Source organism: Ipomoea triloba, chromosome 4, assembly GCF_003576645.1.
Source record: "Ipomoea triloba cultivar NCNSP0323 chromosome 4, ASM357664v1".
Classification (NCBI taxonomy): Eukaryota; Viridiplantae; Streptophyta; class Magnoliopsida; order Solanales; family Convolvulaceae; genus Ipomoea; species Ipomoea triloba.
In genome coordinates this window covers 2,754,645-2,819,790 of record NC_044919.1, presented here as the reverse complement: position 1 = coordinate 2,819,790, position 65,146 = coordinate 2,754,645, and the positions used below count along the sequence as shown (strand labels likewise).

General features: G+C 36.6%; 8 protein-coding genes across 13 annotated transcripts; 4 read left to right on the top strand and 4 right to left on the bottom strand.

The window, feature by feature from the left end:
* The first annotated feature begins 4,836 nt into the window (after window positions 1–4,836).
* Window positions 4,837–17,966, top strand: LOC116016264 (clustered mitochondria protein-like). 3 transcript variants are annotated; one of them, XM_031256434.1, is made up of 29 exons: window positions 4,837–4,972; window positions 5,399–5,615; window positions 6,523–6,584; window positions 6,892–7,081; window positions 7,172–7,315; window positions 7,457–7,613; window positions 7,712–7,905; window positions 8,006–8,107; window positions 8,529–8,664; window positions 8,798–8,926; window positions 9,353–9,749; window positions 10,176–10,280; window positions 10,776–10,894; window positions 11,160–11,268; window positions 11,385–11,510; window positions 11,883–12,011; window positions 12,096–12,266; window positions 12,444–12,530; window positions 12,725–12,859; window positions 13,086–13,229; window positions 13,518–13,586; window positions 13,740–13,898; window positions 14,039–14,095; window positions 14,199–14,239; window positions 15,990–16,109; window positions 16,373–16,682; window positions 16,777–16,884; window positions 16,969–17,040; window positions 17,172–17,630. In XM_031256434.1, exons 2-29 carry the CDS (start codon window positions 5,408–5,410, stop codon window positions 17,628–17,630), a joined length of 4,239 nt encoding a protein of 1,412 aa, XP_031112294.1. In that variant the 5' UTR covers window positions 4,837–4,972; window positions 5,399–5,407. The 3 variants fall into 3 exon arrangements, with proteins under 3 accessions (XP_031112294.1, XP_031112292.1, XP_031112293.1); XM_031256432.1 differs by having other exon boundaries at window positions 11,385–11,522; XM_031256433.1 differs by lacking the exon at window positions 4,837–4,972 and having other exon boundaries at window positions 5,408–5,615; window positions 11,385–11,522; window positions 17,172–17,966.
* Window positions 17,967–18,737: 771 nt separating this feature from the next.
* On the bottom strand, window positions 18,738–26,647 carry LOC116014998 (chaperone protein dnaJ GFA2, mitochondrial-like). Of its 4 annotated transcripts, none has more exons than XM_031254979.1 (18): window positions 26,418–26,647; window positions 26,244–26,337; window positions 26,059–26,139; window positions 25,174–25,259; window positions 24,922–25,005; window positions 24,786–24,824; window positions 24,372–24,470; window positions 23,408–23,452; window positions 23,201–23,288; window positions 22,297–22,361; window positions 22,143–22,217; window positions 21,294–21,366; window positions 20,680–20,771; window positions 20,511–20,582; window positions 20,142–20,198; window positions 19,802–19,850; window positions 19,301–19,367; window positions 18,738–19,094 (listed from the first exon to the last, which is right to left on the bottom strand). In XM_031254979.1, the coding sequence occupies exons 1-18, from the start codon at window positions 26,490–26,492 to the stop codon at window positions 18,998–19,000; spliced, it is 1,338 nt and encodes a 445-aa protein (XP_031110839.1). In that variant the 5' UTR covers window positions 26,493–26,647; the 3' UTR covers window positions 18,738–18,997. The 4 variants fall into 4 exon arrangements, with proteins under 4 accessions (XP_031110839.1, XP_031110841.1, XP_031110840.1 ...); XM_031254981.1 differs by having other exon boundaries at window positions 26,250–26,337; XM_031254980.1 differs by having other exon boundaries at window positions 26,421–26,647.
* A 1,758-nt stretch (window positions 26,648–28,405) lies between these two features.
* Window positions 28,406–32,395, top strand: LOC116017266 (FT-interacting protein 1-like). The gene is made up of 2 exons (XM_031257812.1): window positions 28,406–28,878; window positions 28,959–32,395. The coding sequence occupies exon 2, from the start codon at window positions 28,968–28,970 to the stop codon at window positions 32,067–32,069; it is 3,102 nt and encodes a 1,033-aa protein (XP_031113672.1). The 5' UTR covers window positions 28,406–28,878; window positions 28,959–28,967; the 3' UTR covers window positions 32,070–32,395.
* Window positions 32,396–33,317: 922 nt separating this feature from the next.
* Window positions 33,318–36,011, bottom strand: LOC116017267 (FT-interacting protein 3-like). The gene has a single exon (XM_031257813.1). The coding sequence runs from the start codon at window positions 35,864–35,866 to the stop codon at window positions 33,452–33,454; it is 2,415 nt and encodes an 804-aa protein (XP_031113673.1). The 5' UTR covers window positions 35,867–36,011; the 3' UTR covers window positions 33,318–33,451.
* A 1,959-nt stretch (window positions 36,012–37,970) lies between these two features.
* Window positions 37,971–40,649, top strand: LOC116014719 (30S ribosomal protein 2, chloroplastic). The gene is made up of 4 exons (XM_031254664.1): window positions 37,971–38,359; window positions 39,048–39,149; window positions 39,246–39,545; window positions 40,267–40,649. Exons 1-4 carry the CDS (start codon window positions 38,027–38,029, stop codon window positions 40,303–40,305), a joined length of 774 nt encoding a protein of 257 aa, XP_031110524.1. The 5' UTR covers window positions 37,971–38,026; the 3' UTR covers window positions 40,306–40,649.
* Window positions 40,650–43,989: 3,340 nt separating this feature from the next.
* On the top strand, window positions 43,990–48,253 carry LOC116014690 (sister chromatid cohesion 1 protein 3-like). The gene is made up of 13 exons (XM_031254632.1): window positions 43,990–44,057; window positions 44,233–44,339; window positions 45,198–45,501; window positions 45,572–45,618; window positions 45,848–45,897; window positions 45,985–46,052; window positions 46,139–46,509; window positions 46,581–46,713; window positions 46,816–47,422; window positions 47,548–47,587; window positions 47,700–47,778; window positions 47,858–48,017; window positions 48,114–48,253. The coding sequence occupies exons 1-13, from the start codon at window positions 43,990–43,992 to the stop codon at window positions 48,210–48,212; spliced, it is 2,133 nt and encodes a 710-aa protein (XP_031110492.1). The 3' UTR covers window positions 48,213–48,253.
* A 24-nt stretch (window positions 48,254–48,277) lies between these two features.
* Window positions 48,278–49,591, bottom strand: LOC116014863 (thioredoxin-like protein Clot). The gene is made up of 2 exons (XM_031254819.1): window positions 49,324–49,591; window positions 48,278–48,737 (listed from the first exon to the last, which is right to left on the bottom strand). Exons 1-2 carry the CDS (start codon window positions 49,466–49,468, stop codon window positions 48,484–48,486), a joined length of 399 nt encoding a protein of 132 aa, XP_031110679.1. The 5' UTR covers window positions 49,469–49,591; the 3' UTR covers window positions 48,278–48,483.
* Window positions 49,592–50,381: 790 nt separating this feature from the next.
* LOC116017812 (O-fucosyltransferase 20-like) lies at window positions 50,382–54,368 on the bottom strand. Its single transcript, XM_031258453.1, has 6 exons — window positions 53,540–54,368; window positions 52,609–52,777; window positions 52,020–52,109; window positions 51,630–51,913; window positions 51,268–51,526; window positions 50,382–51,119 (listed from the first exon to the last, which is right to left on the bottom strand). The coding sequence occupies exons 1-6, from the start codon at window positions 54,106–54,108 to the stop codon at window positions 50,877–50,879; spliced, it is 1,614 nt and encodes a 537-aa protein (XP_031114313.1). The 5' UTR covers window positions 54,109–54,368; the 3' UTR covers window positions 50,382–50,876.
* Window positions 54,369–65,146: the final 10,778 nt, after the last annotated feature.

Sequence of the window (65,146 nt, the reverse complement as noted above, 5' to 3'; positions counted from 1 at the left end):
TTTTTTTTTTTTTTTTTTTTTGCAATAAAATAAGGAGGGGAAACCCAAGTTGAGTCTCAGAAACAAAACAATCTACACCGTCTCAAGAATGAGACGATTGCAAACAACCCTTAGTTGATCATTATACACCAGGTTCTTCTCAATGTTAAAAGAGATTTAAAAATTAAATCCAATAAGTTAGGGGTAAAACACTAAAACCAGTGTTTCTTGGGATTGAGAAACTAAAGGAATAAATCGTTTATCAAACACCTATTTTACCTTATTGACTAGTTAAATAAATCAAAATTTGACTGATAAGTCATTTTTCAAACAACCCACTATATAAATTTACTCAACAATTAATTTTATCAATCATTTTTTATCTTATTTTATGTACCCAGTAAGTACACTCTATTGGGTCACTGCACTCTCAAATAAAACTGCTTCAATCTCACCGCCCTCCCGAAAGGCAATCGTTATATCGTGGATCCTGATTCAATACACAGAATTTGACTTCATAATACACATAATTCATGTTCATAATACACAAACACATAAACACGATATAATGAACATGAATTTTGTGCATTATGTTAAGTGTTTAATTCATATTCATTATACCGTGTTTATGGGTATGTGTATTATGAACATGAATTCTGTACTATGCTAAAAAAAACAAATTTTGTACTTTATAAGTCAAATTTTGTATATATATTCATTATATCGTGTTTATACATGAATTCTGTACACTAAGAAATCAAATTTTGTGTATTGAATCAGGGTCCACAGTACTCGTCCACCAGTAGCCTTTACTACTCATAATGGCCAATACCCCTTCAACTAGAGTTTCGTATTCCACTCTGGAAGTGAGTGAGTCAAGATCTGCAATGACTGAACCGAGCTTCCTCCTCCACTGGATCGAGTTCACTTACGCTTTCCCTTCTTCATCTCAAGGTTTTGGAACTTATTATAAGTAGCTCCCACATTGGTTTAATTATGGGTCTGAAGCCCTGCCATTCTATCTTTCCCAAGAGCTAATTCCGACATATCTTTCTGTTCGAAATTCGAATCGAAACTTCCTCTGTTTGTTGGAAAGAAGTCCGCTCTTCGATCATTTATAATAGAAGCGAAGCAGCTTTCGCTTTCAAACGGGGCTGCGCCGGAACTCCAAAAACAAAAAAAAGGCAAAGGGGATCAAAGGCACAAAGAAGTGATTAGGCCCTGAGGACTGCAAGGGGAGAGGTTGACCACTGGACTCTAACTGCCCGCAAACTCCTGGTATTCATGCTATGCCCCTTAGCCACTTATCCTAGTTAGACGAGGCAAAGCACGAAGCACAAGAAGGGATCAGCACTCTGACAGATATTTGTGAGAAGACTGAGACACTTCGCCCTTCCAAAGAAAAGGCGAATGCTAGCAAGCAGGAGGACGAAATTAAGGGGCCATAAGAGAAAGAAGTCTCACCGAGATTGGCAGGGACTAAAGAGAATCCCATTTCTCCAAGGGACAATATCTAATAAATAGAAGAAGAAAGTATGCCCAAGGCATGTAATGCTGAGGAACGAAGCTTCATGTTTGTTTTTCTTCAAACCCCCAATCCGCTCTCGCTCACCGCTACTAACGGGGCCTCGGTTGATTTCCCTTCCTTTAGCTACTAAGATGTTTCAGTTTGCTATGTTTGAAAAGTCCAAAGAGCGCAGACTAGCCACGGAGCTTGGATACCGTTTCTCGATCGGAGATCCATGGATCACACACACATCCCAGCCAACAAGCAACGGCTTTCGCTTTAAGCTTTTGACGGATTTATGATTTTTCATTTCTTATCCAAGGGACTCCTAAATTGTATTCTTCTCATCCATGGGACGAAACCAACCCACTTGTCAAGTTAAATTTATACTTTGAAATGGGACTCATAGAGTGAAATTTCGGCTTTGAAGGGAAGCCATAGAGGCAAGTGAAGTTCCTATTAAGTCAGATTTCGCTAATATGGGCATTAGGGGGCCCCTTTCATACTTAAGATCAAGATATACGTTTTTTCTTCCTTTAGCATAGGATTGTTGGCTTCTTTCTTCTAGTCCCCTGTTCGTACATTAACTGGGAAGTTGTCCTTCAAAAGCCAAGTCAGTAGACTTGCCTTCTTTCACAGCCGGGTCTGTAACATATGATTCTCTTCCTCCAAGCAGTAAAGCAGGAAAGGCTAAGAATAAGAGCCAACAGAGTGAAGAGTCGGATACTTTCTCAGCCCATCCCACGGGAGAGCCTCTTCTTTCTGGTCTACATCAAGTGCATTGAATGCCCCACAATCAGAATCCAAGAGGGTGGGCTGAGAACGATGTAGTTAGTGCTAAGGGAGGGTAAAACCGTTAAAGTAGTACCTCTAAGGGGACTTCGGAAGCTGTAGGAGTGAGGGAAAAGCAATTCATTCATTTCACATGCAAAAGGCCAAGGCGAGAAAGACCCTATTAACTTAACAACACAAAACAAATAGATTCTTAGTTGTTAGTTGTTTGTTGTTATTAATAAAAGGGTAAATGCTCTTNAACTAGAGTTTCGTATTCTACTCTGGAAGTGAGTGAGTCAAGATCTGCAAGGACTGAACCGAGCTTCCTCCTCCACTGGATCGAGTTCACTTACGCTTTCCCTTCTTCATCTCAAGGTTTTGGAACTTATTATAAGTAGCTCCCACATTGGTTTAATTATGGGTCTGAAGCCCTGCCATTCTATCTTTCCCAAGAGCTAATTCCGACATATCTTTCTGTTCGAAATTCGAATCGAAACTTCCTCTGTTTGTTGGAAAGAAGTCCGCTCTTCGATCATTTATAATAGAAGCGAAGCAGCTTTCGCTTTCAAACGGGGCTGCGCCGGAACTCCAAAAACAAAAAAAAGGCAAAGGGGATCAAAGGCACAAAGAAGTGATTAGGCCCTGAGGACTGCAAGGGGAGAGGTTGACCACTGGACTCTAACTGCCCGCAAACTCCTGGTATTCATGCTATGCCCCTTAGCCACTTATCCTAGTTAGACGAGGCAAAGCACGAAGCACAAGAAGGGATCAGCACTCTGACAGATATTTGTGAGAAGACTGAGACACTTCGCCCTTCCAAAGAAAAGGCGAATGCTAGCAAGCAGGAGGACGAAATTAAGGGGCCATAAGAGAAAGAAGTCTCACCGAGATTGGCAGGGACTAAAGAGAATCCCATTTCTCCAAGGGACAATATCTAATAAATAGAAGAAGAAAGTATGCCCAAGGCATGTAATGCTGAGGAACGAAGCTTCATGTTTGTTTTTCTTCAAACCCCCAATCCGCTCTCGCTCACCGCTACTAACGGGGCCTCGGTTGATTTCCCTTCCTTTAGCTACTAAGATGTTTCAGTTTGCTATGTTTGAAAAGTCCAAAGAGCGCAGACTAGCCACGGAGCTTGGATACCGTTTCTCGATCGGAGATCCATGGATCACACACACATCCCAGCCAACAAGCAACGGCTTTCGCTTTAAGCTTTTGACGGATTTATGATTTTTCATTTCTTATCCAAGGGACTCCTAAATTGTATTCTTCTCATCCATGGGACGAAACCAACCCACTTGTCAAGTTAAATTTATACTTTGAAATGGGACTCATAGAGTGAAATTTCGGCTTTGAAGGGAAGCCATAGAGGCAAGTGAAGTTCCTATTAAGTCAGATTTCGCTAATATGGGCATTAGGGGGCCCCTTTCATACTTAAGATCAAGATATACGTTTTTTCTTCCTTTAGCATAGGATTGTTGGCTTCTTTCTTCTAGTCCCCTGTTCGTACATTAACTGGGAAGTTGTCCTTCAAAAGCCAAGTCAGTAGACTTGCCTTCTTTCACAGCCGGGTCTGTAACATATGATTCTCTTCCTCCAAGCAGTAAAGCAGGAAAGGCTAAGAATAAGAGCCAACAGAGTGAAGAGTCGGATACTTTCTCAGCCCATCCCACGGGAGAGCCTCTTCTTTCTGGTCTACATCAAGTGCATTGAATGCCCCACAATCAGAATCCAAGAGGGTGGGCTGAGAACGATGTAGTTAGTGCTAAGGGAGGGTAAAACCGTTAAAGTAGTACCTCTAAGGGGACTTCGGAAGCTGTAGGAGTGAGGGAAAAGCAATTCATTCATTTCACATGCAAAAGGCCAAGGCGAGAAAGACCCTATTAACTTAACAACACAAAACAAATAGATTCTTAGTTGTTAGTTGTTTGTTGTTATTAATAAAAGGGTAAATGCTCTTTGAGAAGATGGATCTGTTCAATACAGGCAAATTATATCGTGCACCCTGTACCAAAATGTTAGGAGATGAGTTCTGTGTATTTTAGGTAATCATTTTGTGTATTCCAGGCAATCATTCTGTGTATTCTAGGCAACCGTTCTGTGTATTCATGTTAGTAGCACATGTTGTGATGTGTTTGTGCATTCGAATGTTTAGGAGGATGTGTTATGTGTATTTGATATTAACACATGTTGTGATATGTTTGTGCATTCGAATGTTAGGAGGATGAGTTCTGTTTATTTTGTGTCAATATTCTATGTATTCTAGGCAAACGTTGTGTGTATTCTAGTCAAACGTTCTGTGTATTCTAGATAAGGATTACGTGTATTATAGATAATGAATTAGCTGGAGTCATTCGCGTCCGCATCCACTAACATCGAAACGTCGTTTCGGACCAGGGTCCACAGTGCCCTCCTGGTCCACCATATAACGATTGCGTCCATCATATAAATTGCGCCCGAAAGGAGCCTCGATCCAACATGCTCACTTGGGCTGCATTTCACAGGCCCAATCCATACCCGCTTCAAAAAGGGCCGACCTGAACCCGCGATACGCTCTACCTTGTTTTATTCAACTATTCACGGTTTCACGGCCTTCTCTTCGACACAGACGGCCGGAAGGAACGCCATTTCTACCTTCAACTACTCTCCAGTGTCTGCCCTACACTAAACCTTTCGTTCTCTGCCCCACCCCTCTTCAATTTGCGATAACAGGTATCCCAAGCTCGTTCCTTTGCTCTTTGTGCTACTCTGTGAAGTTTGTTTAGTTCACTCCATTTCTTATATATCGGGCTATCATGTTTTGATCTTTCTGCTTGCTTCAATATTGAAAGCTACTGGAAACTTGTAAAAGGGGCGCATGTGTGTTTAGCAAAGTTAGGTTTGTAATTTTCCTTCGGTTATTTTCATTAGATATGCAGAAAAAGTTGGATATGTTAAATAGGCAATCTCTGTTTCTTTTTTTTTTTTTTGTTTTTGTTTTCCATTTTGCTTAGTTTTGAATGTTTTGTTTAGCTTTCTTTGGCGTTCTAGCAGCAAGTAAAGGCTTGTAGCACATCTTATCCAATGCCTCAATCAGTTCAGAAAGATAAGCAGAAATGCAAGGTGAATTGATTACTTGTGGTGCATTTTTTTATGCAGGGGTTGGAGATGGCTGGAAAATCGAACAAAGGGAAGAATAGGAAAGGACAAAATGCCACCAGTACTACTGAGAATGCAGTGTCATCTGATGCTCCTCCTGTGAGCAATTCTGTAAGTTCAGAGGCAAATGGAAATGCAGAATTGGGGGCATCAACTGATATGAAGGATGAAATCAAAGAGTCTTTGAATGGGGCTCCAGGGAACCAGCCAAAGCAAGGTGAAGTAATTGTTTGTGCCTTTTTTTTTTTTTTTTTTTTCTTCTGTAGTAACAATCCTGTCTGTTATTTTAGAGCTCAAATTGGTGTCACTGCTTCAATGTGTGTTGGTTAAATAACTAAGGATTTTATACATAACTATATTTCCCAAAAATGAAGTGTCCACCTGGATCCTAGTCCAGGACCTTTAATTAAATCTTTACTACTTATTCAGCACTTTATGATTAGATTTATTCTAAATGTGTAGTATGCAAGTTTCCATCTTGAAATGCTTTGTTTTGGTGTATACAAATATTTTTTTAATGTGTTTGTGCATGCTCAGGGATATTATTTGCACTTTCCCCTACTAGACTCACCACAACAATGCTTTTGCTTCTATTTGATTGAAGTTGATGGATCTGTTAGATGGGCTATTATTTAGCATATGGGTTGCATCATTAGGGTGAAACAATCATTTTATACCTTAGTGCCTATTGCCCTATTCATTTCCATATGTAATTCCTTTCCCTAGGATGATGGGTGACCACAAGTGGATTTGCAAATGTGTTTTGATGTTAGTATTTGCACTATTAATTTCATTTTGTTTCTCCCGCCTCAAAAGGAAAGCTTAATTATTAATGGAGGTTAAATATCTTACTTAAAGAATGACAGTTCATTGTTGCTATACTACCCTTGTTCAAAGCTACATTATAACTATTTTTTTAAATATCTTCGGTGATTTAATTTGTCCTAATCTTCATTGGAAATTCATGTGTTTCCAACCATAATGGGGAATGGTTCACTTTCCCTTATTATTGGCCCCGTTATTTAATTCACAGACATATTATGTTAACCTTGACTTTCTTTGGATTAGTTATGGAAACAATATAATTTATATGAATATATCTGACAATAGCTCTTCTATATCAGGTGATATGCATCTATATCCAGTTACTGTTAAAACTCAAGGGGGTGAGAAGCTAGAGCTTCAAGTAAGACAAATATTATCATTAATTTGTAATCTGTCATGAGCTTGTTCATAGCCTATTTTACCTTGCAGCTTGAAAATTTTGATGTCTTTCTTCTGAGTCCTTTGAAATTATTTGTAAATCCTATTTACATGGTGTATATTAAAAGTCACTAAATACGTCCTATTACCTTTATTCTCTATGCTGGTTTTCTCATGACCCAAAAAGGAAGAAAACTGGGTTCATTTTACAGCAAAAGCTAGAAATTGTTTTTTTTTTCAAGTGATTTAACATCAGTGTTTGTGAATGTTTTAATGGGTTGTGATTGCAGCTGAGTCCTGGGGATTCTGTTATGGATGTGAAGCAGTTTCTTCTTGATGCTCCAGAGACATGTTTCTTTACTTGTTATGACCTGTTATTGCACACAAAGGATGGATCAAATTATCATCTAGAGGATTATAATGAAATTTCTGAGGTAGCTGATATCACCTCTGGAAACTGCTCCCTAGAGATGGTTCCTGGTATGTCTGTCTTATCACTTATGCTTGGCCTGCATTAGTGCTAGACTTTGCAGAATAAATATGTTGAGGTTATTGCTTATTTGCTTGCAGCATTATATGATGATCGATCTATTAGGGCTCATGTTCACCGCACTCGAGAACTGTTATCTCTTTCCAGTTTGCACTCCTCACTCTCAACATCACTTGCACTACAGCATGAAACGGGGCAAACTACAGCTGCTGCCAAATCTGGAGGTTTGTTATTCAAGCGTACCTTCATTCTCCTTTTTATATTTTCTCCTTTCCTTGTTAGTGGATTCTTTAATCGTTGTATTTAAACTCCACTGTACGTCTGTACTGTTGTGGTAACAATATCTCTGGGTTTTTATCATGTAGAACCAGTCAAAGCTGATATACCAGAACTTGATAATATGGGGTTTGTTGACAATATTTCCAGTTTGCTCTCCAATTTGTTATCAACAAATTCTAAGGAGGTGAAATGTGTGGAGAGTATTGTATTCTCTTCATTTAATCCTCCTCCCAGCTACAGAAGGTATTATCATTATTATTTTCAAGTAATATGTGTAATCTAATATTTTGCTTGTTGAATGTTATCAATAACATTGTGAGTGCTGTTTTTATTGCATTCAGGCTTGCTGGAGATTTGATTTATTTGGATGTAGTAACCCTTGAGGGAAACAAATATTCTATTACAGGAACAACTAAAAACTTCTATGTTAACTCAAGCATGGGAAATGTTCTTGATCCAAGACCAAATAAAACTGGCTCTGAAGCAACAACTCTAATTGGACTTCTGCAAAAGATTAGCTCAAAGTTTAAGAAAGGTATCAAATACATGGTTAGAAGCAGTTATTGTTTATTTGAGCTTCTGATTCTACGGATTGCTTTATGTAATTATAAACCACTCTCTTTTCTTTATTAAAGCCTTTCGAGAAATATTGGAGCAGAAGGCCTCTGCACATCCTTTTGAAAATGTTCAATCTCTACTGTCCCCAAATTCATGGCTTGGCTCCTACCCCATTCCTGGTAAGTGCTTTTCATTAGTTATTATCATACTAGCAGAACAATTCTTTTATAAGTTTTCTTTTTCATGCTCATATTTGAAATGGAATGCTCATGGCCATTGGGGCACCGAATGCTTTGCTAGGCTTTACCAGGCACTAATAATACTGATGTTGGATTGAACTCCTTGCTTCTTTCTGATTTTAAATGATTTTGGCCCACAGACTTCATCGGATTAAGATTTTAGGTGCTTTTTGTATCCTCCCAGCAAATCTAATAAGTTCTCTATTTGCTGTCCATAATCAATGCATGTAGCACTTGCTTCCCCAAACACGCTGATTCATTGTCTACTGTTGATTTTTTATTTTTTATTTTTTTTGGGTTGCATATGGAAGAAATGCACTATATTTATCTGTTTGGTTTTAACTTGTATTTCTGGCATCAGATCACAAACGTGATGCAGCTAGGGCAGAGAATGCTTTAACACTTTCTTTTGGAAGTGAGCTGATTGGGATGCAAAGAGATTGGAATGAAGAGTTGCAATCCTGTCGGGAATTTCCGCATGGGACACCACAGGAAAGGTGCATTGGTACCTCTTATGCTGCCAGTATAGATCCTAGTTTTTCTCTATGTGAACTTGATGCTCTCTATTTGTGAATAATGGTGTTCATGCAGTTTTCACTTTCTTATATCACTTGTAACAATTATTTCCAGGATCTTGCGAGATAGGGCCCTTTACAAAGTCACTTCTGACTTTGTAGATGCTGCAACTAGTGGTGCTATTGGAGTCATCAGCAGATGTATACCACCAATCAACCCAACTGATCCAGAGTGCTTTCATATGTCAGTCACTTCAATAGAACTCCAAGCAATTGCTATATTCTACATTACAGTGTGCATTGCCTCATGTTTTAATTATTTTTTTCCTGATATCATTATTACAGTTCCGGTGCTACTGCAAACCATGCCATTAAATTTTTCTCTGAAGTGAATAGCTAGCTCTTTGATTTTCCTTTGTGTGAATTTCTGGTTCCACTTTTATACTGTTCATTAATTTTCAATATCTGTATGTGCCCTCTAAACCTCTAGCTATGCACTCTTGGCCACCCAATATCCGTATGCCCAACATGAAGAATAAAGATGACATGCCGTATTATTTTATTTTATTTTTAAGTCAAATTATTGACAAGCTGTGATTTGGTATTATAAATGCCTCAACTTTGCAAAGTTGCATCCACTGTTCCTCATATTTGTTTTCATGTTTTCTAGGTATGTCCACAACAACATATTCTTCAGCTTTGCTGTTGATGCAGACCTTGATCAATTGCCCAGGAGGAAGACCCCTGATTCTCATTCAGAAGTTGAGAGCATGGGCCCACTTCACCTGTCATCTGAGAAGATACCCAACAATTTGCCACACGGTGCTTCTGAGGTTTCAAATGTGGAGAAACCCACCGCTTCTAGCGCAGACCATGTAAATGGCACGTTGGATTCAGCCCTTGGAGGACCTGCTGAGAATCAGTTGGCCGAAAGTGAACAAGCCACATATGCGAGTGCAAACAATGACCTGAAAGGCACAAAGGCATATCAGGAAGCTGATGTCCCTGGGTTATACAATCTTGCAATGACCATAATTGATTACAGAGGTCACAGAGTTGTAGCACAGGTGCCCAACAAACTTGTGGTGTTCCCTTCACATTTAGTGCAATATAGTGATTAATTAGTGCCTTATTAATACACAAGTATTTCCACTTGAGGTTTGCATAGGTCAATTAGCAAGACTAGTTTGCCCAACATGAACCTTTCCCACTGCTAACCCAAAGGATAAAAACAACAAATGTCTAATGAAATGTCACATTGCAGCCTCTCATGTGCAAAATTTTCAGCTGTTAGTGAGGATATTTTCTGCATCTTATTTGTACACATTAAATCGTTTTGTTTCCTATTCCCAATGCCTTATTAAGTGTATTTGTATTAGGAGCTCAAAATCTACATGCCTCATTGTGTGTAATGAATTGCTTCTTCCATTGTATGTATTGCAGTTGGTACTTTGTGTCCTTATAATCATCATTATTCTGTTACTTGCTTACAGAGTGTTTTACCTGGCATCCTTCAAGGTGATAAATCAGACTCCCTTTTGTATGGTTCTGTCGATAATGGGAAGAAAATATGCTGGAATGAAGACTTCCATTCCAAGGTAGGTTTCCTTTGATGCAATTTGTGTTCCTTTTTGGTTGTGAGATTTCTATCTGCTAAGAAGCTATGCCCATCCATGGTGAAAAGTGTTTCTTTTATTATAATGTATGAACGAAGCCCATAAAGCAATCAATTTTTGTTCCAGTAATTTCATGCGATCCTTGCAGAGACTGTATGTCCAGCGGATTTCACTGTTATTATGCATTCTATCTTCCTATTTAAGAAGAAGAATACTGAAATGAGGCTTTCTTAGCTTCTTATATTATGTTTGTTTGGTTTAGAAATTTGATAAGCAAGATGGTTTTACAGAACAAATTTCCTGATTCCAATGCTTCCAGCTTCTTTTGTCTGGTTTTGGATCTATAAAGTCGAGTCAAAAATTATTTTTCTCAGCTTTATTGCAATAATATCTTAAATTTTGAGATATTCTTTTTTACTATACAGAGAACCTGTTTGTTGGTTCAATCAATATTTTTAATCCTTTGACTATCAACAGGTAGTCGAAGCTGCAAAGCGTCTGCACTTGAAGTTACATGCTGTCTATGATGGATCTGGGAATATTTTTGAGTTGGCTGCACCGGTGGAGTGCAAGGGTATTGTTGGCAGTGATGACAGGTAACTGGTTTAAGCTGCCTTGTTCTGATAGAAGGGAAAAGGTCTGATCTTTCTTATTATGGAAGTTTATTTTATTATTCAAGGTGAAATACTATAGTACTATACTTTTCTAAACTTCAGTATATAGCATAAATCTGACTAAGACAAGATGAAACTGTATTTGGATTTTGGATTTGACTTCTAAAATTTTCAAGCTTGAATTCACATGATTGAGCTTCAATAACTTTATGAGTTAGACATTAATTTTCCTAACACTGTCAACCAGGCATTATATATTGGACCTGATGAGAGTCACACCTCGTGATGCCAATTATAGCGGTCCAGGTTCCAGATTTTGTATTTTGAGACCTGAATTGATTACTGCATTTTGCCAAGTTAGTATTCTTTCAATTGCCAGCACTTGTTCCTTAAATATTTTGAAAATTTTCAATCTTATCCTCTTATTTATTTCTTGATGTCTTTATTTATTTGTTATTTTTTACTTAAACAGGTTGAAACAGCAGATAGGTCAAAATCAAAGTGCAAGGCTGAGGGAGAGGTTCAAGAGACTGGTGATTCTTCAAATGCAAGTAATACTGATGAACTGCCCAAAACTGAGGATAACGCCATGAGCCAGGTTGACACACGGGTATCTTTTTCCTTCTAAAGTATTTATGCTGGATTTTGGACTTCTGCTTCTGTGGATGTTACACTTTACTGTAATTTTTTACTATTATTATGAAAATTTATATGCAACATCATTCTTTAATTTGTTTCGAGCTGTTTGTGTATATGCCTAAAGTTGTGGTAATCTCTGTATGGGATTGGATCTTGGGGTCTGCCTGTACTTTGTGCACTTGTCATAGTTATCAGATAATAATATTGTCTTTGATTGCAAAGTTGAGACAAAAATTTGAAAGCTGAAGTTTTCTGCATTTGGTATCCGTTTTAGCTTAACCAGGTGCTGCCTCTTGTGCTCAGTTATTTGAACTATTCTTGTTCTGTGCAGGAAAAGTTAAATGAAAATAATGATGCCAAAGAATGCTGTTCTCAGTCAGAGAGCAAAGATGATATCCCTGAGGAGATACTTTTTAATCCTAATGTCTTCACTGAGTTCAAGTTGGCTGGGAATAAAGAGGCATGGCTTTTGCATATTTTTATCTCCTTCAGACACATAATTATGTGATTCGTAATTCATTGTGCAATACACTAACTTGACCAGGACGTAGCTGCTGATGAAGAACTTGTGAAGAAAGTGGGTTTGTATCTTAAAGATGTTGTGCTTCCAAAATTTATACTTGACCTCTGCACACTTGAAGTCTCACCCATGGATGGGCAGACATTAACTGAAGCACTTCATGCCCATGGGATTAATTTACGTTATCTTGGAAAAGTAAGAAGCTTTTTAATGAATGTTTTTCTTTTAATTATCTTGGAAAAGTAAGAACCCCTGATGTTATTAATTTCTTATTATTATTATTGTTATTATTGCTACTACTACTATTGCTACCACAAAAGAATAATTACTTCTTCCTCCCAAATTTATTCAATATGGTTTATTCTCCTCCAGGTTGCTGAGGGAACTAGGCATTTGCCTCATTTATGGGACCTTTGCTCTAATGAAGTTATTGTTAGGTCAGCAAAACACATTTTCAAGGTGATCTGCATCTGCTCACATCTTTGTGTTTACTAGTTTGAATCTCTATTTTTTGGGCCTTATGTACCATGTGGTAACTTGTTTTCATATTGAACTTCAGAGAACTGTGTTCTTTGTACTATCCCTTTGTTATTATTTGTTTCAATTGTTTTTGGATTCATTATCACTTATTAACAGATCTGTTGAACTTGCAGGACATCATAAGAGATTCAGAAGACCATGACGTTGGAAGTGCCATCTCACATTTTTTGAACTGTTTCTTTGGAAACATCCAATCTGTGCCTAGCAAAGTTGGGACAAATTCTGTGCATTCTAGAAATCAGAAGAAGGTAAAAATGTTATTCTTGGCTCCTTTATGCTTTCTTTTGTTCTGAGATAAGGTAATTCGGTAATAGAGTGGGATACATTCTATTAAATTTTAATTACATCCCTTTTCTGGTGTGTACAAGCATGGAAATGCTGGAAATTTTAAGAGTTTTATCTAAACAGGTTATCACAAGTCCCGGTGTTGTGTTTTGCTTTAAGCTGTACTAAAAGACTAAACAAATTCTGCAGGAACATTCTTCAGGAAAATTTTCCAAAGGACCGGCAAAGAAGAAAAGTGCGGCATCTGCAAGAAAGAAGCAATCTTCATATATGAATGTCACATCTGATAGTTTGTGGTCCGACATCAAAGAATTTTCAAAACTCAAATACCAGGTATCAAGTAATTCGAAATTTTCCACAGATTGTTTTCTATTACTTTGTGTATACCATCTTGTATCCCCACCACTTTGAGACTAATCCAGATTCGGCTTGGGTCATGCTCGCAAAGTTTGACTCTTACTTTGGGGGAGAGCCTAACCTAGAGCTCCTTAACATGATGCGCGTGATATCAATTCTCTGACCTTGTAGTTGCATTAGCAGCCTACATACTAACTACCCTAAGCTCCTGGGCTGTTGTCTATAACTTCAATTTGTAATAGGATTCTAATTGCTTTCTTTCAGTTTGATTTGCCTGACGATGCAAGGATTCGGGTAAAGAAAATTCCAGTTTTACGCAATCTTTGCCTGAAGGTAACTCATGATTATCTCATTAACTGTTCATCTGAATTTAGTTTCTTATTGCTATTTAATATTTTAATGTTGCACTTCTATCAATGGATAAGACAACCATGGTTAATATTTTGTATTGCTTATGCTTCTATTAACTGCGGTATTCTTTAACAGGTTGGAGCAACCATTGCAGCTCGAAAATATGATCTTGATGCTGTCACACCTTTTCAAGCAACTGATGTTTTGAATCTTCAACCGGTGGTGAAGCATTCTATCCCCATCAGTTCAGAAGCCAAGGATCTGGTGGAAACAGGAAAAGCTCAATTAGCTGAGGTATAAACAGTTCTAAGCAACATTATGTAGTGTGATTTTCATGTTTCAAAAGGAAATGAAATACATGAGACTTGTAGGAAAAATAATTTAGTGGAGATTAATATATTAATATTCTTAAGATCTTTGTTATTTATTTTCAGGGGTTGCTTAATGAAGCCTATGCATTATTTTTTGAAGCATTCACAATACTTCAGCAGGTAAAGTTGTTAACTTATTGAGTATTCTGTATCTTACATTTTCATTGTGATTAAGTTCTTTATCAATTAGCACCAATTATCCTTGTTTCTTCACAACATGCAGGTTACTGGTCCAATGCATAGGGAAGTTGCCAACTGTTGCCGGTAATTGCTATTTTGCTTAACCAACTCATTTTTCTAGCATCACAGTTTTTTTTTTTTTTTTTTTTTTTTTTTTTTNTAAAAATGTTATTCTTGGCTCCTTTATGCTTTCTTTTGTTCTGAGATAAGGTAATTCGGTAATAGAGTGGGATACATTCTATTAAATTTTAATTACATCCCTTTTCTGGTGTGTACAAGCATGGAAATGCTGGAAATTTTAAGAGTTTTATCTAAACAGGTTATCACAAGTCCCGGTGTTGTGTTTTGCTTTAAGCTGTACTAAAAGACTAAACAAATTCTGCAGGAACATTCTTCAGGAAAATTTTCCAAAGGACCGGCAAAGAAGAAAAGTGCGGCATCTGCAAGAAAGAAGCAATCTTCATATATGAATGTCACATCTGATAGTTTGTGGTCCGACATCAAAGAATTTTCAAAACTCAAATACCAGGTATCAAGTAATTCGAAATTTTCCACAGATTGTTTTCTATTACTTTGTGTATACCATCTTGTATCCCCACCACTTTGAGACTAATCCAGATTCGGCTTGGGTCATGCTCGCAAAGTTTGACTCTTACTTTGGGGGAGAGCCTAACCTAGAGCTCCTTAACATGATGCGCGTGATATCAATTCTCTGACCTTGTAGTTGCATTAGCAGCCTACATACTAACTACCCTAAGCTCCTGGGCTGTTGTCTATAACTTCAATTTGTAATAGGATTCTAATTGCTTTCTTTCAGTTTGATTTGCCTGACGATGCAAGGATTCGGGTAAAGAAAATTCCAGTTTTACGCAATCTTTGCCTGAAGGTAACTCATGATTATCTCATTAACTGTTCATCTGAATTTAGTTTCTTATTGCTATTTAATATTTTAATGTTGCACTTCTATCAATGGATAAGACAACCATGGTTAATATTTTGTATTGCTTATGCTTCTATTAACTGCGGTATTCTTTAACAGGTTGGAGCAACCATTGCAGCTCGAAAATATGATCTTGATGCTGTCACACCTTTTCAAGCAACTGATGTTTTGAATCTTCAACCGGTGGTGAAGCATTCTATCCCCATCAGTTCAGAAGCCAAGGATCTGGTGGAAACAGGAAAAGCTCAATTAGCTGAGGTATAAACAGTTCTAAGCAACATTATGTAGTGTGATTTTCATGTTTCAAAAGGAAATGAAATACATGAGACTTGTAGGAAAAATAATTTAGTGGAGATTAATATATTAATATTCTTAAGATCTTTGTTATTTATTTTCAGGGGTTGCTTAATGAAGCCTATGCATTATTTTTTGAAGCATTCACAATACTTCAGCAGGTAAAGTTGTTAACTTATTGAGTATTCTGTATCTTACATTTTCATTGTGATTAAGTTCTTTATCAATTAGCACCAATTATCCTTGTTTCTTCACAACATGCAGGTTACTGGTCCAATGCATAGGGAAGTTGCCAACTGTTGCCGGTAATTGCTATTTTGCTTAACCAACTCATTTTTCTAGCATCACAGTTTTTTTTTTTTTTTTTTTTTTTTTTTTATACCTCATATAGTTCTAAAGATTTTTGTTTTGACTTTGAAACGAATTACCCATATATGCCTGGGAAGGACCTAATTTCCTTCAGGGGAGAGCATTGTTATTCTTGATTCTTAAAATGAATATATCTACGTGTTTTTTCTGGTTTTTCTTTTTATTTCCAATTTACTTATGCGTTTTTTTGTGTGTCCCCCACTCCCCACCCCAACCATTCTTGCATATCAGGTATCTTGCTATGGTTCTGTATCACGCCGGTGATATGGCAGGAGCAATAGTGCAACAGCATAAGGAACTCATCATTAATGAACGCTGCCTTGGACTAGACCACCCCGACACCGCTCACAGGCAATAGCCCTTTGCCTCTGAACTTCATATTTTCTTGCTGTTTTATATTCGTGTTACCTATTGAATACAATGCATTATGCATTAAGATGTGTTGAAGGCCACAACATTCTGCATATCTGCCTATTAAAATTATGTTATAGCTGTGCTTGATTGTACTCGATATGTTGTGTTGTAGAGGCTATGATTAGATCGGCTTGGGATCCGAGTATAATAGCGTTAATACTTGTATTGGCTGATCATTTTGTTACTATTTGTGACTGCAGTTACGGAAATATGGCTCTTTTCTATCACGGGCTCAACCAAACGGAACTTGCATTGCGGCACATGTCAAGGGCGTTACTTCTGCTTGGGTTGTCTTCTGGTCCCGATCATCCTGATGTTGCTGCAACTTTTATAAATGTTGCGATGATGTACCAAGATATTGGGAAGATGGATACCGCTCTTCGGTACCTTCAAGAAGCCTTGAAAAAGAACGAGAGACTCCTAGGAGAAGATCATATTCAAACTGCGGTCTGCTATCATGCCCTGGCAATTGCCTTTAATTGTATGGGTGCTTATAAGTTGTCCCACCAGGTACATTTTTTAGTTTGCGATTTTTATCCGTATTTAAGAAATACTTTAGGATTATAATGAATTTTGGAAAACGAAAAATCCGTTTCGTGAACAGCATGAAAAGAAGACGTATGATATTTTAGCAAAACAACTGGGAGAGGAGGATTCAAGGACAAAGGATTCTCAGAATTGGATGAACACATTTAAGATGCGCGAGTTGCAGGTATAGCTTCCGTTTACTTATCAAATATCCCTCAATTAGAATTTACGGTCTGTTGTCTTCATATGTTTATGCCTTTTTCACCAGATGAATGCTCAAAAGCAGCGGGGTCAAGCTTTGAACACAGCTTCAGCTCACAAGGCTTATGACATTTTGAAGGTATTTTTCAAATTCTTCATTAAAATGTTTCACACGTGAATTTTCCCTATGCTGTTTAGTCCTCTCTTAGGGCGATTTTTCATTTTGTTCATTGCAAAATTTTAGCTCCAAACTTTTGAATTGATATACAGGCCAATCCTAGTCTATTGCATGCGTTTCAAGCTGCCACCGGTGCTGCTGGGTTTGGTGGTGTGAATCAATCTCTAAACGCTGCCATGGTTGGTGACGCCTTGCCCCGAGGAAGGGGAGTTGACGAAAGAGCGGCCCGAGCAGCTGCAGAAGTACGGAAGAAAGCTGCTGCAAGGGGTCTTCTACTACGGCCTAATGCTGGTCCCGTGCAGGGTTTGCCCCCGCTTTCTCAAATACTAAACGTAATAAACTCCGGGATAACACCTGATGCTGTAAACAAAGCTGAAACTGATGGAGCAAATAAAGAAGCGAGCGGGGACTCTGCAACCACACCTGCAGCAGATGCTCAAGGCGACAAGCCCAATCCCGAGCAGCCAGACCAGACTCCCGTTGGATTAGGCAGTGGATTGGCATCGCTCAATGCAAAGAAGCAAAAGTCGAAATCCAAGGCCACATCCTGAAACGTGAATTAAGAAATCTCGAGCAGTAGCTACAATTGCTTGGTATTGCGACACATGATGTTTGGGATCCAATCTATGCATCATGCACCCCTGCCTGCCATTGTGTTAGAGAGAGACATACAGCCCCAATAAGTGTTATGCAATAAGTTGCATCTTGTGCTTGTAACTTTACAAGTTGTTCTGAGTAGAAATATGCACTAGTCAGGTGGTGGCAGATTTTTTTATTTTTTACTTTTCGGTTTTAATATTTCTGCATGTTGTCTGTAAAATTTTGATGCCCTCTTTTCAAGAGTGCAATTTAAAGGTGACATTGTTTAAGACTTTCAGTGTTTGCTATTTCTTCTACTTGTTTACATTTTTATTCTTTCTATTTTGTGCCGCACAGGTAAATTGGTAATCAATTTTTTTGTGTGTTAGTTCACAAATTATACAGAAACTAAAGTGCATTAGGAAGACTGAAGAGCTTGTGCAATTATCCTGTGGTAAAATTGTATTACAAATATCTTGGTTGTCAATTTTTGCTGTGAATTGTAGGCACTTCTTTGGGTAGGATAGTTGGCTTAGGATCAAACCCTTGACCTTTGGTTGAGGATAAATAAGTCCCTTTCAATCACACCCCAGATTTGTTGTTTGCTTCTAAATTGATTGGACTTGGCAATTATATAATTTAAATACTCAAATATTATACTGTATATATTTGGTCCTTGATTGTATATATTGATAACATATAAACTTGGGATATATTTAAGTTTTCAAATGTCGGGTAAGTTTACTATGTTAAATGGTTCAAATATTTTGAATTTAAAAGTTGAAATGGGATATATTGCATTTTTCACTATAAATTTTATATAGTGATAGCTTTTAAATTATTTGACCCTAGACCCTGCAACTGCTAACAAAGTAACATTTTTAACTTATTTTGAGTTGAACCTGCAACTGCTAACAAAGTAACATTTTTAACTTATTTTGAGTTGAATGATCATTTGAACTATCAACTCGTCCCATATTCTATCAAGATGGTTTTGTTATACATGAGTAATGAAAGAATACAAGACAAAATGATAGTTCTTAATATTCATATTAAAAAGAATATTATAATGCCTTTAATAAAAATTCATAATTCAATAAAAAAAATTAATGTTTAATTTCTCTCTTTAAAGAATAACATTTGTGTTATATCCATATATATATATATATATACAACACGACGTAGATGATCAAATGCCACAATACCTCAAAAGCAAAGCAATTCTAGCTATGGTTATAAATAAGGCTTTAGGCTACTTTCACTACAATTACAGTTACAATATTTGTGAAAATTGATCCAAAATTGCTCTCATCCACCATTGTCGCAATATTCTCATTGACTAACTAGAAGCTCCCGCGGCAGCATCCTTATCATCTTCTCCTTGCTCGTCTCTGGCAAACTCCTCGATCAACTGGCGCTGCCTTTGTGTCAAATTCCTGCACCCAAAATGCATCAAGTGGAGCATAAAGGTAACTGTTCCTTTAGTTAAGTTGTTGAAAAGGTCTAAATATTCTTTTAGCTACAACCGAGTGACTTTATAATCCTATTCTTGTTTAGTTGTCTACATATTGAATCAGATGGGAAGTAAAAGCAAGGGTATGCTTGAATTTGACTCTCCAAACAAAAAGAAGCAAATACATACATTGGAATGCTGACTTTAAAGTGCACAAACTGGTCCCCAAATGAATAGGAATTCCTTGCTTTTATCCCTGCATATGCATTATAAAAGACAGCATTAGTTTCACATTCAAACATTGCTAGGTCAGAAATTACTGCAAATTTTGATGAGCTGAAACACCAAAGTCTATTCCCCCACCACACCCCATTAAAGATTCAGTATGGTCAACATACATTCATACTTGCCCAACAACTCTCTCCAATAAAAATGTTTAACCTCAAAAGAAGAGTCATGCATGCATGTTACAAAAGACATTGGCTTATAATAAAATGAATGCTTCTATAGCTAGGAGTAAAGATGATTTCAAGACGTCACTGATGCTATAATGTGTAACCATATAGCTTGATATACAAAATATCCCAATGATGACAGGGGAGTGAGGGACAAAGATGCACGCATCAAACCCCCGGGCTCTAATACATAACAGACATAATATGTGCATCACAGAAAATGATCTGCAAATACCTTTCTTTTTCAGTACAACTTTTTGGCCAGGTTGGGTGCCAGGGCGGACCTGCAAAAATCCAAGTGTAATGCTCCAAATTATATATCGGTTGGAGGGGATTAAGGAAAAGGAAAATAAGGCATGAATCTATCTTGTCATATGCCATAATGTCGGCAGATAATTGTTAGCAAGATCTCTATGACTTATAAATGATGGGACTAGAAAAAGTTGTGTTTTTGATACCTTGTGAGTCAGTATCTATATTTTAAAATTTATATCTACAATGAGGGTGGTGTTGAAAACAAATGAGAAAATTGAATAAATACGCAATAAAATGTTGTGTTAATGCTTCAGACGAACCTTGACAACAACATCACCCGTCAGAGTAGGAACTTGGACTGTTCCTCCTAAAATGGCCTGAAAAAAAAAATGTGTTAACCAAGCAAAAATGAGAGTTTATAGATAAATGTAACTTCTAGAAGATTCTTATGAAGAAAACATTCAGTAGGAATCCCTTAACATACATACATTTCAGACTATGTTGATATAGAACAAGGCATTTGAAGCTAGAGAAGAACCTTTAGGATTTCTTTGAGAAATTTAAAACTTTGCAATCCTTTATTGATACTAATGCTTCTATACTCTTGACAAATTCTTTCATGATGCAATGTACTAGAATCATGCACTTGCTTTATTGTCTCTAAAAATGGGGAGAGAGAGAGAAATTACCTGGGTGATTGTCAGAACGGCATCTACATGGATGTCAGACCTTTCTCTTCGAAACACAGGATCTTCCCTAACCTGAAACAATCAGAAATAAATTCTTATTGAGAATCATATGACATCCATCAAACTGCAAAGGATAACATTTTCAAAATAAATACTAATGACTAATAACCTTTATAGTAACATAAAGATCACCAGGTTGATTGCCATCAGGATCTGCTCCACCACTTCTATATACTTTCAGAATCTCATCATTGTCCACTCCTGCAGATGAGTAATTAGATAGTAACAAAAGCCATCAGTAGCACAAAAATGTTTCCACAGAAGAGGTAAAGGAATATAATACATCACAGACAATTAAAATGTATACACATATAGGCGTCAGCCTCAAAAGTCTGTCTAAATTACATCAATTGATGACCACTGTCCATCAATGCATATGAATGCAGAATGTTTAGGTTGATTTAAATCTATACACTTCCATTCCCATATAAACCTCAAAAACAGAAATTAAAAAAACAAAAAAACAAAAAAACAAAAAACAAAAACAAAAAAACAAAACAAAAAAACAAAAAAAAAAACAAAAAAAAAACAAAAAAAAAACAAAAAAAAAAAAACCTTTTGAACCACATTGACAGTTACAGTGTTACAGTTGAAGTAATTCAGTAGGCAGCCATTAATTTATGTAAAGCATCTCAGGAGAATAAGCTCCCATCAAATTGTGTGAGCAAGAGCTGCAAGATAATGGAGCACAATTAAGATCCATTCTCAATAGTTTAAATTTACCTGGCATAATGTCTAACTTCACAGTTTTTGTCCCCCTCACCACACGGCCTCCCTTACATGTCTTGCAGAAACTCTGCAGCCCAATGTTAAAACTTAAAAGTCAGTAAACATGTGCGACATTAAAATAAATTATTTCCTTTCAATTAAAAAATGTGAAACCATAATATAAAACTACTCATTAAACCAGCAGTACAAGTCAGTAGCAAGAGTTAAACCAAAGCCCAGTAGCACAAATTGCAAAGAATGATCACTTCCATCGCGAGTAATTGGACAGAGAATGTCGGGATTTTTCAAAAGAATAGGTTGAAATGAAGAAATTTGAAGACCTTTCAAGGACTGTGCTTTTTGTCAAAAAGGCAAGCAGTTGATTCTAAGTAAATGAGAAAATAGCATGTGAATTATGGGAAGATCTGCAACAGATAGGAGGCCAGTCAGTAGAAGCTGGAAAATAGCTTTTTGATGTTAGTCACTGGCCATTTCATTGTTTAACTTTCAGTTTTGATGAGTTTTTTATTATACTCTAAAATCTGTTGAGCTTATTGCCTGTGTCTCTTAGAAGTCTGCATGTGTTTAATGTGACCCTTGATATTCCCCAAGTGTGTGATACTCTAGGTTAGCCTATGAATATACATGTGTAGTCCTGTGTAATCTGTATTCAAGCTATGACTTGACCAAAATATTTCCAATTTTCCAGATTTATTCAACAAAGTCAAATAACTACAACTAGTAAGGTGAAAGCATGGGAATTTGTGAAATGAACTACAAGTAGAGCAAAGACAAGGGAAATTAAAAATGGCAAAAACCATGCACATGATACAGCAGAAGAGCAGGAAATTACTATTATCATACCGAAACAATTTTCCCAGATCCTCTACATTGTGGACAGGTAGCCTGTACTGTGAAAAGACCAGTTTGCTGGAACACCTGGAGATAGCATAAAGGAGCTGAGTTAGTCTTAAAATGAGGGGGTAAAAACATTGCAAAGCAAGCACAGGGCACTCACCATGCCAGATCCTTTGCAGCGCCTACAGGTTTCAGGTCTTGTCCCAGGGGGAACACCGCTTCCACCTAAAAATGAACATCAGAATGAGTAAACTTCCTGTCCTACCAAAATTGAATGCATGCAGGGCATCGGGAATACCTTAATTTGCAAAGGCTAACCTAGGCTAGAAAATCGGCTCAGTAACCCATGGGCACATCCTAGGGAAAATTGTGAATGCCTTTTTCTTTTTTTTTTATGTTCCAAAGAAAAGTCCCACTAAGAAAAGTTTTCATCTTAACGATAAGCAAATTGAATTGTGAATAATTAGCAGTTTTATGGTTTTTACCTCTATGTTGTCAAGAAAAATTACAGAATTTTTACCTCTATTTTGCATGCCTTCTCTAAAGGCATGCAAAGCTACTTATCAAAGAAGTTACAAGTTATATAAGTTATAACCACAAAAAGAAAATTCTCTTACCAAGTACTTTGGCAAGGAAACAGGGCTACCAAGACTATATCATGCACAATTTATTATCTTTTTTGGGGGGTGGGGGTGTTAGCTGTTGGATAAAAAAGAGGCATATCATTTCCACATCCTATTATATCAGTCCTGTCATGTAAGGCCCCAAGAGGCGTCACAGACAACTATTTCATCTTCACTTCAGCCAAATAAAGACGGATCCAGAACATTGCACTAAATATAGTGATTGAAAATAGATATAATACAATGCCTATTCAAGTAAGGTCTAAATCAAACTTGATTCACTTGTTCTACTTGGTTTCCTACTTGACTACCACACTATCATAAACTATAAAACTTCTAACAATTTACAGTAAGATGATAGCCAAAAGAGCACCATTGTATTTCTGAATGAGAATCATATACAGATTGAACTCTGACTTTGGCAAGAAAGATGTCACATACCACAAGCACCGCAAGGTAACTCAGTTTGGAATGCAACAGTTTTGCTGCACCCCTGAACAGCATCCATGAAAGACAATTCAACAGAGAGCTGCAAACATGATTACAGGAGGGGGGATCAAGGTCAAGAAAAAAAAATTGGAAATTATACAAGGAGACAAAATTTATATTATGAATTGCCATTATAAAAAGAAAATGTAAGGAAAAAACCTTGACGTCATCCCCGCCCATCTTCTGTCTAAACATGTTAAAAATCTGATCTCCATCATATAAATATCCAATACATGGACAACAAGAAATGAGAAGTTAGATCCCAAGGATAATATGATTATATATAAAGAGATGATAATAAATGGATGAAAAGTTTAAGATTAGCAGGTCCTTGTGGTAAGCATGTCAAACTCAACAGCTTAGTGAGCTAGGAAGAAATATAATCTACATAATGAATAATACTCCCTCCGCCCCATATTATGTGTCTGGTTTTGGTTAACAATGCTTGACTGAAGTTATTTTTAATTCAATATTTCACAATGTTAAGTTCAGCATTAGCATATATATATATTAGAAACTACATTAAAAATAATATGGAGTATTAAACACACACTCACACAAACAATTAAATTTAAAAATAATTAAAAATACTAAAGAAAATAAGCAAAGAAGAAAGAGTTGGTTTGATCAATGAATAGTAAACAAGACAGGTAAAATGCGACGAAGGGAGTAGTAATGATAATTATAACAATAACAACAGAGAAATCCAAAAATATATTACAATTACTCGTGCACTATAGATCATGGAGTTACATGCTTCCTAGTTCCTATTAATAATGTTCAGGTCAGAATACATCAACGTTTATCCACTTTAGAACTCCTAACTGCCATGAACACCTTATCTCCTCTCCCTGATGATTGTATGAGGCTGTGATCTCCCCTATGATCAGTACACCCCATCATTACCCATCTATATTTTCATCAGTCTTAGTATTCCTGGCTCAATACCAATCTTTAATGGGAGAAACCTAAGTTCACCTAGAGGCTAGAAGCATAAAACAACTAGATACCAAGTAACCAAACATAGTAATCATATATTTAACAGATAACACATGGGTATAACAACCAGCACAAATGAAGTTAAAGGAAACCAACTCAAACAAACATATAATCAGTTCCTTACATCAGCATTTTTAAAGATATCCTCAAAACCTGGAAACCCAGAAAAACCAGGTCCAGCACCTCCATTCTCTTCTGCACTATTGAAAGCATCATGACCAAGCTGTAACATCAAAATGTCAAGAGTTATAATTTCTTCAAGACTTGGAGCATCTTTACTTCAAAATCATAGTTATTTTTAGTTTGAGAAACTGCTTATTGTTCTGAGGGCCATTTGGTCATTTTCCACTATGCAGTACTTCTATTTTCCAATTAAAAGTGTTGCCCTTGTTCTTGAATCATCAAATTTTGTACTGTTACAGCTCAGAACCTACCCATCCCCCTCCCAAAAAAAATGAAAAAAAAAATGAAAAAGCTCTTGAAACATAATATATTAAATATATGTATAAATGTATGAATGCATGCAAGAGTGCAACACCTGATCATAAGTCTGGCGTTTTTCTTCATCTTTCAGAACCTGCAATTAAAAGGAAAAGTTATTGAATGAGAATCCATTACACCTATAAATACTCCATGCCTACTTAACTAATAAAACTCTTCAAAAGTGACAGCACCTCATACGCCTTTTGAACTTCCTGAAATTTCTTTGCAGCTTCAGGATCATCTTTATTCACATCCGGATGCAACTGCTTTGCAAGCTGCAGTGCATCCACAAAAAATAATTTACTTAAAAAGCAATATGAACTCAGATCACATAACTATGAATCAAAATTTGAAGCTGCAATTTCTATAGACGTATAGTACTCCAATGCTTTTAACCCTCAAATTGCAAAGATTAATAACCAAAAGAAGAGATGACTGCATACCCCTAGATACGCTTTTTTTATTTCAGATGCAGTTGCATTCTTACTTATGCCAAGTACATCATAAAAATCTCTGCCTGACATGTGTGCTGATCAAGGAAAATGAGAGGGAAAAGGTCAGTTCACCTGAATGTTACAAAACATACATGATCCAGCAACAACAAAAAGGAATGGAAATAATAAAAGGGTCATCATATCTATATGGGGAACTATTGAACACCAACATCTGTCATTTGTGAGTGGACCCATATCCTGGGTGTTGACCAAATAATATTCATATTTGAGGACACATCATGCTTGGCAACTCATATTCAGGTGCAGTTTTGGGGTATGCATATACAAAAATATAAATCTAAATTAAATACATTCAAATCAAATTGTCAAATTTAGTTAATTATATTTGTTCAGGACTTGATTCAAGCATAAAACAAGTATAAGGGTGGGTGTGAACCTATGAATGAAGAATAGAACAGATATGACAAATAATAACTACCAAGAACATATTATAGTTTTCTTTACTTTGTATGGAACTGCATTTGCAGTATAACTAAGAAGTTTGTAGCAGAGTGGAAACCTATAGACACAGACCCTGATACCTTGTAATTCTTTTATTTATTATCCCAGTATTCAAGCATAAAGCTAATGGGGATCTTTTCTAATGATAATTCAAACATGCAGAAAGAATTTATCTTTTTCAGGTTTATAAAGTGCATTATGTATTGTTATTTAATCAAATGCAGTATGCATGTCCACACAGTTCTGCTCATGCTCCTCTTATTTTCTGGTAAGAAAATGGTAATATTATAACTTCATTCATCCATTTGCAACATTTTGTTCCCAAAATATTGACAAAAAAAAATGGCATCAAACTAGTCAGAGAGGGAGAACCTGTGGCATGAATGGATCTTGTCCGGCCAAAATCGGGTCTTGATAGTCCAAATTTCAACCAACCTCTTCCATTAACCCCTCCTATTTCACGAAACAAAACACCATGAATGAAAATGATCAAGCCGCGTCTTCATAACAATTCGAAAAGACTAACATGAATTGGAGCAAAGACAAATTCCACGTGCCATTACTCGAATACGAATGGAACAGAGGCCTCGTCTGATTGCATGCTGCCATGTTATACTCCCTGCATCCCCCGCTGCACAGCGATTCATTTACCTGTAAAACGAAAAGCCGTCTCATTTCATCTCCGCGCATTTATAACAACTAAAGCGTGTATAGAGAAGGGTGTGGCGTACAGAAGAAGAAGAGCCGCGGGGAAGATGAGCGGAGAGGGCGGCGCGAGCCAGGCGGATGACGTTTGGGCGGGCCATTCTCGGGAGAGTGGCGGTGGCGGATCAGATAAACCGCAGAAAAACCCTAGTTAGGAGCTTGACTGTTCCTGGAATGGCAGGGTTTTGCGAGAGATGAACCTTTTTGCCGCATTTGTTTATAGCGCCCTGCGATTCAGAGTTGTCTGGCTACTGGCTACTGTGAGTCTGTGACGGGAGCGAATCTAGGGCAAACGTGGTGTTTTTTATTTATTTTTAATGAAATTTGAATAAAAAATAAATAAGCCTTCAAATTATATTCGAAACAGCAAATAAATCTCTAAATAATAAAAATTTTAATTTGACACAATTGACAAATTGATGCAACTGAACCAAATAATGTCAAAAAGCTTGTAGTCAAGCAGCATAATTGTGACTCTTAGTGGGGACAAGTACAGCTAGCAAAACAGTTATGCAGTATGAGATTATTTTACAAGAATATTCTTATATGATTAAGAGACTTCAAGGGTAAAACAGTAATTCAAATTATCATGGATATTTTATGAATTATTTGTCTTCCCGTGACCAGAGTATTATATACTGGTTAGAGAGAGATTCAATAAACTCTCCCAACAAGACGGACAATAACAACACGGATCTCCAATAAGGTATTTATAGGACTGCTAATTGCACATCTATATTAAGTTTCAACCAATTGAAATGAGATTTTGACCATTTGTCAAGAACAGTCGAGCATGGTTATGCAATAGTTATACTATGGACTCGGATCCACTTTGCAATGTGAATTCGTGTCCATTTACATATTGAATGTTCACAATTTACGTACTAAATGTTTACAATTTGAATTGTGATGTAAATTATATATTTTAGACCCGAATTTATATTGCAACGTGGATATGAGTCCACATAATAATTTGCCATGATTTATGATGTTGGACTAAAAACCATACAAGCTAGCAATAACCAACAACCCAAGACACGGCCCAAAATTGGCTTAACATCATTAAACTTGGCTCATATCTAAGTCCACCACAATGACAAAAATTGGCCATATTGGAGTAGTAGCTATAGTTTAAATTGTTAACCCATACTTAAATGACTCAAACCCTCTCACTTAAATCCACTTTAATTACCTTAGAAATCACTAATGGGAATTTCGTTTAATACTTCTTAAAATATCAATCAATTAAAAAAAAAAAAAAAAAACTGTGAATGGATGATATCCACACGAATATGATAGAATTGAACTAAAAACCAATTCTATTAATATTACCTCGAAAATGTGTGAAAGTCAACAAACAATTTGTATACAGAGTTAAACTTGAAACATCATGTGGTTACCAAGTTAACTAGACTAACTTGGTTAGAGATTGTCTTCATGAAGAACATTTACTGATTATTACTTTTACAGGGTGGATGAGATTGCATAAATATCTTATAAGTTAATTAGAAATATTGAGTTCACGCAACTATCCATGAAACAGAGTGTTTTGTCTACTCTAGTTAGGAACTTGTGGTCCGATCAAAATTTAAATTATTGTTTTTTCTATAAAACAAGTGTAATCATGTAGGAACTGTGAAAGCAAATAAACTAATAACAAAAGGAGGGTAAGAAAAGAATAAGGCAGAAGAAAGAAAGGCATCCCTGGGCAATATTACTTATAGGAACATAAAGTTGAGGCTATACTTTTCTTTCAGTCCCAGGTATGCCCCCAAAACCAAGTTATCATTACCTCTTGGATTCTCACATATACTTTCTCTTCACACTGCATTGCTGTCTCAACAAGAATGGAATGTACTAAAGCACAAAGTTGCAGCAGATTCCATATTGAGTATTGTTGGGGATTTTTCTAAGAAACTTATTAGGCACGATATGAAGTACCGACTTATTATAAATTGATCGATCTCATTATATTTTCCGAACTTGTCAGAAAGGAAAAGGTATGCAAAAAGAAAACCAATCACATGTAAGTGTAAAGGCAATGGTTGTCTGCATACGTTTGTAATCATTTCCTGCATCCAAAGTTCTGAATGTCAGCAAAAGCACAATGAGGTACAAGAAAAAGTTGGGAATAAGTTTCGGTCTCGAGAGGCGCTAGCAGCCGCAGGGTGCAAGATTTACAGGAGATCTCGGGATTAGGGTGCAGTCGTTTTTAGAAACAGTAAGTTATAAAAAAATACCATTTATACTCAGGATTTGCAGGAGATCTCGGGATTGGGGTGTAGTCGTTTTTAGAAACAGTAAGTTATAGCGGATACCGTTTATACCCCATACCGGTGACAGATCAACCGGCTTTCCCCTAAAACTGTTTCCCACAGACTTCATGACAGCTTCTTCAGCAAAGCATTCCTTTCTTGCACTGTCATCAACAAGAACAATAAAAAGATTGAAAAGGCACAGAAAGAGAGATCTGATACTGCCTGATTGGTACTTTTCTTTAGACCTCAGGCTTCTCCTAATAAGAATCTGGTTTGCTTGTGAGTAGAGTCTGCAATTTCTTAATGCAGAAAAGAAGCATGAAGCTGGTAGTAGAAGTCATCGATGCTCATGATCTTATGCCCCGAGATGGCGAGGGATCAGCCAGTGCATTCGTAGAAGTTGATTTCGAGAACCAGGTCAGCAAAACCAAAACAATCCCGAAGAACCTCAATCCATCCTGGAACCAGAAACTCGTTTTCAGCTTTGATGCAACCGACAAAACCTACCATTACAAGTCGATTGAAGTTTCTGTTTACCACGAGAGGAGGCCGGTTCCAGGAAGAATCTTTCTTGGAAGGGTGAGAGTTCCTTGCTCAAATATAGTCCGGAAAAAGGAGGAAGTTTACCAGAGATTTAACCTGGAAAAGAAGTCATTTTTCGGGTTTGTCAAAGGCGAAATTGGGCTCAAAATCTACACATCACCAGAAACCGAGCCTGAATCTCATCTCCCAGAATCTGCAATCCAGCCAGCACCAAAACCTTCTGATATTCCTCTTGCAGAAGCTACAGAGACTGCAGAAACCATTGCAGTCCCTCGAGTTTCTAGTACTAATAGCTCTGAAGTCATCACTGATAAACCAGAAACTAAAAAACCAGAAATTGCCATTGCTGAAGCACAGTTTGATCCTTCAAGTTCTGCTGAGAAAGCTGCAGAAAAGGTTCAACATATTCACAAACACCAGGTTCTTCAGCAGCCAGTGTTTTCAGTGGGGAAAAGACCGGAAGGCATCCAGTTAAAAATGAGGCATCAGGTAAATCCACAGGCTAATCCGAACCTCAACGAGGACGAGTTTGAGCTGAAGGACACGAATCCCCAGCTGGGGGAGCGGTGGCCACACGGGGGAGGATATGGAGGAAGAGGGTGGACGAACAACGAGAGATATACTAGCGCATATGACCTCGTGGAGCAGATGTTCTACCTCTATGTTCGGGTTGTCAAGGCCAAAGATCTTCCACCAGGTGGCATTACTGCCAGTGTCGATCCTTATGTGGAAGTGAAGCTCGGGAACTACAGAGGAAGGACGAGGCATTTCGACAAGAAGACGAATCCAGAATGGAACCAGGTATTCGCCTTCTCCAAAGACCACATCCAGTCCTCAATTCTCGAAGTTTTTGTCAAGGACAAGGAGACATTAGGCAGAGATGATCATCTAGGAAGAGCAGTGTTCGACTTGAACGAGGTTCCAACGAGAATTCCCCCGGATAGCCCCCTCGCTCCTCAATGGTACAGACTAGAGGATCGTCGTGGGGAAGGGAAAGTGCGGGGAAACATCATGCTGGCAGTCTGGATGGGGACACAAGCTGATGAAGCCTTCTCAGAAGCCTGGCATTCAGATGCTGCAATGGCCCATGGGGAAGGAGTCATGACTGTGAGGTCCAAAGTTTATGTCTCCCCAAAGCTTTGGTACTTAAGGGTGAATGTAATCGAAGCTCAGGACATCATCCCGAACGACAGAACCCGCCTGCCTGAAGTTCAAGTCAAAGTGCAGGTGGGGAATCAGGTTCTGAAAACCGGGATATGCCCCACTCGAACAGCAAATCCGATTTGGAACGAAGAGCTAGTGTTTGTAGCAGCAGAGCCGTTCGAGGAGCAGCTAATCCTCACCGTGGAGGACCACGTTCATCCCACGAAAGACGAGGTTCTGGGACGAATAGCCCTGCCACTCTCCACGTTCGAGAAGAGGCTAGACCACAGGCCTGTCCACTCCCACTGGTTCAACCTCGAGAAGTTCGGGTTTGGCACCTTGGAACCAGACAGAAGAAAAGAGCAGAGATTCTCGAGCAGATTACACCTCAGAGCCTGCCTGGAAGGCGGGTACCACGTCCTAGACGAATCGACAATGTACATAAGTGATCAAAGGCCAACCGCAAGACAGCTCTGGAAGCCACCTGTGGGAATATTGGAAGTTGGGGTACTAGGGGCACAAGGGCTCCTCCCAATGAAAATGAAGGACGGGCGTGGCAGCACAGACGCCTATTGTGTTGCCCGGTATGGCCAGAAATGGGTACGAACTAGGACGATTCTCGACACCTTTAGCCCCAAATGGAATGAGCAGTACAATTGGGAAGTCTATGACCCTTGCACAGTCATAACACTAGGAGTCTTTGACAACTGCCATTTGGGAACCGAAAAGCCCGGGGCAACAACCTCAGTAAAGGATTCCAGGATTGGGAAGGTGAGAATAAGGCTATCAACCCTGGAATCCAACAAACTCTACACCCATTCCTATCCCCTCCTTGTTCTCCACCCTTCCGGGGTGAAGAAAATGGGGGAACTCCAATTGGCAGTGAGATTCACAAGCCTCTCTTTAGCCAACATGGTTTACACATATGGACACCCTTTGCTCCCCAAAATGCACTACCTCAACCCCTTCACAGTAAACCAGCTAGAAAACCTGAGGTACCAAGCCATGAACATCGTTGCAGCGAGATTAGCCCGAGCTGAGCCACCGCTCAGAAAAGAAGTAGTGGAGTACATGCTGGATGTGGACTCCCACATGTGGAGTATGCGAAGAAGCAAGGCTAATTTCTTCCGAATCATGTCCCTCCTCTCGGGCATGATGGCCTTAAACAAATGGTTTGGCGACGTCTGCCAATGGAAAAACACTGTCACCTCGGTTCTTGTTCACATCCTCTTTCTGATCCTGATTTGGTACCCGGACTTGATACTCCCCACTCTTTTCCTCTACATGTTCCTAATAGGCCTATGGAACTATAGGCTTCGCCCGAGGCACCCTCCACACATGGACACTAAGCTGTCATGGGCTGAGGCAGTGCACCCCGACGAGCTCGATGAAGAGTTTGACACATTCCCCACATCCAAAAACCAAGACATTGTCCGAATGAGGTATGACAGGCTGAGGAGCGTGGCGGGGAGGATTCAGATAGTGGTGGGAGACATAGCTACACAGGGGGAGAGAATGCAGTCTCTTCTGAGCTGGAGAGATCCACGAGCCACTAGCCTGTTCATAGTCTTCTGTCTTTGTGCAGCAGTCGTGCTTTACGCCACGCCTTTCAGAGTCCTTGCCTTGGTTGCTGGCCTTTACATGCTCAGACATCCCAGATTCAGGACCAAGATGCCCGCTGTTCCAAGCAATTTCTTCAAGAGACTGACGGCTAGAACAGACAGTCTGCTGTAATACTGACAAATCAAGAATCATGGTTCTCCAAGATCAGTGGTTTATGCGTCCCACAACAGCTACTGATGGAATTCGGGGCCAATATATATGAATTGGGCCAAATCTACGCACCTTTCTTTTTCGTTTTCTTTTCATAGTAACATGAATTTCATCCATTTCCAGTTGAATTACCAATCTAGTTAATCATCTGACATTCATGTCTGAATAATAAACCTATCCACATCCTATTATATCAGTCCTGTCATGTAAGGCCCCAAGAGGCGTCACAGACACCTATTTCATCTTCACTTCAGCCAAATAAAGACGGATCCAGAACATTGCACTAATATAGTGATTGAAAATAGATATAATACAATGCCTATTCAAGTAAGGTCTAAATCAAACTTGCTTCACTTGTTCTACTCGGTTTCCTACTTGACTCTACCACACTATCATAAACTATAAAACTTCTAACAATTTACAGTAAGATGATAGCCAAAAGAGCACCATTGTATTTCTGAATGAGAATCATATACAGATTGAACTCTGACTTTGGCAAGAAAGATGTCACATACCACAAGCACCGCAAGGTAACTCAGTTTGGAATGCAACAGTTTTGCTGCACCCCTGAACAGCATCCATGAAAGACAATTCAACAGAGAGCTGCAAACATGATTACAGGAGGGGGGATCAAGGTCAAGAAAAAAAAAATTGGAAATTATACAAGGAGACAAAATTTATATTATGAATTGCCATTATAAAAAGAAAATGTAAGGAAAAAACCTTGACGTCATCCCCGCCCATCTTCTGTCTAAACATGTTAAAAATCTGATCTCCATCATATAAATATCCAATACATGGACAACAAGAAATGAGAAGTTAGATCCCAAGGATTATATGATTATATATAAAGAGATGATAATAAATGGATGAAAAGTTTAAGATTAGCAGGTCCTTGTGGTAAGCATGTCAAACTCAACAGCTTAGTGAGCTAGGAAGAAATATAATCTACAGAATGAATAATACTCCCTCCGTCCCATATTATGTATTGGGCAAAATCTACGCACCTTTCTTTTTCGTTTTCTTTTCATAGTAACATGAATTTCATCCATTTCCAGTTGAATTACCAATCTAGTTAATCATCTGACATGCATGTCTGAATAATAAACCTGTCACTACTTACTCGATTGACTTTTGCTTGTAAAGTTCAAAGAGAATCAGTTAATGGGGTATTAAAAATACAAGAAAAGATGGCTACATATACAACAGAAACTCAAACAATCCAGCACAAATAACTTGAAAAACAATGTTGTCATTCCATCCAAGAACATGACAAAACCATCTTAGTTTATAAATGTAAAGAATTCCCTCCTGCCATTAGCATTATGGCATGGAGTTCAGAGCTACAACAAGGAGTCTGATTTTGCGGGCAGCCTCCGGAAGAAGCTGATAACAGCAGAAGGCAGCTTCTCCCTGAATCTCGGGTGCCTCATCGTGTAAAAACCCGAAGCCAAAAAGAAAACCTTGAAAGGGACAACGTAGAACAGCATTGAAGCAAACAGACAGACAATGAGGAAAAGTGCTGTGGCTCTCGGATCGCGCCAGCTTAGCAGGCTGCCTAGCCTCTCTCCTTGAGTGGCCATGTCGCCAGCAAGCGTCTGCAGCCTCGAGGCGATGCTTCTCAGCCTGTCATACCTCATTTTAACAGCATCACCTGGCTTAGATGTTGGGAAAGTATCGAATTCCTCATCGAGTTCATCAGGGTGCACCCTGTCAGCCTGGGACAGTGAAATGTTCATGTGGGGAGGGTGCTTCGGCCTAGTCCTGTACTTGTAAACCCCAATCATGAAGAGATACAGAAACACTGAGCTCAAGATGAACTGTGGGAAACACACAGACATCAAGAACAGGAAGTGAACCAGCACTGTGATGACAGGATTGCGCCAGCTGCAAACGCGGTTGAAAAATATGCAGACCGAAGCTATGCTGGACAGAATCGCGCCAATCCTGAGATAATTTGCCTTGCTTCTCCTCACACTCCACATGTTCGAGCCCACATCGAGCATATACTCCACCACCTCTTTTCTCAGCGGCGGCTCAGCCCTGCTCATCCTCATCGAAACAATGTGAGTAGCCTGATGCCTCAGATTCTCCACCTGGTAACTAGTCAAGGGATGAAGGTAATGCAGAATCGGCAGAAGAGGTTTAGAGTACACCGAAAGCATGTTGTAAATTGAAGCACACGAAAATCTCACAGCCAGCTGAATTTCCCCCATCTTCTTCACCCCAGAAGGGGACAGAACTATGAGGGGATAAGAATGGGTGTAAACTCTGTCAGTCTCAAGGGTAGACAACCTGATTCTAACCTTCCCAATTTTCTGATCCATTGAGCCTCCACCCTTGCCTGCACCCTGCAGGTGTTGGTTATCGAAAACTCCAATTGTGATAACAGTGCAAGGATCAAACACCTCCCAGGTATACTGCTCGTTCCATTTCGGGTTAAAACTGGATAGGATTGTCCTGGTTCTGATCCACTTCTGCCCATATTTCGCCACGCAATAGGCGTCTGTGGTTCCATGGCCATCCCGGTTTTTCATGGATGTCAAATCCTGAGCACTCAAAATCCCTAATTCAAGAACTCCAATGGGAGGCTTGGAGAGCTGTCTGGCAGTGGCCTTGAAATCACTGCTGTACTGTGTCAGCTCATCAAGAACATGGTACCCACCATCAAAAGACAACCTTAAATGAAGCCTGCTGGTTAAGCTGACCACATTGATCTCCCCATTCTCCCCCATTGTATTCTTCTCCAGACCATACCACCTGCTAACTGGAACCTTGAAATCCACCCTTTTCTCCACAGTCTGTAAAGGGACCACACATTTCCCCATTACTTCATCCTTGTTGGCTGCTACCTTATCTTCCACTGTCAAAACTAGATCTTCCTCGAACGGCTCGGACACCACGAACATCAGATCCTCATTCCAGGATGGGGATGTGTTCTTGGCCAGGGAAATTTTTGTCCTTAAGGCCACACCCCCCAACCAGGCCCTCACGAAAACGTCGGGATGGTGCCTGTTCTTGTCCCCTGGCTGCAATTCCTGAGCCTCAATCACATTAACTCTCAGGTACCATAGCCTGGGAGACAAGTAAACTTTGGACTTGATATTAGCAACATTTTCACAACTCACTGCAGTGGCATCCATGTGCCATGCCTCTGGAAAGGCCTCATCTGCTTGGGTTCCTATCCAAACAGCCAACATCAACTCTCCTTCTTTCACTTTCTCTCCTGTTCTGCTCTCCAGTCTGTACCATTGCGGCGCCAAGGGACTGTCTGGTGGGACCCTGGTCGGAACCTCGGAGACATCAAACGCCACCATTCCCATCAGGTCATCTCCCTCGCCCCTCTCTTTATCCCTCACGGCGATCTCGATCACCGTGGCCTGAATCTGCTCCTTCAGGACAGTGAAAACTTGGTTCCACTCAGGATTGGGATTCTTCTCAGAGTGGCGAGTGAGCTCCCTGAAATTCCCAATTCTCACCTCAACAAAAGGGTGAGGAAAATGATCATTAGCAGCAAACTCCTTCCCCTTCACCACTCTCACGTACAGAAACTGCATTTGCTCCACCAGGTCAAACGCCGTCCCCAGCCGCTCATTCCCGGAGACCCGGCCGCCACCGAGCACCGGCGCCGTCTCCCGGAGCCGGAACTCTTCTTGGTCTTGAACGCCGGCGTTCGGAACCGGATGGCCGGCGCCGGCGCCGGCGTTTCTGTTCTGCTGCTTCTGATTCTGCTTTCTATTCTGGGTTTGATTCGCCATTGATTGATTATAATAACAAGAAGAGAAGAGAGGACTAAGCAGGCTATATAGGAAACGATGGATTTCGAAAAAATTTGAACTCCGGGAATGGGAAATGATTCGAGAAAACAGAGCAGTTACACAATAAATGGAGGGTGAAAATAATTAAAATCTTTTCAAACTCCTCGCTGACCGTTTCAGAAGATGAAAAGCCCACCGGATTTTGAAAACTAACCCATGCTAGACGCGAGAGAAAATCCCGTTGTATGTACACATGATATCTGTCTGTTTTTATGTTCAAATCAGAAAAAACAACCAAAATAAGTAGAAAGACTACAGCTTTACTCTACATAAATAACATAATACATTACGTGTTTACATGCATGAAATGGGTGTACATGTCTGTTTGTACGAGGATATGATAGGCTCTGAGGTTGTCTCTTCATCAGTTGTACTGCGCGGTCTTATTGATGAGTTTCAATCTAATTATTACTCCGTACTATTATTATTATTTGCTAACGTGACATCACACATGCCAAATCTTCATTCTAAAATTGTTGGACGAAAGCAATTATTGTCTTTCTTTCTTTTTTTTTGTTTTTTTTTTTGTTTTTTGGTTTACCTGGTGCTTTTATCGTCGGATTCTCTACTCAAAGTTAATATTGATCTCTTGATATTTTGATTAATGATGAATTAGTCCCTTATACTCAATCATATCTCATATTGATTATTGCCTTTATATTATTTGTCTTATTAATGCATTACCACTAAGATTAATATTGGGTCAAAGACTTAATGTAACACTTTTTCCATCAATGGACACAAATATAACGATTTTAAAGATACTTTTGGACATGCGTTTATCCCACTTGCGTTTGACCTTTTTTTTTTCTTTAGAAATACTGATCTCAAACGCAAGTTGGACTTGCGTCTAATTTATGTATTTACAAAAAAAATATTTGGTGCCCTTCTCATTCGTCAGAGAACGACGACATTTTTTTTTAATATAGCTCAGGCGCAAGTCGGACATGCGCTTGAGATTGGTATTTCATAAAAAAAAAATTAAAAAAAGGCAAACACAAGTGGGACATGCGTTTTTACCTCAAACGCATGTCCCAAATTATATTTTCCTATTTTCATTCGCGTTTTAAAATCGTCATATTTTTTTCCATTGATGGAAAAAGTGTATTTTAGTATTTGACCCATAAATATTTAGGGATGTCAGAAGCTTTAATGTGTATACTTTCAAATTATACTCGTTCACTTTTAATATTTGATGTGATAAACAACTATATGTTATTTTCATCATATGAATCTCCATAAAAATGTTCACATCAGGAATTTGAAAGTAGAAACACGAATTGAGATTTGGGAGTATAAAATAGGAGCATGCATAGCATTTTTCTAATATAGTAGGTTAATTATAGGTTTATGTAATGAAAATGTCATTTGTCACAATTTTGAATTGCATTATAAATATAGTACTCTCAATAATTGCTTATAGTGTGTGATACTTTATAGAAAAAATTTTAAATTAATCACTCAACTATATGTCTATACATAAAAATGCAATTGATCCCTAAAATACTGTAAAATAAACCAATTTGATCGGTACTCCAGGTAAATTTAAGGATGTGACATTTAACATTTTATTTTATTTTACAGTATTTTTTTAAACATGGTTTAGGTGGACAAAATTTGTAAATAAATAAATAAAATTAATGTCACTCTGTTTAACATCGGTGATGAAGAGCTCACATGCCATAGACAATGAGTTTTTCTTCATCTCCAATGTCATACAAAAAGAACTCTCGTCTCCTGACAGATACGAAGAATATCTCAAAAGTTAAAATTAAAAATAAAAAAAATACACATATCTATAGTAATCTTTATAATTAATCGGCACAACTAGTCAATTCAATTTGATTGCATTAGTTTGACTTGTTTCGAGAGACTAATTACAATTTTTTTTTTAGTTAGATAACTCAATTACATTTTTATCTCATGGGCATGGTTAGATGACTCAAGTAGTCAATTAGTTTTTGATATCTCATGGGCATAAATGTAATTTCACTACAAAGTCCTGGTTCGGATAAAGTGATAACTGATAAACCCCCGTCTTCCTTCTGGCCTTCAATCCACCCCTAAACTCTGCATTTCTCATCGGAGCTCCACCCAAAAATGGCGACAATCTCTACCTCTTTGATATCCCCTAATTTCCTTAAGAACCCAAAAATGGCCGTCAAGCCCCACTTCTCAAAGCTCCTTTCTCCCACCCTGAAGTCAGAGGCGCGCCCTCTCGCGCTCACTTTGTTGCCGCCGGTTTCACAGCCCAGGGAGTATTTGTTACGCGGAAGGAGGCTCAATTCCGTCGTCGAAGAGGCGTCCGTCTCCACGCAGGACCCGTCTTCGCCGTCTGCCAGGCGCCTCTACGTCGGGAATATTCCCCGGACCGTCACGAGCGATGAACTCCAAAAAATTGTGGAAGAACACGGCGCCGTAGAGAAGGCAGAGGTATACTCTGCCAATTTGTTTTGTTTAGGGTTACCGCCATGATTTCCTTTAGCTGAAATGTCGAATGTACCCCGTATCCATCTCAGCTAACATTAAACATGCAATTTGTGAATTTCTAGCTTCACTTGATTCTATGATGAATGTGATAATTGTGTAGAGTTCTAAGATTTTTACTACTCCGTACACATTAGGGCGAATGTTCCACTTAACTATATGGCGAATTTGATCATTTCCGTACAAATTAGGCTGAATTGTTAAAGCTTATTTTGTACTGAGAATTTGTTTAATGATTGATATTATATGGTGCCAAATGACTTTAATGATGTTATGATATTGAAACTTGAAAGAAGTTTCATAGTTTTATCGCCTACAAAAGGTGAAATTCCCTGGCTCCCACTATTCCACACCCTGCTCGAGAGGATAGTGGATGGGTAAATGATGGTGTCCTAGTGGTCCATTAGGTGAGATTGTGAAAAGACGTGCCTGGTGTCTATAAGGAGTCACCACATTGGGTGTAACTCCTGGCCGCCGCTAATGCTCCATCCTGTGTCTTTGCACACAATCTACTGCCCAGTTTCTTAGTTTTCTATGTTTGTAGAGTTATAGCTAATAAACACAAGTCTATTTTGGACTTTGATAAATTCCAAATTGCTGTTAGGGTGACACTTCTCCTGTACTTTATTGGTAGGTTATGTATGATAAGTATTCGGGAAGGAGCCGCCGATTTGGATTTGTTACGATGAAGACAGCTGAGGATGCAAATGCCGCTATTGAAAAGCTTAATGGAACTGTAAGGGCTTGTATGCTTATTCAAGATTGAGAAGTTTTTGACTCCCTAAAAGGCTAAAATGCCAGTTTTATCTTTTAATGCTGTTTTCTACAACAGGAAGTTGGGGGCCGTGAAATAAAAGTGAATATAACTGAAAAGCCATTGCAAGGTGGGGAGTTCTCGTTTCTACAGGTAGAGGATTCACAGTTCATTGACAGTCCTCACAAGGTTTATGTTGGCAATCTTGCAAAGACAGTAACCACTGAGTCACTAAAAAGCTTTTTTGCTGAGAAGGGGACGGTTGTCAGTGCAAAGGTATCCCGAATTCCAGGGACCTCGAAATCCAGTGGGTTTGGGTTTGTCACATTTTCTTCGGAAGAGGATGTAGAAGCTGCTATATCATCTTTTAATAATTCGGTAAGTGTATCAGCAGACATTAAAAACGTTTGTCTGTCATGGATGAATGGATTTGACTTTATGCCATCACCTTGTGCAGTTTGTCTAAGAAATATAACAGATTTCTGCTATCACTTGGAACTTCTCCAATTAGGTTTCTTCAAAATCTGCTGATTTATGAGTGGAATACATACAAGTTCATACTGACTCAATTAACATTTTCTTTTTCTGAATTAATCTCGGGAATATTGTTTGGAAAGAAAGAAGGTAATGAAAATGGCGTGAAGGAAACTTGTCTTTGAGAATTCTCTATGCATTTGATTAGATGAGATGGTAAAAGTAGAATAAATTGATCTTGATTTTTGCACATCTACTTTGTGGCTAGCAGGAAGTGTAGTATTCACACCTATATATTTTCCATTATCCCGTGCTTTCAAAGTGAGGGAGCATACGTATTCATTCCCTCTTCTGGTGTTGCATGACTTACTTTTGATTAATGTTTCTGCGACCTGCGTTTGTTAAATGGACTTATATGTTAAGAATAAACTTTCCCTCGGTTTTGTGGTTCCTGTTTTTTTGAAATATCATGCATAATTTGTTTTTTCCTATGATATCCATGAAGCCTTAGCATTTGTGATTCAATGGTCTATTGCTAGCAATTGCATTAACTATCTTATACCCATCTCTGATTTTTATTTTCCTTGCATTCTACTAATTTCCGACTTCCCCCCTAAAAATGCAGCTACTTGAAGGGCAGAAGATTCGTGTAAATAAAGCATGAGTAAGTGTCAACGAAAACACCTTGCCTTGTGCATTATGCTTAACACTGAAGACTTGTGAGTTGATTTCTTGAGGACAATGACAGCGGGGGAGAAGCTCGTTGTGCTACGATCTCTCCAATTTGGCTAATCTGCGCATTGCGTTCTTACAATTTTAGTTTAGTGAAAGCCCATTTTGTTTGTTATCATGTTGTAAAGAAACATCTGAGCTTTAGACTAAATCCCTGTAGGGTTCTTGGCTGTATGCTTGCAGTTTTTTTGGGACACTGTCATAAACTCACACAGCCTTTCTAAGGCTCTCTACTTGCTTGGTAATATACACTTGTTCATCATTGCTTGCTTTAGATGTATTGTCTTCGCATTATATGTTCACTATCCACCTTTCTCTTTTATATATGGACTATGTTATTACAATCTCTTGATTCTCTTTTATATATGTTATACAATCTCTCGATTTGTTGAAATCTACCGAGATGATGTTTGATATACATAAATTTTTGTATATAATTATACATATACATTTTATACTCAAATAAACTCTAAGTTTGACTGACTTTTAAGTTTTGAAATTTAGCTTGACTTAATTGCTCTATTTTATTAACTTGAGTTTGATTCGATTCAAGATTTATTTTTGAGTTAATACCCAATATAGTCTTCGAGTATAGTGATTTTATGATTTTTATGTTCAATTTATTCATTGACTTTGATGGTTTTACACAATTTAGTCATTTATTAAAATTTTGTTAATTGACTGTTAGAAATAATGTCATAATGGTAATTACTCATAATTTGAAGATTAATATCAATTAAATAAAAACAAATCTTAAGAAAAGCAAATTCTCTGTAACATTTTAGTATAAATCCAGCATTATTAAGTACATTCCATCACTGGACAGGAATTAAATTCATTCAAATTTTCTAGCAAGTATTTGAAACCATATCGAGCAAAATGAAAACAATTCCTCCTAAATGACAAGCTAGCTACAATGTATACTTTGAAGGCAGGCAAAGGTATCAGTTCTAAAAGATCCAAACAAGACAAGACACCAAAGATCATATCAAATATCAATTTGTTTAATGATACAAATTCTTTGCTGCAACATCACAATAACATCTAATTTGTTTCATAATCTTTGTCTATCCACAGTAATAGATATTCAAAATTAAAGTGGTCATACAAAATTTGTGCGGAAAAATAAAAAGGCCTGGACTCACTTAACACAACTATGATTGTCTCCGCTCAAGATTTTATTTATTTATTTTTAATATTTTAAAAATTCTATACAAAGTTGTCTAATTTATGAATAAAAGTACATGTGAAAGTCTAGTCAATGTCATATCAACAATAAACTGTTGAATAAGATTATGATCCTTCAATTGCAATTGTTGGATTAAAAAATATTGTTGATTTTTTTTTATTTTAATTAGGGACTCAATTGTATTATTTATCACATTTAAATGGCTAGTTTAATTTAATATTTTTTTACTATAATTTAATGATGACTAATGTGCAAATTGTAGTTCCATGTAAATTTCCTATGGACCCCTTGACCTCCATCATGGTAAGCCTCAATACATAGTCCGTATTAATGAAGCTTCGATGGAAGGACTTTGCTCAGACATCAACATTAAAATTAAATTATTCTTTAATTTCATATTGAGATCATATGGCCTACAAATTTTCCCTGATCAATTAAAATCATTTCATTAAATCGCTAGACTATTAATTATTTAAAATAAAATAAAATAAAATATTTTAGCTATTTAAACAGAAAATATGTGCTTGGGCATTTTATTTGTTATCCACCCTGAAATAATATAGAGAATTTTATTAAAAATTTGGGAGAATAATATTTTAAAAAGTTTTCATAAGAACAGAACATTTTAAATTATTATGAGCATTTTGAAAATATTTTTTAAAATCAAATCTCCCACATTGTAACAAATCCTACCACTTCACTAATGATGTTGAGGCTATATATACATAGGAATAAATGATGCCAAATAAGTGCTAAATAAAAAATTGGAGTCAATATATAATATATATATATATATATAAACAAAATCCTCCAAAACGAAATCCTATTTTCCGCCAAAAATATTGTACACTAAACAATTAAAACAATAAAATAATATTAAAAGTACAATAATATTAAAACACGAAATCCTATAACATCAAAACATTGTTATACATTAGGATTAGTACATTGTTATAATACTTAGCAAATTGGAAAGGAAAAAAGACATTACTAATTGACTAAAAAATTATTTTTAAAAAACTTTTAAGAAAGTTAATTACACTTTCCTTTTGAAAACTTTAAATTATTTAAACTTACAAAAAATTAATTAAATATGTGTTGTTAGATTATTTATAATAATCACAATTAATTTACAACTAAATGCGATACAGTGAACATGAATATACTTAAGTTATAAAAATATAATTTCACATATATTAGTGTAATTGACTATTAATAATTGTATAATAATTATTATGATAATTAAACTAAACATTGGTCGTTGAATTTATTTTTATAATAATTATAATTATAATTAAATTATGTCTAATTTTTCCCATATTTATTTTAGTAATAATATAATTACATAAGTCATATTACATATTGATCTTTTAAAGATAATTGTAGACAAACAAGTCATATATCATCAATTAATTGAGTAATACTTTTGCACTAATCTTATAATCAAATAAATGTACATGTTCAATATAATTTTTTTTTTATAATTTTATCTTTATTTTTTATTATCTAAATATATAATAAAAATTGTATCTGTGCATCGCACGGGTAATTGGACAATTATTTGCTTTAATTCAAGGAAAACATCAGAAAACATAATCGGTCCAACAAATTTCATCAATTGCACTATATAATATTTGATGTTATAATTTATATAATTGTATATTGATCCAAATATTCTTAAAATATTATAGCAAATCCATTTCGTGCAACGCACGGGCGAAAATACTAGTTTGATAGTAATGATTAAAATTATAGAGCACTGGATAGGGCCAACCAAGTTGAGGCTATATATATACAGGAATAAATGATGTCAAATAAATACACACATATGTCAAGACCTTGTGATATAGTAGCGTGAATCAAACGTTCATTGGGCTTTGTAAACGTCTACATTAATTAATTTTAGAAAGGAAAAATAATATTATTTTGTGAGAAATAAGTATAATTCTTAACCGCAATTGGAGAAACATAGAATAGAAAAAAATACAGTACTCCATAGTTAACACGATCGAAGAGACCTGAAGCGTGTAGGAAACATTACCGTTGCACGTGGGGACATGAAAACACAAAAGTGGCACCAACGTAAATTTCTCCGAAAAGCATGGGCTTTTATTACTGTTCATAAAAAACTTCCATTCTTATTTTTCTAAAATTCGCGCCTCTTCCCTTTTCCCGCCACGGCTAATTCCGGAAATCGGAATCCCCAACTTCAAAAACCCTACACCAATCCGGTCCGCTCCCATTTTTCTCATAAAGATTCAACTTTTTTCCACCTCAATTGCCGTCTGCAAGTCTAGTTTTCCGGGGAGAGTAACAGAGCAAGGAGAGACAGACACGACGCCGGCGTCGCCTGAGGGAGAAGAAGACAGCAGCGTCGCCGGGAGACCCAGCTCTGCCACCGCCGACCTCCGTGCAACTCCGACGCCGATGCTGCCGTTCGCCGCCTTCCGTCACCTTTGCAAGCCGAACCAGCCACCGCACGCCAGCTTCCGCCGGTAGTTTTTCTCCGTCGTTCCAAGTCACCGGTAAACACCGAATCCGGTGAATAGTTCCGGCTAATTCCGGAAATCGGAATCCCCAACTTCATAAACCCTACACCAAATCCGGTCTGCTCCCATTTTTCTCATAAAGATTCAACCTCCATAGTGAAGTTTTCCGGGAAGATTGAAGAGTAACAGAGGAAGGAGGATTAAGGATGTCTGTTTGGTGCGCGGCGCATCTACAGCACAGACTCAGGAAGACGGATTACACCAGAACCGATATCCTGTCTACCGTTGGTTAGTGTTCTTTGGCATTTTATTTAATGTTTCTTTCCTGATATGTATGGAGTATAAGTTATTTCATTGTTTTTTGTTTGTGTTTTTTTTTTTTGGGTGTTGTATTCTTGTTTATTATCATCCACTTTTTGGTTGGTTGGTTGATTGGCTATGACCCTCATCTATTTCATTTTCTCTTGTAAATTGTATTCTTTTGGGTATAGTTAAGGCTCTTTCCACCAAATGCTACAAATTTTCATATGAAAGATCATGTATTGCATTGTTTTTCTGGGTCTTAATTCTGGATTATCATGTAAAGTTTAGATTTTTCCTCATTTTTCTAGCTGCAAAATATGGGAGAGGAGGCTCTGTCCATAGTCTATACCCTATTGTATCCCTTAATGATGTTAGGGGAAAATTCACTATCTTGCAATTGTGTAATTGAGGAACATTACTTGGTTCTCCAGTGTTGAAGATTGTGCATTTTAGCGAAAGCTAATCTTTTGGTTGAGAAAATGCAATATGAGTTCTGATTGCTATAACAGCATCAAGTAATGCTGATATTAAAGGATTTGTTACTCTACTGGCATATTATGGTGATAGATATTATTGCCTTTTAAAAAAAATTTCATGAACAGTTATTTAAAGCATTGGCAGTTGGTAGTCTTAAAGTTTAATACAGAGTAACTAATATGGTTCAGAGAGTTTTCATTATGATATTGTTGTTATTACCAGAGCCATGTCCATATTTGGGGTGGATATCAAGTAAGAATCCATTAATGAATTGAAGTTATAAGGAAGCTTAATAATCCTAATACCTTTCTTGTATCCCATGACTATAGAGTCTAACATTAATCATCTGTTGAATTGATTTTCCAGAGTGCATCATGTTTCCTGAAGTACCAATTGCACTGCGGATGTCTGGCCATCTTTTGCTTGGTGTTGTTCGAATATATTCAAAACAAGTCGATTACTTTTTTCAAGATTGTAATTACCTAGAGTTGCGGTTAAAAAAGGCGTTATTGCCAATGACTGTCAATCTACCTGAAGGTGCAACTTATGATATCGTAACGAATGTCAATCTACCTGAAGGTGCAACTCAAGCAACTTATAATTCCATCACTTTGCCAGAGACGTTTCAACTCGATGCATTACAATCAGATTATGATTTACGTGCAGAGAGGTAAGTTTTGGTTCTGCTCATTCCCTTGCAGAGCTCTAAGATCTGTTTACTCATTGGTTTTTAATTTCAGGTTTGTGGATACTCACCTTAAACCACAGGAAGAGATCACGCTGGAAGGTATGTTTGATCGATGCATTCTTGCTTAAAAATTTTAATTTTTAGAAACTACCAAATAATTAATCATTCTTAGTTTAGGAATGTATGTAATCGTTACAGTGCTTTTGTATTTTCCTTTTCCAACTATTATTCTTTGTTCTTTTTTTTTTTTCCTTATGTTTTCTTGCCTGTGACGGGAGAACATAACATAGTGTCACATTGTTGCTGATGTTAGAATTCTATGTTACAGATCAAGTTCCCATTGGAGGTGATCAATATGTTGCCATTTATATTGATGAGGTGTGACAACCTTAATTTCTCATTGTTTTGGTTAGTTTTGCACGTTTCTGCTTTTTAAATTGTCTTATCATTTGTTTTTTTATGCAGGATGAGGGGAGGGAGTTATCAACTGAGAATATTGCCTCTGGATTGCAAGCAACACCTATGGAGATAGAGTAAGAAACTAGGAATATTATATAGTTTTCAGAACAGATTGTTTGCCATGTATGCTTACAGTGGTAAATGTTTATTACTATTGCAGCCCTAATTCTCCAGTTGGGGAGGGCACACCTGGTGGTCCTCAACAATCTCCCCCGAGTGCCCCGGGAGGGCTAAATGAAAGCGCGGGTCAAGAGGCTGTTGCTCAAGAGTTTCTGGAAACTGAGGTTATGCGCGATGCTTCACATGATGTTGGTGTTCCTAGTACTCCGATGTGGCAAGACAGGAGGGATGATGTGTTGGAGCCTGACCTTGTTTTGGCGGAGCAGGTGACGAAAGATGATCAAAATGTTTCGCCTGTAGTTGAGGAAATGTTGCCCTCGGGAGGGCGTTCTTCCCCGCCTCAACGCCCCGAGCACCCTTCAGCTTCTGCAGAAGTCGGCCAAGGAAACACCAGTTCACCCCTGTCATTTGGTAAGTGCAGATGCCGTTTTTTCAACATCAATAAGCGATAAGTTTATAACAGTTGCTATATGTTTATATAGGGAACGGGTCACCTGAACTAGCAATGCGCCCATCCCCGCCTCCACCACCTCCCCCTCCTGAGCCTGAGCAGCGACGGGCAAGGCAAAGAAAGAGGAAGCTGGTCATCGATGATGCCTTAGTGTTGTCAAATCAGTATGTTCATCTCTTCATATCATGTTCCTATATGTATTCTGCTGTTTTTGTTTCCTAAGAAACATGCATGATCAAAGAATGTATACACATTTCATATTTCAGGGTTATTAGGGCTGGACTAAATGACACAAGTCGCTTGAAACGGGCGAGAAAGGAAGCTCCTCACACTTCTTTAGGAATATGGAGATCAAACAAGAGACTAAAAAAGGATGCCATGTTCTTTGAGCCCTTAATAACTGGGCAGTGTGGAGATCTCTCGAATATGCATGAACAAGATTTCGTTTTTGCAAGAGCTCACCCCTCGTCCACAGATGAGACTCGTGAAGAGGCCACCGGTGCACAATCTCCCCCTTCCTTGGGGCGTGATGATATGGAAATCGAACATCTTCGTGAGAATGTAGGCCCTACTGAGGGCGATATTTTGCAGGAAGTCTTGCCTATGCCGAGTACATTGGTTTCCTCTCCGGTCACATCCATGCGTTCTCCGAGCAGGCAAGAAGATTTTACTCCTGCTCCTACCTCATTAGGGGCACAATCAGATCAGGTTGAAAGAACTATTGATTCCGGGGTATTACCTACACCAGACCCTGCTGCATCAACTGGACATCTTCATTCAGATATCGACACCCCTTTGACAATCCCCGAGGAGGATTTACGGTTTGAAGCCACTGCTCTATCTGATATCCCTGAGTTTGACAATTCTGCTGGGGTATGTTATGCTACCATTTTATCCCCTGCTAAAAATTCTGCTACTGCTACAATGTCCACAAGTATTCAGTTAAATCAAAGCTTAAATGAGCATATCTCAGCTGTCATTTTTTTTTTCAATTACAGGATTTAAGTTTTCTGGAACAAGATGAAAGCACCCCTACTGGTAAGATGAGAAATCTGCTTCAGTGTGTGTGTGTGTGTATTCTCTTGACAGAATTGATATATACTGCACAGATTATTAGTTGGAGATGCTTAGATGTTTTCAATTTATACAGGCTCTCAGGGAACTCCAGAAGTGGGTTTATCTGGAAAACAAAGAACTCCAGAATTTGATGCATTATCTACCAGAACCAGGTACTTTTAACTGAATGCTGCTGAATAAATGGAAATAAGCTTGCATGTTAATGTTGTCTAATTGCATGGTCGTTTTTAGAGCTGTTGCACAATATCTTAAAGGTCAGTCATCGACAACCCCTGTCTCCGAAGGTCAATCACCAGCAAGTACCATGCCGGGACCTGGAGATCTGAGCTTAAATGCAGTTCTGGAAGGCAAAAGCAGGAAAATATGCGCTAGAATGTTTTTCGAGACTCTTGTAAGTGTTCAATCACACCAGTCTTTTACACTTGCTGTGTTTATAATGTGCTAGTCACTTACTCACTTCTCTCGATTTGGGGACAATTCAATTCAGGTTTTGAAGAACTGCGGGCTGATAGATGTAAAGCAAGAAGAACCCTATGGTGATATTACTTTGAAGACAACTTCTAAGCTATGGAAGGAACAACTATGAAGCTAAATAAAATATAATCAGCATGTGAAATTAGAGGTAGAATACAGAAAGCATAATGCTTTAGATTAGGAGCCAGAAAGCCAAAACCCTGTAATTTATACTGGTAAAGATTAACAACGATTTTCCCATTTTCTTGAATATGATAAGCTATTCAAAGTCTGTTCCTAGGCAAAATGTATATATGCCAGAAACATGAGCATATTTTATTCATGGGCGATTATAGTATTTTTGGCCTTCTAAATATATTTTGGTACGAAGAAGTCATTAGAGTTTACTTTCCACCAAGAAGATTATCAATCTTGTGCTCAAGGTGGGCTTCATGGTCTTCAAGTCGACCTTTAACTGCATCGTCTTCCCAACGGATTAAAGTAGGAACTCCTTTCAGATTGAACTTGGGATCCACCCTCCAGGGGTGCTGTGGAGTCCTCCATGTTGGCCTGTCTCCAACATAAGCCCTCAGCAGTGCAACATCATCAGATGACGCTTCCAGCTTTTTGTATATCACCGGCTCAGCTCTCACGCAATCTGATAAGAACAAAATCACAAACCTAGTAAACAAAAAAGGTACACTACCATTCACGGAAACAACATTCACAACATCATTGACACCAAGTTGCTTACGAAATTGATCATAGGTACACTAAACTAATCATGGAAACAACATTCACACAAACACCGTGATGCCAAGCATGGGAATAGCCTTTCAAAGCATACATTATTTGGAGATTATATTCTAGAAAGATTAAAACGTTTATCAGCTACCATATATCTTTGAACAATGTAAACAAACAACAGAACAAGAATCTTGAGGTTCGACCCTGGCCAGCAAAGAACTATAAGAAGGTAAACTAATCTAGGTTGTCCATAGTTGATCAGCTCAAACCAAGAAAACCAATAAATAGCTCCTATGGAAGAGTCAAACTTGGAACCATAATTCCATCCTTCAACAACTGGTGAGATAAGTACTAAGGAGCAAAAATTCTAGGTTGTAGTAACAGTCAAAAGATTAATTAAGAACACCAGCAGCAAATAAAAATAGCAGCTTTGGTGTGCAATTACAAAATCACGAGTAAAATGAAGAGAAGATTATTGAAATGAGAAAATGGGTTACCGGGGCACCAGCTAAGGGAGGTGGAAGGATCAATGTCAGCCAGGAAGAGGATGAAATTGGCCTTGTTTTTGGGGGCTTCGGCTTTGAACTTCTCAAACACTCCATTGAATGTTGCTACGGTAGCGTCCAACACTTTCAGAGGCATTTTCTCTGCTTCTCTTCCCACCAGGATATGGATTTTCGATGGAGCTTCAAGTAGAGCACCGGAATTCTGATTCTGCGTCTATTTTAAGCTCTCAATTCGTGGTTTTTAAGGTTAGGGTTTGGATTTTTCCTAAACTCGGGATTTCATTCGCTTAAGTCCCAATCAAGAAAAATCTTCCTTGTAATACATGTTTGCAATATGCCAATGTGGAAAAGATTTTTAATATTTTTTTTATAATTTAAATTTTTGACTTCATCAAACTATATCCTGAACTCCATGAATTTACGTATTTACCCCTAAAGCCCACAAAGACCTTAAATCTTGTTTCCCTCACTCTACTATCAAAAGCAAGATTAGATAAACATTTATGATTTTTTACAAAATAATAATACGTTTTCAATATAATTCATATCTCACCACCGGAGTTTGATCCTGCGATCACCCATTTAGAATGGTAATAAAAGTGTTATCACATTATATGATAGTGACTCCCAACTCATTAGCACATACGCTCCTTTTAAGAGTACAAATGATTTTTTACACGTTTTACCTCATCAAATAAATACAAAAGAGTATAATAAGTTATATCAAAAGAAAATCTTTTATTTAGGAGCAAAAACCTAAATTCTTTTGTTCATTTCCTATTCTTTTAGAGCACAAAAGGTTGAACTTAAAAGGAAAAATTACATAGTTCTAATAATTAAGCAACAAGCCAGTCAAACTAGTAATTGATGCAAAATTGGTATTTGGCCACAAATGGGCACATATAAAAAGTAGCATTTGCTCAACAACAAAGAATCAATCATTATACTTAAAAAATAAAAAAAGAAGTTTTTTTTTTGAGTAAAAAAAAAGAAAAAGAAAAAGAAGTTAAATGTTGAACATGTAGGCTTCATCTTGCAGCCCGAATGGATTCGACTGAAATTCGACTAAATTAATTTCATTATGCGAAATACAAATATCAACACAATACGTAAATAGAATAAGAGAATGTAGACTTCATAACTTTGTATACTTCACTAATATTTACATACATATATATATATATATATGTGTTATACATGTGTAGTATGCCAAAAGAAACAATGATCAATATTGCCCTTCCTCTTCCAGCCTCCAAGAAATTTCTCATATACAAAAGGAGAAGAAAATAAGCTCTCAACTCTATATACTTTCAGCTGTTACTCTGCACCAGATAACCATCTTTGCCAAGTTGGTTGCATTTTAGGGCTGACCCGCGACAACACAGGCAGGATCATCGTCCCCAGAAAACAGTGCAGCTCGAGGTGACAGTGGCTCGAAGTTTATATAGATAGATACCATAGTTTCAAGAGCATTGAAGCCCGAAAACAATGAAGACTTTATTGCATCGATCAGGTCGCTTTGTTGGGTATTATGAGTTTATGACTTATAACTTTTTGGCGGAAGAGTGGTGCTGGGAGGTACCGTTGCACATGCACTCGTGGACGGGGTACTTTGTCACGTCCCTCCCCGCTTTCCTGAGCTCGGGCTGACCAAAGGAATCTCGGTGCAAGTCCAAAATGATCGCGTTGAACTCTGGTTCAGAGAGGGAATGGTTCATGAAGTGTGGGAGCATCTGTCTTTTGTTTGGTGTGATAGTCTTTTTGTGGCCTGCATATGCCCTATGTCCCTATTGCACAAGTAAAAATCGAAATTACCACCAAGAACAGTTAGGATAGGAGCAGTGAATTTTAGCGGTTTCTAAATCTACTGCAAGTGAAGTTAACTAGAAGCCAACAAAACCCGAGAATTTTCTTGGTGATTGAATGTATATATACCTGAATAGCGTGGCCCATGTTCCCGCCATGAGATGGCATGAACACATCGCTCTTCTCGGAAACTATGTAGTCGATAGCAGCCATAAGGGACGCCTTCTTTGCAAATGGCTCAAGCTCGCCTGGCAAGGCGAGGTCTTCCTTGTTGTAGAAATGAGGGAATTCTGTTGTCAATGGTAACAACGCCTCTTTCCCGCCCAAAGGAATTCCTCCTGCCCAATAGATCCTAGCGGTCCTTGGAGCCCCCAAAGCTTTAAGCAACCTAAATCGAGTATAAAAATGACACTCCTTAAGTCCTTAGTCCTCATGAACACATGTTGGAAGTGATTCGATCAACTCGAGCAATCTGCAAGTAAGAAGCTTACCGAGAAACCTCAAATGCATTTAAAGGACAAAGACCAGCAAGCTTTCTCTCGTGGTAGCTCATGTTTGATCTTGAAGTTAAAAGCTCGGGTCTCCGCTTTCTCTCGTTGCTAATCATCTCATCATACTCACGACTCAAACCAGGAAGACACCCCGTTCTCACCCACACATCTTTCTCCATCCTGATGTGAAGAGCAAGATATGGCCCTTTGCTCCTCATCCTCTCCGTAAGCTTGTCCCCGAGTTCTAAGATTGACGGGGCAAACCTCAACGCATGAAAAGCCACCTACATGAATCGTGCAAAACACTCTTCAAAAACGCCATTCTGAAATTAAGCAATTCTGCAATAACAAGAAATAGCACAAGCAATTAAAGCACCCAAATTAAACTACCTTGCATCGAAGTTTTTGAAGATCAGAAGGAAGATCCTTAGAGAGCCTCGAGTCCAAACCTCGCAGTAACAGAACACCATCCCTCCTCAGCTGCAAGTAAAATAAACCGTATGATTATCCCAGTTAAGAAACTCGAGAACTTGTCTTCTACTTCAGCCTGGTAAAGGTCTCGGGAAGAAAAGTGATTTGACATTCCTTTCAACATGTCCAAAATTTAACCGGTTTTTATAATTAAAAAGTTTTATTCAGCTGCCCATCACAGCTGTTTATATGCAACTTTTTAAAGTGCTTGGCCCTCTTTCCAGATAAAAAGCTACAAGTACAATCACTCCCATAGCTTGAGCTTTGGAATTTTCTCCATGCACTTGTCCCTAAAGGCAACTTAATATGGAATATCAACTTATTCGAATAATGCAAGTATGCAACAGTCTTAATTTCCCATAACAGCAATAGTAATGACGGTTTTTAACTGAAGATCATCAACTTCTAATACTTGGCAATACATGAAAAACCAAAACTTTTAGGCAATTAACAGTCATACCAAACAGCTTATTAGCTTGACAGCATAGACACAGCAAAAGTTTCTTACCCGTTTTGAATAATGCGAGCGAATCCATTCAGGTGAGGCGTGGAGAGGAGTACGCTTCTCCTCCACTGGCCTTGTCATTACGTGTGTGGATGGAAGTGAAGAAATGATTCTAACATCATCTGCCAAAACTTTCTTGAAGTGATCCAAGTCAAAAATATCTGAGAATTCACTGCAGAGCAACAATAAACAAGACAGAACAATGGCTTAAGCTCTCCTGCAGTGATCACTAAATCAACAGGTTCAAATATTCCCAGAAAATTCAATTTTCCCGGGAAACAACTTACAAGTTACAACTGAAAGGTAATTCATCATGGTTATCCTTAATGAATAAAGGCTGTGATTACAAGCTTGAATTTAAGGGTGTTAATCTTATTGATCAAAAAGTAATCTTGGCATTAAAGTTGTGCTTTTGGTCAGGTTCATTAAAGTTCTCTAAACCCAAAGGGGAATCCTAATCATTTTTTCATGATCATTGACTGATTTCTTGTCCAAAAAAGGGCGAAATCCCTCATCCCAATCACCACGCCCGACCATACAGAATTGTAGATGAGTAAATCAACCGATAAGGTGTCCCTCAAGAGCCACCCCAAAAGGTCAAACTCTCACACTACGATTGATAGGACTCGATTATACGCCTTTTACCACAATCTGTCACCCAGAAACAAACTAGCATCAAACTCTCACACTACGACTGATAAGACTCAATTATACGTTCTTGACCACAATCTGTCACCCAGAAACAAACTAGCATCAAACTCTCACACACTACGATTGATAGGACTAATATAGGTTCTTGACCGCAATCTGTCACCCAGAAACAAACTAAGCTTGCCCGTGCAGACATCATTTACTCATTTCTGATTATTGGATCAAAATCAAAGAAAAGAACCAAAGGTTTGAGCTGGAAAACCATGAAGGGAACATCACAAACCTTTCATCACCCCAAATGACATTGACTTGCAAGATGGGAACAACAAGGGCAGCCCCAAGAATCCTTGCAATCACCACAGCATCCACAATCTGATTCCTCTGCTGATTCAATCCCCCAGCCACCACCACCACCAAATACTTACTCCTATCCTTCACACCCGCCGCACTAACCTCCTTATACTCCTCACTGAAATCCAAACACGGCCTATACCCCAACCCATCCGGTTGTTTCCAGAACCCACTCTTATCTTCCCCTCCCAAACCCAAATACCCATTGGACACCTCAGCCTTCTCTTGAAGGCTGAAACACGGGATTGGCGAGAAAGGCACCAAGGGCTCAAAGCTGGGCCACAATCTCAACGTCCCAATAAACCCAAACAGGAAAATAAAGCAAACCCAGAACCTCAAACCGCTTAACAAGCGCCTGAGCCGGGCAGAAACAGAGGGGCTCTTCTGCTTCTTCGGGGACAGAAGCACCAGAGCTTGAAGCGGCGAGTTGACTATGTCAGACGCCACTGAAATGTAGGACTGCCGCTTCTTCTTGCCGCTGCTGCTCTTCGGCACAGCCATTTCGCGGAAACGCAAAGAGGATGAGAAAGCAGGGTAGCTCGAAACGGTTGGGGATAAAGGAATGGGCTTTTTGATTCTTGAATGTACTGTTTTGAAAGAAAAAAAAAAGTGTTTTTGCTTACTGGGAAAGGCTCCCGGAGAGAGAAAATGGTGGTGGAAGAGAGAGAAGGGGCGGCGGGAATGCAAAATCCGACGATCGATGCGAGTTTTAAAATTGGACGGAGTCAGGGAAAGTGTGTGTGCTTTGTCAGACAGGTTTTTCTTTGGGGATTTCAAGTTATATATATGACTTCTCTGACCTCCCTATTTATAATTCTTTATTATTATTATTTTCTATTTATATTTTTGTTGAGTAGTATTGACTCTATTACAGTGTACTATCTGTTCATTATGAATTTGTGGGACTTTCTATTTGGAAGAGTAACAGTGATGTCATTGAGCTATAAGGTACTTGAATTTCTATTTATAATTTATTACTCTTTGATTTTATTTTATGTGTCTGATTAAATTAAAATAAGTATAATTAAATTATTTAAAATTTAATTTTTATTATATATTTAAAAATTATATTAAAAGTGTTATTAAATATTAAAAAGAAAATTAATTTAAAAATAAGAAATTATACTCAAAAGATAAGATGAAATAATTAAAAAAACAAAACGAATAAATAGAAATATGGTAGTTAAAATGGACGGGAGTAATATTTCTATTTTAGATTGTTGTTACTAATAGGGAAAAAATTTATTACTCCCCACTTGCTAAAACATATTCATATGTAACTATGTAAGCCTTCCTATTTACAATTTTTTATTTAATTAATAATTGATATATGTAAATCACATGAAGTTAGCTCATTTTTTTTTTACTAAGAATTAGTTGAATTAGTTTTCTCTTATAAATGTAAAATTTAGTACAACATGAAAAAAAAAAAATTGTTAGCTCTTTTTTTTTTCATTTTGAAACCGTCTCCGCTCAAGGTGAGTATTAATTGACTAATTGACTCTTCTAAACTTAGCAAGCTAGCACCACTGGCATCGGCCAAAAGCAGCCTCAAAATATCTTCAGGTGGGGCCCCTAAAACTATTATTAGCTCATTCTAATGCGCAAACAATAACAATTTTGACATAAGAACTTTTGATCACAGGTTTGGATCGTATCAATAGCATTAGAATATTGTATTAATCCCTTGTACAATAATTAATCGGTTATTTAAGGATATTCTATTTAGTTGTCCTAGTGCGCATGTATGATATTTATTGATTAATTGAAAAATGTTAATGTTTTTTTTTCAAGCATGAATAATCACATTAATTTTGATAGTTTCTTTTTAGACGGGCGAAGACCTACTTGCACCATGTTGTTCTTAAATCAAGTGGTTATAATTCTTTCATATTTATTACTCTCTCTATATATTAATTTGTCAATTTTATGGCAAATTAATTGATGAACTTCAAATTACATGATATAAAACTTAGTATAAAAAGTTTGATGATGTAATATTTTAATTCTTGTATTGCAAATGTAGACACATGCATACTGCTGTATGACATCTCCATGTCAGCGCAGCCCATACATACTTTGTCTATTGCTATCTGCATTTTATAAGAATAAATTTAGTTTAAAATATATCTCTAAATATATAGCAAATGAGTAAAGTGTGATTATCATTCCAGAAAATTGTGAGTTCGTTTATTACCAATACCATCTCGATTGAACATGTTTCACAATGTCTTCTTAATGCGGTTTAATTCGTCCCTAATATAATTGGTCAAAGTTCAATTATATTAGTCGTCATATTTTACAAAAACGTAAATCGATTAGTATGTAAATAATTATTAGAAAATTCAATTTTTTTTTAAATACACGCAACCTCCAAAGTAATGATGAGTTAGGCAAGAATATGGATGGTTCACTTTCATGCAATAATATGTTTGGTACTTCATTGCATTGTTAGAACAAGAAATAATTTCTAATATAGGAGTCAAAACAAAGGTTTTTATGGTGTAACTAATACCTTACCAGTTCCATTGAATTTGCTTGTTTGGTATAATTAGGGTTAGCCACAAGCTTTTATAATATCCTACTCTTAAGACCAAAAAAAAAAAAAAGAATTACAATTTGATATAAATTCACTTTTATTTTATCCAACCAATAAAAAGAAAAATACTATAACTCAAAATATAATAAATTCTTCTTAAAAAAAAAAAAAAGAAAAAAAGAAAACCACGACACTATTCGTGCAAAAACATTCAATATCAAATGACACCATTACTAAGTAGCTTGATTAGTGTGAGTGGTCGTGCACTATCGTCTCTTAAGAGAGATTGTGAGTTCAAACGCCCTTTTATAGGATAAAAACAAATCTGACCATGGTTTGACAAAAAAATGGCACCATCGCTAATTAGAAAAAAAAAAAAAAAAAAAAAAACAGAGAATATGTACCATTTGTAAAGGAGAATCAAAAGTCAATACTTAATACAGATCATACAAATTAAAAGTTTTTATTAGGCTTACAAGTATATGGTGTAGTTAATAAGATTTACTTAATCAACAATCCCGAACTAACCAACAAAAAAATAATATGCTGATATGTTGGAGAGTGGGTGATTTGATCAACCATTACTTTAAGGTAATCCATATCATATTAACGAAACTGGAATATTTGTAAGGTAGAGGATAGTCATTCCTATACATATGGATATTAAAAATTAAGAAATTCTTTTTTAATGATATGTATAGGATAATGGTGCAGGGTGATAAGGAAAATTCGCAATCACTATATTGAAGTGTATTGCGTAAGCTCTACTCTTGTGTAATAGCACATATGAAAGTTAAATTGTACTATAAAGATCATGTGCTATGGGTCTGATTGATAGAGTGTTGACAATAATCGAACTTGTGACCGTCGTGTACGAGAGTCATGCTCTGATCTACCCACTCGCACAACTCCTCTCGGAGCTGCAATAATGTTATTTATAAACTTGAACTAAAACTATAAGTTAATAGTTGAATTATATTCAAACCTATGACCTTTTACTAAAATCTTATTTTTAAAATTAAAAAAATAAAAAAGTAAAAACATCTTTAATTTTTACCATATCAATAATATTGAGTACAATTTTATATGGTATGCATACTTTTTTGTAGCGTATATTATTGATCTGAATATTGACAATATTCGACACAACAAAGAATAATAAATATAATTATACTTGGTACACACTAGCTACTTGATCAATGATCATATAAAATTAAGGATATAATTTATAAATAACATTTTTTCACTCTAAAATAGTATGAATACCTAAACTAACTTATTTTTATTAAAAATAAAAAAAATAAAATGTACCGTATTGACCCAACATGTGAAATTCACTCAAAACCCCTTGACATGAAAATATACAAAAATAATGTATTCGATGTATTACATGCATGTAAATATCCGTTACGATGAAAATCAATGAGACATAACATCACATCAAATGTCACTAAAATATTTTTTTTTGGTAATATTAAAATCATAAAATTCGACTTTTGTTCGTCAATACATTTCTCATCAATTAAATACCGAATACGGAAAAAGAAATATAAAATATTTTAATTAAAATTAATTTATAATAATTAATAATCAACCATCACGTCATATAATAAATATTAATATTTTCTACTGCGTAAAAATAGCTGTCCAATATTAATACTTTATATTAAAATTTTAGATTTATTTAGATTTTAGATATTTATATTTTTGTAAATAATAATAATAATATTATTATTATTATTATTATGGTAAAACATTTTTATAAATTTGATATTTATATTTTAGGAAATAACCAACATATATTTCGTAACTCCAAAATATAATATAATGTGTATATATTATTATTATTATTATTATTGAAAAAGATATTAAAATATACAATGAATGCATGTGCATGGTAACAATAGTATAAAAATAATGAAAATTATAACAGTAAGAATATATTATCTAAAATATTGTATAATATAACTCTTACAGCTCGTTTGGTTCACTGGAAAATATTTGAAGGAAATGGAATTCAAATTCCGTGGAAAATAAATTACCAGGAAAATAGATTCTACTGTTTGGTTGATGGAAAAGAAATTACTGGGAATATGAATTCCATTGTTTGGTTGGGTTTGGAATTGTAAGGAATTATGAATATAAAGACCAATATACCTTTAGTAATTAATGGTTTGCTATATATACATGTGTAATTAGTCAATTTTGATGAGGGTAAAAGAGTCCAAGGGCTTATACTTTCTTCCCAATCTCTTTGGAAAACAAAATACCTATCTGAACCAAAGAATTTGTTTCTTTTCTTTTTGGGAAGTCAAATTCCATGGAAAACATTTTCCATCCAACCAAACAACATAATTACTCATTTTCCTCAACTTTTTGAAAAATCTTTTTCATGAAATTGATTTTCCATCCAACCAAACATGCCATTATATAACATAGTAAATAAATAAATAAACATAATGAAAAAACAAACATAAATAAATGGTATACTTCGTATGATCGTATGACCGTATGAAACACGAAACTAAAAAGGCGGTCGTTGTAGTAAACAACTAAACACTTTCCTTAATAATCCTTAAAACACTAAGGTTGATAAAAGCGACGTCGTGTTTTGGAAACGCCGCCAGCTGGCAAGTAAGCAATGGCGAAAACGAGGCATGTGAGGTGCCGCCGTTTCACAGTGCTGACGTGACACCCTGTGCGCTAACGTACACCATTTCTGCCCCACTCCCATATCCCAATCATTATTCTTTCTTCTGCCCTTTATTATCATTTTTTTTTAATTTTATTTTTCACTCTAAAAAATAATTCTTGGTACAGCTCCACTTTCCCTCCATCTCCAGCTGGCCTCGCAGGTGCACACGCTGGCACCCCCGCCCACGTGGCAGATTGCGACTTCTTAACCTCTACCTTGCTGTCCTTTAAAAATAAAAAAAGCACAGAATTATGGATATATGTCAATTTCTAGGGTATTAATCGCATCCGATATAATCATATATTGTATTAGACATTATTAATAATATTTGGTAGAGGTATTAATCTTCTTAGAGCCTCCTTAGTAGTTGTTTTATTTTGTAGTTTTTGAGTAATTTTTGTAAGTGTGATTAGGAAAAAGAAAGTGGGAGAAGAAGAAAAAAAATAAATGAAACTTAGATAATAATAATAATACAAAACTGTCAGGCGTGCACAGCAATTCCTTTTTCTTCTTTTTGATATCAGTAATTACTGTAGCAATAACTACTTCATTGCAAAAGATAATTGGTTTTTCTCATATTTCTTCTCTCTCATCCTCAATAATCGTGAATAAATCACTAGTAGGGATGCTCTTATAGCGGATAATAGATAAGGACAAATTAAGCATCAACAAAAATAAGTTATTCTGGTCTTGAAAAGAAAAAGTTTTGGTCTAACAACATATTTCTCCGACCAATAAAAGTGAGACTAATTTTGTTCAACCCAGCATCTTTTGTTAAGCTAAAAGAGACCTGCACCATTTCATCCATACTCTCATAGAAATAATATAATACAAAACTTCTTAGTGAATACAACAATTTCTCTTGCAAGAGAAATAGCTTATTATTGGAAATTCTTTCTAAAATAGACCTATTTGTAAGAATGTTATTATATTTCGAACGCGTTATGATGATAGAATAATTGTACGATTGGATAATTACATAGGTCTCAGGTCCAACCCGAATCATTATTGTAACAATCAAAGTGTTAAAGCAAGGCAATAAATGATAACTGTGAAGTTAATCCAAACAATTAGTATAAGTGTGTTGTTGCACATATATAATGTGTGTTATTAGCCTAGTATATATACCAAGCTATTATAAAAAGCAGGAAAGACGCTCTAAATTTATATTGAATTGTATAATCATCTAAATTTATTGTCCATTATGTTCATTAACTCTCTAGTGTTGAATTTGATTAATGCCGCCTATGAATCAAATATGTTGTTGGTCAATTGTTAGTTGTGACACCATACTATAAATTATTCCACAAAGAAAGTAACAAATTAATGTTGTAGTACGTATAAGTCTTTCTTTAAACATAGACGGAAGCACCTACTCCTTTTACTTTCTCAATTCATTTAAAACAAATAATTTATGATGAGGGGATTGGTTGCGTTTATAGCACGATTTTGCATGCCTCAAGATTTCGTGGAAACATGAGGTAATTAAAAATCGCCATTCAATTATTAGCGTTTAGTTCGTTTCACAAATACTCATTCTTCAATTATTGCATAAATAAATGAATAATAATGCATTTTAGTTGCTTGGAGGATGATGAGTTTATAGAGCTAGAAATCCAGATTTCTTTAGAGAAAATTTTAATTTAAAAATAAGAAATAAAGAAATTTTAAAAAGAACATTAAGAGAGATCGGGAGTTCGAATTACCTTTTGTATAGAAAAATCAATCTGGCCAGCATTTTGTCCCTTAATTTGGTCGACCCGGTGCGAACGGGGATTAGTCTGAATATGGTATGAGATTAAAGGTGCCTCCTACAATTAGGGTATGCTCAGGACATCTCGTGGTCTAACTCAAAAAAATATGTTTGTTCTTCCTACTTGCTTTGATAGTTTGACCACAACTTAACAAAGCGGTTTAAAGTTGACTTGCGGGTTTTGTCCCTACCTTGAATTGAATATTGAATTGGAGTAGCAACCTTAGTATTGAGCAATAATATACTTAATACGCCCCAAAAGGCCTAGTGGAATGGGTGGAATATGATTTTATACATGAAAGTCATAAGTTATGTCAGGGCTTGTTTACTCCTGTAAGATTTACAAACTATACATACATTCTTAGGTAGTGACTGTGAGTTTCCCCTAGTCGTTTGGTTTATCTCACATTTTGGTTCAAGAGAATGTGATCAAGATCACTTCAAAACATTATGTATTTGAACCAAGCACTTTTTCATCAATTTTCCCTCTCAGTTAAGGAGTCATGTTCTAAATGATATAAAACGGGTGAATCACAATTTGTTTCCCTTTCCTATTTCAATAATATCAAAACATGTATTTTTTTTTACTCTCGATGGTACACCTATATATCATTTTTGGTTAGTATCCTATGCAATTTCCACTGCATAATTCACGGTACAGAACTGGACCATTTGTTGCTCCAATCCTTTTCTGCATCGCCATATATAGCTGGAGCCTGGAGGACGCTACAATATATGGGACAAACAAACATTTTTGTTTCTTTTCTTCAATTTTACCCATCATTTTACTTATATATATATATATTGAATGCATGATTAAATTAATTTATTAATGTATACTCTTCCTTATTATTATTTTTTTCCTCAAAACTAGTACTTCGTAAATAACTAGATTACACTTCCAAAACAAGCCATCCCCCAAGGTAAAATGTGGTCACATACATTTCTTACAATTGTTGTCATCAAGTGTTACAAGCAACCTAAAGGATAAGTTGGTTGCACATTGATTCATGCTCAAATAAAGAGCATGAGTTTACTATACTTGCGCTTGAAATCATAATTGGTCCAAATTAATGATCATGAACTTTGATTTGAAGAAATGAATGCAATTGATTATTGATCGAAGTTGCAACATCCAATAAAGTTATTGGAACATATATATAATCCTTTTTTTTTTCAATTTAGGAAAAGCTAGCAGGTGTTACTTAAATGTGTGCTCTGAGTAAATTTTACATTGTAATTCTAGTCCGCAAAGGACCACAAGGAAGTAAACTTTCTTAAATCATATCGTTCATAGCTAGTCCAGTTAAATCAAGAAACTCAATATACAACTCTCATAATTTGAAATTTTATGATTATCAAGTTAATTGTTCGATCAACTTGCGATAACCAAATAACAATGTATACACCACCTTAAATGATAACTTTGAGGATAAGGATAAAGGATTGGGTTTGTAGGGATAGGTTTGATTGTGTGATGATGAAGAAATGATCATATGTTACTTAGAAACACTTAAGCTTATTAGCAACGAAATTTAGCAATGATTAATATAAATCAGTCAGATCCGATCTGCCTCACGGATAAGAATCCGTGATACAGTCACACACAAGTGTGATTTAAAAAAAAAATCATTTGCTAAATATTAAACCAAATGGCCCTGAGAGAATTGGGTTGCAGGAGAAAATTAAATTGGAGGGACATCATTAATTACAGAAGTGGGAAAAGCATGCAAGAAAACGTCAGAGGATTGTGCGTATACGTTAAAATTAAACATGCAAACGTTTTCATGCTTGTAGACATGTAGTGCCACGGCTACTCATTAAAGTCAATACAATTTTATATATTATAAAGTTTATTATTTGGTTCCGGAGGCAGTTGGATGGCCACTTAACCACTTCAATAATCTTAGTGGTTTCATTATTTAATCAAATTTATAATTAGTTACAGGAGTTGACCTAAATTACCAAACCCCTTATCTCCACCATTATCAATTTTTTAAATTAAATCCCAAACTTAATGATCATTTACCGACTTATATATAGATCCCTAAAATACACCCCAATTGCAGGTGTGCCTTTTTTTTTTTTTTTTTTTTTTTTTTTTTTTTTTTTTTTTTTTTTTTTTCCCCCCCCNNNNTTTTTTTTTTTTTTTTTTTTTTTTTTTTTTTTTTTTTTTTTTTACATTTGTGCCCTTTACATTGTTGCTGCTAGCAAAACAAAAGTTATAAATTTATTTTGATTTGACTGATTAGTTGAGTTCTAGTCCCGATTCACCATTAGCAATTTTCATTTGGTGGATGCTTGCTTGGGGAGTTGGGGTTAGTTGTTTATTAGATAAAAGGAAAAAAAATTGATATTTTATATATTTAAATCACTTTAACATGTTTTTTTTTAAATGCGTACTCATAATTATGAAGATGTTTTTTTGTTTTTTTTTTTGTTTTTTTTTTACTTAATTGTTCATTTTTTATTATCTAGATAGAGAGATGAGATTACTAGATTAGTCTCACATTCTCATTACACTAAAAAAAATTCATAACAGTTTAAAACTATTACACTCTCCATTCCATTTTATATGTTTGGTTCGAATAACGAGGATTGGTTAAAGTTATTTTAATTTATTTTTTTATAATGTTAAGTTTATATTAATATATAAAATTTATATATTTAGAAACTAAATTAAAAGTAATATTACATAAAAATTTAAATTTAAAAATATTAAAGAATATAATTTAAACCAAATAAAATTAACTAATAAATAATAGACATAATAGTTAAAATTGGACAAAGAGAGTATAAGCTTAAGCTTTGCTCTAGTCTTAGTACATCATTCATTGAGTGGTTGATCGGTTAAAATCAACATGGTGGTGGGGAGTTGAACAACTTTTTTTTTTTTTTTTACTTGAAGAAATACTTAGCAGACAATGGATATGGCTGATGTCCTTTTAATTTAGTGTCTTAATCAAAGACTTACTACGATACATATAATTTACGAAATATATTATATGTAGTCTAATTTTTTACTCATAACTTTTACTTTCACACTTAAAATTTTGATGTAGACACTTTTATAGGGACTCACATGAAGAAAATAACCTATCAGCACCCGCCACATCAGAGATTAAATTTGAGGCAGTAAAATTTGGAAGCACATCAATGGGACGGGGATGTCCTCCTTGTCCCCGTCCCGTTTCCCAAAAAATTCCTCGAACCCATCTCTGTCAGGAGGACGATCGATTTTTTCCGTCGGGGGCGAATTAAATTACCATCCCTAAATACATGTATTAGAACTCATAATTTACCCGGATTAACTATTGTCCTTTGGATTTTAAAGAAACATATAATTTAGGAAAATTTCTAGGCAATCCAATCACTTAAAATTGAAATTGAATGAACCCTAATACCAAATTAGATAATGTATTTTTTTTAAAAATAAATTATAGTGTAATAATTCTATGAATGTTAATAATATGAGCTAATTCTAATTTTAATCTTTCAATTATATATAGTGTAATAAATTATAAATTATAGCGTAACAAAGTGATAGTTAAGTGAGTTGAACATGATTCTTACACTAACAATTTATAGAATTATTACATAGAAATAAAATTTACACAGTACACACTCACGAATAATAATATGATTTCTCTTATCATCTAAAAAATAAATAAATAAGAACAAAACAATAATGCATTAACTAAATGTATGAGATAAGGTAGCCATTATTATATATAGTTTATAATTTCCCAATATGAAGTTGTGGCTGATCTTATACCATGTATTATGTACTGACGTAACAAATATTGGCGAAGCCACTATACATGGGGCAGTGGACGGGCCCCAATACATACATACATATATATAAAGATGACATGAAAACATGTCCTAAAAATGCAAACTAATCTTTTACTATATATAAAGTGCATCTTATGCATGATACATAAAAATGCACTTAACATTTGAGATTTTAAAAATGCATTCAATGATATATCATATATGTGTGTTGGCCGCGGGGGAGGGGGTGATTAGCATATACATATGATTGTAACTTGTCGAATTAATGAATATCGTCAAATGAATTGTTGAATGTTTTCAACATAATACTTAAATTGATGAATACTTAAATAAGCTGCTAAAATGCGTAAATGTCAAAGTATTTACAAGAGATCGATCGAGATTCTACTGAAATATCCTACCTCTGTTTTGTATTGTGGTCCAATTATAGAAGAATACTTTAAAATAAAATCACTAGTTAGATTAACTTGACAATTTTAATTTACGTACTCATCCTAATTGGAGCACGAGCTCTATCCCAACTAAAAGTTTAAGCTGATAGTTGGATTGCACATTTATATTTATATATTACATGTATGTGTATGAGCCGATTACTTTTTTATGGACTCCAAACAGCACGTGGATCATAATATCTTTTTTATCGGGTGACGCGGATATTAAGACCCACAAGGTCACGACCTTTGGCATGGGTTTGCTCTGATACTAAATTGAAATATGTGTTAAATCTCAACTAAAAGTCTAAGTTGATAGTTAACAT

Coding starts and splice junctions, on each gene's coding strand:
- LOC116014719 (XM_031254664.1), top strand. CDS start 38,027: ATGGCGACAATCTCTACCTCTTTGATATCCCCTAATTTCCTTAAGAAC. Junction 39,150..39,245: donor TTGAAAAGCTTAATGGAACT/GTAAGGGCTTGT, acceptor TTTCTACAACAG/GAAGTTGGGGGCCGTGAAAT. Junction 39,546..40,266: donor TATCATCTTTTAATAATTCG/GTAAGTGTATCA, acceptor CTAAAAATGCAG/CTACTTGAAGGGCAGAAGAT.
- LOC116016264 (XM_031256433.1), top strand. CDS start 5,408: ATGGCTGGAAAATCGAACAAAGGGAAGAATAGGAAAGGACAAAATGCC. Junction 6,585..6,891: donor GTGAGAAGCTAGAGCTTCAA/GTAAGACAAATA, acceptor TTGTGATTGCAG/CTGAGTCCTGGGGATTCTGT. Junction 10,281..10,775: donor ATGAAGACTTCCATTCCAAG/GTAGGTTTCCTT, acceptor GACTATCAACAG/GTAGTCGAAGCTGCAAAGCG.
- LOC116014690 (XM_031254632.1), top strand. CDS start 43,990: ATGCTGCCGTTCGCCGCCTTCCGTCACCTTTGCAAGCCGAACCAGCCA. Junction 44,058..44,232: donor CCGCACGCCAGCTTCCGCCG/GTAGTTTTTCTC, acceptor GGAAGATTGAAG/AGTAACAGAGGAAGGAGGAT. Junction 47,588..47,699: donor AGATGAAAGCACCCCTACTG/GTAAGATGAGAA, acceptor CAATTTATACAG/GCTCTCAGGGAACTCCAGAA.
- LOC116017812 (XM_031258453.1), bottom strand. CDS start 54,108: ATGGCTGTGCCGAAGAGCAGCAGCGGCAAGAAGAAGCGGCAGTCCTAC. Junction 52,110..52,608: donor GCTCGCATTATTCAAAACGG/GTAAGAAACTTT, acceptor TTTTACTTGCAG/CTGAGGAGGGATGGTGTTCT. Junction 51,120..51,267: donor ACATGGGCCACGCTATTCAG/GTATATATACAT, acceptor CTTGTGCAATAG/GGACATAGGGCATATGCAGG.
- LOC116017267 (XM_031257813.1), bottom strand. CDS start 35,866: ATGGCGAATCAAACCCAGAATAGAAAGCAGAATCAGAAGCAGCAGAAC.
- LOC116017266 (XM_031257812.1), top strand. CDS start 28,968: ATGAAGCTGGTAGTAGAAGTCATCGATGCTCATGATCTTATGCCCCGA.
- LOC116014863 (XM_031254819.1), bottom strand. CDS start 49,468: ATGCCTCTGAAAGTGTTGGACGCTACCGTAGCAACATTCAATGGAGTG. Junction 48,738..49,323: donor CTCCCTTAGCTGGTGCCCCG/GTAACCCATTTT, acceptor TGTTCTTATCAG/ATTGCGTGAGAGCTGAGCCG.
- LOC116014998 (XM_031254979.1), bottom strand. CDS start 26,492: ATGGCCCGCCCAAACGTCATCCGCCTGGCTCGCGCCGCCCTCTCCGCT. Junction 24,825..24,921: donor AAGTTCAAAAGGCGTATGAG/GTGCTGTCACTT, acceptor TTTTAATTGCAG/GTTCTGAAAGATGAAGAAAA. Junction 22,218..22,296: donor GCTGCAAAGGATCTGGCATG/GTGAGTGCCCTG, acceptor TGCTATCTCCAG/GTGTTCCAGCAAACTGGTCT.